Raw genomic sequence first — 64701 nt, 5'->3', positions numbered from 1 at the left:
TCTTAGCCGCTATTGGCTACAGTCTAATATTTAACGTGGTTAATGTTTAACTGTGATACGAACCTTTATAATGTCATAAATTGGGATTACTATATTGTAGGGGGTTACTGGTGAAATGGTTTGTTTTTTTGTGTAAGCCAAAAACAACCTTCTGCTAAGTAACCAAACTCACTGCAATTTCATAAGCAGACACACTGTAAAGATATTTGTCTATGGTTTTATATTAGGCACACTCTAATGGACAATGCATTTAAAAAAAATAAAACTATATACTTCACCAGAGCATTCATTCTGAGTTATATCGCACTCCTAGAGCCTACGGCCAAATTGCAACATTACACAAATGGTCAATTTTGAGATATGACCATACATCCTGGTCTCCCGGAACAAGGTTTCAAGCCGTTCATCCTGATAAAATGGCTTTGTGTTCCCTCTGCATCACAATCCCTCCCCAGCCTGCCTTCAAGAATCTCTCTGCAGACTACCCTTCAAGCACTAGTCCCCCAAACCCCATGACATATTTCCTTATTTTGTCTTGCAGAATGTAAATTCAATCTTATTTTTTATTTTTTTTTTTTACCCCCTGGTTTTTTCATAAAAATTGATCTCTGGAAATGTGATGAGTCTGTGTGTAAACCTCATGCCAGGCTCTCGCTCAGTCTGCACCCAGCTTGTCTGACTGTCTTTTTTTCTGTGTTCCCTGCCTTTGTACACCCTGTAAGAACGATCACACAGCTATTTCTTCTTGTAATGCTGCAAGGCCTGGCACCAAGGCAAGTGTTTTTCTTTAGGGAAAAACAATTTAAAATTAGATTTTGGTGGGATTTGGTCCCAGTGCTTCACCTCTCACAAGAAGAGCTGCACATTAAAGATCCTATATTCATTGGTTTCAAATGACCATGCGCCCCTCCATGCCATTTCCCCTTTAGAATGAAAAAAACAAACAAAAAAACAAACAAACACAGGGATACATTATAACTGGAATATTTACACAAAATATTCACACATACCCGTACAAATGTGAAGAGAAAAATAAAGAGAACTTTTATTTGATGAACTCAATGGTAAAAATATGCACACTTTTAGACTGCAAGGCTTGTGTGAATGACCCCCATCCTTAACCCCCTCAGACTTTCCTGTTAACCATGGTAACATAATGCAGACTTTAAAAAGCCAGCCCTGTTGCCCAAGAACCCCTTTCCTAAACTGAAGGATTTAACCCTTTAACATCCCATTGAGATACTATAATTGCGTATTACTCTGAAGTAACCCTGGCTGTACATTTACAAGAAAAACTTTCCTTCTGTGTTGATGCAGGTTAATGTAGCAGCACACTCTGTTCTCCAAAAGGGGATAGATACATTAGTGTGTACACATTTTAAATACCAAGGTTTTCAGATAGATCCTTTTATAAACATGCTTCAGGTGCACAGCCTTGGTAAGAACATCAGAGTAATATTTGAATCGCAGGAATAGAAACCGACTGCCATTTCAGAATCTTACCTTGGATGGATTATAAACATTTCTTATATAAAGGATATAGCAGGAAAACTGAATTGACATTTTCTATGAATTAAAGTTCAGTAGAAATATACTGCAGCTCCCCTAGCTCATTTTATTGCACTGTACGGTAATCGAATACTTTTTACAAGGCAGTACAGCACACCTCCCTTCTGACAGGTGAGCTGGATGCAGTGCTTTCTAAGAATACAGTGTTTTGAAATGTCTCTGTTGAAATAGCCTCATTTAAATCAAATATTACTTTCATTGCAGCATGTCAAATAAAAAAAATAATATCCAGCTGTGATCTGGATGGCTGCTGGGGTGACGTCAAACCAGGAAATGAATCCACAACAAGGCAGATTAACAAAAAGATTAACTTTTTATGTATTTTTTTTACTACTGAATTAATTGTATTTTATAACTGCTCTTATCTTTAATATGATATTTTGTAATGTTATATTTTGTAACGACACGACAATAAAATGCTTACGATTAAGTAACAATTAACCTTGTAACAGAAGTCACTGATTAACGTTTACAATGCTTTCGTTTGGGGAACTGTGTTTGTTTTCAAGGGTAACGCAAGGAGAGGCTCTTCAATAATGCAAGGCCATAAAGTAGGAAAGGTGTCTTTGGTCCGCGGCTTTAAACAGGCGGATTGATGCAAATACACTCTAATTAAACAAAGACCTGCAATAAAAAGTATTGTGATTCATACACACTTCAAGCTGAGAACAGAAACACTTGAAGTTCTGCGGTTTGAAAATTCTTCACGTTACTCAACTTTCCTTTCCAATACATGCTGATCATGGTTTGTGTGCCGGCTTTTTGCACTTATATTGCTTTGCATATTGGGAAAACCAATGTCACATTTTTATGAGGTTTGAATATTGAAGTTTTAGTTAGCATGAGAACAATTAGTTAATCACAGCTCACAGCATGTGACTTTCCAAAAATAAGATAAGCGATTTTAAATTGAAACCAAACTCTGTATTCAGTAAATTAATTAAATATTGTATTAAACTTAAAGACTTAGGCAGTTTAGGTTTTACTTTTTCTATGAAGCTAACTTTAAACCCTGCGTTTTTATACTGTACAGTATGTTAGCCACTATATTTATTATTGGGGGGTGATTTTTAAATGATTTGTTATCAGAATATTTAAAAAAACAATATGAAGATGCAGTTGAAATTATTTCAGTTTTAATTATCGTATTCTATATTTCTCTTAAAACATGAATTCATGCTTTTTGAGCATATTCATAAAGCATTTACAGGCCATGTAATGCTTCATAAATGCTATCTCCTGTATGGTATAATGGACAGTCCTTTTTTTACCTTTTTCTTTTGGTCTCATCCCTTTACCATAGTAAAAGCATGGCAAAGTGTAATAAAGCATAGTGAAAGCATGGTAAAGAATAGGTAAGCACTGTACAGCCCAGAGAGGCATGGCAAAGCATATTAAAAAAACATGGACAATCATGGTAAACTACACTAAATGCATAACATAACCATGGAAAAGCAGACAAAACATACTTGCCATAGTAACCTTTTATAAGTGATGATATGCCATAAAGTAAAACATTATGAAATATGTTGCGACATCTACAAGTAGTTACGTTATTAACTAGCTATTATTCTTTAGTCCATGAGTCATGCTTGCAAGCAATAGCCAACCCCACTGATACTGTAGATCACGGCTTCTCAAACTCGGTCCTGGGAACCCCCTGTGGCTGCTGGTTTTCATTCCAACCGAGCTCTCAATTACTTAACTAGACCCTTAATTGAACTAATAATTCGCATAATCAGACCTTTTTACTTGTTTTCAGCTCTTACAGTTACAGTTCAAGTTACTTATAAAATGTTATTGCTAACTTGAAATATGCAACTGTTCAAGAGCTGAAAATAAGTAAAAAGGTTGAATTAAGCAAATGATCCGTTCAATTAAGGGTCTAGTTAAGAGGCTAAATAAAACATTTAATAAAAATGTTTACTTTAGGACTTTCAATGGGAAATACAAAGGCACTGACGCAGATACGGCAATGACTTTACACAGAGACTTTATAACAGATAGCTATCTCGCACTGGGAAGAGAAAGCTGTTTTTTATTACACCTCACCTCAGCAGACAAAGGTTTATTGTCGACTTAAGGATCTCTGACGTCAGAAAAACAGATAACGTCAATGAATAGCTCTACAAATGCTTGAAGCCATAATTTCACAATACTGCATTTTCAATACAGTCATGGGTTGAGAAGCTTGCATTCTGCCACGTTCAGTTATTCCTGACAGAAAAATGTAACAAATGTGATACTGTTAGAATACAGGTGTATTAAAAAAAACACCATCTTAAATATAGCACAGTGGCTAGCACACTGTGTTGAATTAAAAACCTTCCCTGCCAGAAATACCGTGCCTGTTTATTTTGTTCCAGTGTTTAGTTTATTGTTTTATTATTTGTGATTAAAGTGCACAAAAACATGTTTAAACCTGCAGCTTTGTGTCTGAGTCTTCTTCTTGGTAGAAACGCTGTCCTGTCACAGTTGGTGTTAGTACGCCCCTAGATACTCAGACAAGAAAGCTGCAGGTTTAAATGCGTTTTTGCATACTTTAATCACAAATAATATATATATATATATATATATATATATATATATATATATATATATATATATATATATATAGATATATATTTAACTCTGTGGTTGTAGACCAAGCCGTTGCTTTCAAAACATAAACACGGCTACATAAGCTCCCCTACACCCCAACGATAATGAGCTATAGACATATATTTACACAGCACCTCACAACACATGCCTTCACCTACTAACAGCAACATAAATTCTCTCCTCTCATTCTCCTAACACTGAACAACCCCCATTTCAGCACACAGCTGCCATTTATATTGATGTGGCCATCCTTAAATTGGCCAACAATTAGCCAATTTGAAGACAGTCACATTCCACACGAGTATTTCTGGCAGGGAAGGTTTTTAACGTCACGCCATCTTATTAAAAAGGAACAGAATCCGTTACGACAGTTCATCACACAACATTGCCTGTTACAGTGGTTTAGCTCCAGGGATCCGTTTTGTGGCTCTATTCAATCAAACACGGGGGGAACCTTTGAAACCTTGTCAAAAACCTTCTATTAAGCATTTCTCCAGGAAAGTTGGATTGAATTTCGCCATACTCTTATTTCATTGAATTCCCCATGTTGTCTTCTAAACTTTACCCTTTTGTCATTAAGTGATTGCTAATGTATGACAATCCTGTGTACACAGCAATAAAACCTGATTTCCCCCTCTAATCTCATATTGGAGAAATGAACGGATAGCACTAGCCATCTGCCTAGCACCGAGGGGTGACTCTCCTCTTTATCAGCCCCTTATCACCTGCACAGTAACTTATTGTTTAAACTTCTAATGATATTGTTGTTCTTAGGACTGGCATTTTATTATTTGTTTACCGTGAGTAGGTGATGCAATTCTGCAGGGCTCCTGTACTGCACTTGCAAGTCGCCTTGGATAAAGGCGTCTGCCAAAATAATAATAATAATCCTAATAATGAAATCCAGAAAACATGATATTAAATCTTCCCATTCTAGTACATTTTTCTTTAGCTTATAGTCTTATATAACGTGTATGTGTTACTTGCTTGTGGGAAACATGTTGAAATTGGTGATAAAGCACTTTATCTGTCTTTTTTTGGAAGCAACAACACACACACACATACCTAGAAGGACCAAGGGGTCATTGTCACCACTTGCTGTATTCTTGCCCTTGAATGGCATTTGAAAATGGCATTTTCCTTTGAATGTAGTTTATTTTTTTACAGCGACAATGGCAGCTAGTAGAAGAGGTCTTACTGCAACACAGGTTTTCGAAAATCTGAAAAACATCAAAGACAGGGATTCAGATGATGGTTACATTTCATCTAAGGAGTCTGACTCAGAATTTCTAGCAATGGGAATAAGTCAAGAAAGCTCCCTGAGTTCCATGTGCATCAAAGGAGTTGAAACGGATCATATTCAAAAAGTGTGACTCTTCAATGAAGAGCCATATTGTGCCTGTCTGTTCAGTGATAAATCATTGTTGGGTTTCTTTTTCTATTGTTTTGACTTCATATTTTTGTTATATTCCCAATGATAATTAGTTGAATGTAAAATAGTAAAATACACAGTGATCTGGTAAATTTACATGTTTTGTTTTGCATAAAAAAAATAAAATTTTTCTAGTCTTTTTTTGTGTCCTAAAAGAATTTGAGATAGACCTACAGTATATATATATATTTTTCCAAACCTGGACTTATGGACTGAGGAGGAAAACAAGGGTAAAGATATATAAACCACTGGTTCATGCCTTTGTTTTCTCCAGTATCGATTACTGTAACACCCTCACTAAAATTCAATTTGTTCAAAACTCTGCAGCCAGAATTTTGTCTCGGTCCCGCTCAAGAGATCACTTTGTGCCTTCAAGAATCTCTCTGCAGACTACCCTTCAAGCACTAGTCCCCCAAACCCCATGACATATTTCCTTATTTTGTCTTGCAGAATGTAAATTCAATCTTATTTTTATTTTTTATTTTTTTTACCCCCTGGTTTTTTCATAAAAATTGATCTCTGGAAATGTGATGAGTCTGTGTGTAAACCTCATGCCAGGCTCTCGCTCAGTCTGCACCCAGCTTGTCTGACTGTCTTTTTTTCTGTGTTCCCTGCCTTTGTACACCCTGTAAGAACGATCACACAGCTATTTCTTCTTGTAATGCTGCAAGGCCTGGCAGGTTTAGAACTGATTTTAAAATTTTAATGCTGACATATAAGGCTCTTCATGGGCTAGCTCCGACTTATCTGTCAGATCTTTTATCTTTTTACACTCTCACTCGCAACCTCCGCTCTGCTGATTTCAGACTGCTGTGTGTCCCGCCTATTCACCTGCGCTCTATGGGCGACAGGGCCTTCTGTTGCTATGCCCCCAAATTATGGAACTCAATTCCACTAGAGATCAGGGACTCAGCTTCTTTGAGTGTTTTAAAGCTAATTTAAAGACTTACCTTTTTAGAAAGGCGTTTTTATGATTTTTATGATTGTTTTATTTCCTTGTGCTTTATTATGTATAATCTGTTTATTTATTGCTGTACTATTAATTGTGAAGCACTCTGAGATGATTGCTTTTAAGGGCGCTATACAAAATAAAGTTTATTATTATTATTATTATTGAAATAGAAGGTGTGCACAGCCAAATAGGTTTAACAAAAGGGATTGCATTTTTATTGTATGTTATAACCTGTTTAAAACTGTACTGAGGATATATATGGTTCTGTGAGTATAAATAACCTAATAGCAAGTACTATTGTACGTGTGTGTGTGTGTGTTGCTGAACTCTGACCCCAACATAAGCAACAAGTTTGTTATATCTGCAATTAATTTGTTTGGTGAAGCAATGAAATACCTGGTGACTTCCTAAAGTGAACATGTAGTGTATTTTCAAAGTTATTTCATACCGTAGTGTTCATATCGAACCTAGGCCTGTGTGTGTCTGCTCACAGGGGTTACAATAGTTTTTAGACCAGTTTGTGTACCATTATGATGTTGGAAACTTTTACTTTAACCTAAAACAACAACAACAACAATAATAATAATAATAATAATATATTTTTACAATCCACTTGGCAGAATTGTCATATTCAGTTTTCACCTCCATTAAAGCTCAATAATGAAGATGGTTTTAAATGGCTTTTCAAAGCATTATTTACAAAAGAAAAAATAATACAAAATAATGTGAGTTCATCCTAAGGGAATGGTTTTAAAAGAACAAACACATTCCAACCTAAAAGGTTTTTTGACAATTCTAGAAATTGTTCAGAGCGCTGAAATCATAGTAGGTGTAGGTGGAATACTACAGGTTTCTTGTATTATTTCTCCTTATACAAGTCTTTTATAACATTATTAGGAAATGTTAACCCTACTTAGTGACACAGCTGGCCCACTCATGTGTTAAAAGGGTCATTCTGTTGATGGAGGATCTAAATACAGCTGCCCTTTTAAAGCATTAAAATAGTCTTTCCTGGCATCCTTGACATACGCTGATAGATTTTTGTCCCTGGCCCTGTTTGAAATAGTTTTCTATGTGTCCAAGGACTCACCCTTTCACAATATTGAAAATGAAGTTTGGAAATGTGAGTTATCCTGCAAGTTCGTGTTGCTCAGTGAAAGCCTAAAAATGAATATTTCATTTCATTTTCTGATTTCACCATAATCACATTGGATTAGTTGACTAGTAAACCTGGCTAACTTGCAAAGACTTGGCTAAATGTTAAGTATCAATGCATTTGCTTGACAAGAATGTTACACTCTTTGGCTAAAAGCATAAGTAAGCGGTTCTCAAACTGATGGTACACCAGCAGCCTGCCAGTGACACGCCAAAGCACTTCATTTGTGTTTGGGAATCTGCATGCAAGATGCTTCTGGCAGTTCTGATAAGTGTCCTACTATAACAACCAGTGATTACTAGAAGATATGATCCCAGATATTTAGCATTTGGATTTACTTGGAGCGGTGAAGAAAGTGAACCAGTTAGTGCTTTATTTGCTATGAACTCTTATCAAATCATTCTATGAAACCTTCCCTTTATTATTATTATTATTATTTATTTCTTAGCAGACGCCCTTATCCAGGGCGACTTACAATCGCAAGCAAATACAAATACATTCAAGTGTTACAATATAAGTCATACAATAAGAACAAGAAATACAATAATTCTCAAGTGTGACAAACCACAATTCAATAATACAGCAGATAATAGTGAAAGTTACATCAGGATATGATTAAATAGTGATAGTTACATCAGGATATGATTAAGTACAAAATACTACAGATTAAACACTTGGCAGATTACAATATTCTGAGGTACAGGATTAAATGCAGTAAAATAGGGGGCAGATAAGAGCAAAATAAAGCATATTTAAATGAAGGGTGATAGTGTCCCAGGATACAACAGAGGAGTGCAACAACAACACAGGTGCTGTTTGAAGAGGTGAGTCTTAAGGAGGCGCCGGAATGTGGTCAGGGACTGGGCAGTCCTGACATCTGTAGGAAGGTCGTTCCACCACTGCGGAGCAAGGGTGGAGAAGGAGCGGGCTCGGGAGGCAGGGGAGCGTAGCGGAGGTAGAGCCAGTCTTCTAGTGCAGGCGGAGCGGAGAGGTCGAGTGGGGGTGTAGGCAGAGATGAGGGTCTGGAGGTAGCTGGGTGCAGTCTGATCAAGGCATCTGTAGGCTAGTACAAGAGTCTTGAACTGCATGCGAGCGGTGATCGGGAGCCAGTGGAGCGAGCGGAGTAGTGGAGTAGCGTGGGCGAAGCGAGGTAGAGAGAACACCAGGCGAGCAGCAGAGTTCTGGATGAGCTGGAGCGGACGGGTGGCGGACGCAGGGAGGCCAGCCAGGAGGGAGTTGCAGTAGTCTAGGCGGGAGAGTACCAGGGCCTGGACCAGGAGCTGGGTAGCATAGTTGGTGAGGAAGGGTCGGATTCTTCGGATGTTGCTCAGGAAGAATCTGCAAGTGCGTGCCAGAGTGGAGATGTGCTGGGAATAAGAGAGGCAGGGGTCCAGGGTGACTCCAAGGTTCTTAGCTGAGGAAGAGGGAGAGAGTGTGGTAGATTCCAGAGGAACAGAGATAGAGAGATCAGAGGAGGGGGAGGAGGAGGGAAAGAAAAGGAGGTCAGATTTAGAGAGGTTGAGTTTGAGGTGATGCGAGTGCATCCAGGAGGAAATAGCAGACAGACAGGTAGAGATACGGGAGGAGATGGTGGAGTCAGAGGTGGGGAAGGAGAGGAAAATCTGAGCATCATCAGCATAGAAATGGTATGAGAAACCATAGGATGCGATGAGGGGGCCCAGGGAGCGGGTGTAGAGAGAGAACAGGAGGTGAGTGAGGAGAAGAGGGTGGAGGTAGCAGAGTCTACGGAGAGTTGTGAGAAGGAGTCGATAGGAGGGAGGTGAGAGAGAGCAGTGGAGGCAAGGACAGAGGGGGAGAGAGAGCGGAGGTTACGGCGAGAGGTGACAGTGGGGGTAGGAGGAGCAGGGAGAGGGGGGAGAGACAGAGAAAAAGAGATGAAATAGTGATCAGAGAGGTCCAGGGGGGTGACAGAGAGGTTGGAGGGGCAGCAGGCCCTGGAGAAGGTGAGGTCCAGTTGACGGCCAGCTTTGTGGGTAGGAGGGGACGGAGAGAGACAGAAGTCGAAGGAGTGAAGGAGAGGGAGGAATCCAGCAGAGTGGCTGGGGTTGGAGAGATGGATGTTGAAGTCACCCAACAGGACAGTCGGGGTAGACAGAGTCGGGGTATATATATATATATATATATATATATATATATATATATATATATATATATATATATATATATATATATATATATATATACTTTTCAGGCATTTTTAAATTGTAATTGTCTTCTAATTAGAGACTGGTCAATAGCATCTGGTATTTTTCAATGTATTTCGACGGGGGTCCAAGAGGAGGCTTTTAACATCCTGAATTTAATTTGCCATGGTGAATAAAGTAACGGATGTTGAGTAATTCAGAAAGGAATTGTTTACACATGGAATATAATGAAGTGCTTGACTCACACTTTTATTAATGGGTGCTCAGACAACAGGTTTCCCTAAACAAAGCCAACCGTTTGAATGATGAAATAAAAAACAACCTCTACTACTGAAACACAGTTGAAACTAAAACTGCTTTGGATTTTCCCTCTGTTAGGAAGTGGAGGGTAGTGTCGACCTACACCTCATAAAAAGGACACACTCAAGTGCCTTTAATATGCAATGTTTTTGAAGGTGCTTATTCCATATCTGGGGCACATACACCCTTCATACATGGTGAGCAGGAAAGTTCGAGGGGTCAAGGGGGACAAAAAACTTCTGTTAAGTGTCAAAGGATGGAACAATAAACTGTGTGATGGCTCATGCTCAAAGAACACAGAAAATCTGACAGACAGGCAAGCCTATGGGGTAGAGGTTATTGTAGGGACTCTGGGGTGGCTCAGAACTAGCTCTCATATCTCTCATTGCCTTATACCTCCAATTCCTCAGTCAACATTTAGTTGGTTTAATTTCTGCTCTGTTCTCCCACTTTCAGAAAGGTTGTATTACTCTGGGTGATACCCACTGCTGTATGATTAACTTAGTTTGGCCCAAGCTTTATCTTATTGGTAGTGAACTGTCAGTCCATCCCTGTCACCTCCACTGATAATTATTTGAGAAGTAATATCTTGTTGGACTATAACACAGGTAAAAAGAACCCAGCATCCAGAGAAATACAAAGTTTGAGGCCCCTGTAACGTATTTATTATTATTATTATTATTATTATTATTATTATTATTATTATTATTATTATTATTATTATTATTAATTTTGATAACAATTCAAAAGTATAACAAAAAGAGTACAACTGGCTCTGTAACAGTGACTCCCAAGATTCCCAGGCACTGTAGTCTGAGTTCTAACTTTTGTAAATGACTTCAAGGTCAGGAAATAGTTTTTCTTTGTTTCACTGGGTTTGTCTAATCAGTCAGGAAAAAAGGAGCTTGCAGGAACAACTTTAACCAACATCTCCGAGCAACATCCAGCAAACCACCCAATAATTAATAAACCTTGCAGTCAGAGAGAGGAAGGGCATCGATTAACAACTTGAACTGCCATTTCCTAATAACACCCAGCAAACACACGTATAATTAATAAGTCAGAAAAATGGGAGCTTGTAGAAACAACTTTATCCAACAGCTCCAAGCAACATCCAGAAACACACCCAATAATCAATAGAATTTGCAGTCGGAGAAATGAACAGCGGCCTATGACAACTTGAACTGCCAGCTGAAAATAACACTGAGAAATCACCTTGAATGGTTCAATGAACTTGGAAGAAAACTCAAATATTGTTTAAAAGACTTGACATGAGCTCCATTAACTGGATTACCACACAAGAAAAAGACAACTAATAATTAAAGAATTAATAAAGGGACAAAATTGGCCTACCTGGAATCTGTCAGTTTTACTGGAAGAATATCTGCTTTTATTAAACAAAGCTTGAAAGATATGAAGGTCCTGCTGAGTTGTCACACACTGTATCAAGAATGCAAACTGAATTAAGCAAGTTCTCCAACTGAACTAAAGAATAGACAATTACAGAAACTATACTCGGTGAATGAAATAGATGTATATTTGCAGAAAGGTTGACAGTTGTGAAATGTAAAAGGGGCGTATCATACATTGTTTTCTAACAAAAGGGGCAAGTTTAATATTTGATGAGAGTGATTTAAAAACTAAACAAGGAGAATAACAGTGAGCTATTGAATTGCTTAAGAGATGCTTCATTTTCATTAAAGAACAGATGAATAGGTGTTAAAATATGGTTGTGCTTCTTAAAGGATATATTATTATTTGTTTATTTAGCAGACGCCTTTATCCAAGGCGATTTACAGAGACTAGGGTGTGTGAACTATGCATCAGCTGCAGAGTCACTTACAACTACGTCTCACCTGAAAGACGGAGCACAAGGAGGTTAAGTGACTTGCTCAGGGTCACACAATGAGTCAGTGGCTGAGGTGGGATTTGAACAGGGAACCTCCTGGTTACAAGCCCGTTTCTTTAACCACTGGACCACACAGCCTCCTATATATATATATCTTATAGGATTATATATATATATATATATATATATATATATATATATATATATATATATATATATATATATATATATATATATATATATATATATATATATATATATATATATATACATATATATATAGATAGATAGAGATATAGATACATGATTTATTACTATTTCAAAATATCCTACTGCTTAGATTGAACTGAATTTATATTAATTTTATTTACTGACTCACGTTTTCTAAAATACATATTTTGCTTGCATAGTCATATTATTATATCTGCTGATTTGTAGAAAGACAAAGATATTACCTGACTATCATTGCTTACTGAGATTGATGTTCTGATTTGTGCTAATTTGGTATTAACCTTCTTTTCTACTTTTGTGCTGTATTTTATTTACAAACTTTTAAATTTATCAAAGATAAAACGATGTTGCATGTTTTTTTCTGCAATTATTTGCTTTACGATCTTGAGCTTGTTTGGGAGAAGTTTGTAACTAAGAGTGGTAACTGAATTAAACCATTACACATGTTAATTAAAACCGATGTTTCTCAGAGTGACAGCCACATGAATATAATCCCTTCCAACAATATTGTGAGGGATATTTATAAATGCAGAATGACTTGCCCAATATTTATAAATGCACTTATTGCCCAATTTACCACTCTGATCCCTTACATGCTTACAATACCCTATTGACACTACCCCTCATCACACATTGAAAACGTGATAGTGAAGGAAGTGAGTGCCAATCACTTATTGTGCATTACCTTTACCACAGGAAGTGATTGGGTACCAGGAAGCAGCAAAGCAAACGAGCAACAAAAAGATCTTCAGACCAAATTTAAGGGTACCAGTGATGCTAAAAAAGGTAAGAACATATATATATATATTTTTAACTTAGAGCAAGTAGCTTCTAATGTCATTTTATTCTTCACCTTTCCCTTGCCTTTTTATGCTGTTTGCAATTGTACTGAGCGGTTCTGAGTTCTCTCGATCCAGTATTAAATTCTTAATAAAAGGACATTTAAAGTAGATTGCTCCCAAAATATAGTCAACAGTTTTAAATGATAATCCCTAAATTATTACATAGGCTTTTCCCTTTAAAAATAAAACACCTGTCAGTTCCTTACATTTTTCCATGTGAGGTTATTTTATCTTATGAATGAAAATGAGTTCCCAGCTCGTAGGCAGGTGACCTTGAACAATGCATATTAAGGCCAGCTGGAGAGAACATTTGCACAATAACTAAATGTAAAACAGCTACAACTCATCTCTTAATTGGGTATGCATTTGGTAAGTAAACAGTGTGTTTTCAGAAGTATATGCTAGTTACATGTATAGAAACTGTACATGAATGCTGTGTCATGACCGACATGTTGCTGGGACATTTGCATTGAAGTTGATGGCAAGCTGCTTAATGCTTCCAATGTCGTTGTAGACTCTTGTTGGCTGAGGAGAAGTGCCGGTGTCCATCTTTGTCAAACACAAATACCAATGGCCTAAGCTGTATGTACCATTGCACTACCCTTTTCCCACCCATTTACCATCATTTTTAAAAGCACAAGCAATTCTCAATTCAATGGTCTTCTTTCTAAATCAGAATGCATGACCAAGGGCTACCTTGAATGAATTATATTTTAAATAAAGCTCTGTGCCATCGTGCGCCTGCAGCAAGGGCAGTTCTACACAAGCATCAAGCCTGCAGTTCTTAACCCAAGTCGAAGGTCTTTTTCAATTTCTTTCTTTAACTTTGCAGCAATTTAGCGAGCATCTGATTACCCAGTGATTCCACCCATTTCAGTATCAGTAGATCGAATAATCAACCCATCTCTTGATAACATCAGCCACGGCTCTGCATAGATCACAGCCCATTGACCCAAACATTGAATTGGATTGGATTGAGATCTGGGGATTGTGGTTGCTGTCTAAGGAGTTATTGTAGGTTACTGCATTTTTTTTCTGAAACACTAATAAAAAAATAACAACATATTTATGGGGAAAAAAATCTGTCTAGGCACCTTATAGATGGAGTCTAAGCCACGTCATGTTAGATACAGTGCATGTCCTAAAATAACGGCCAGGCAGTGAATACATGTGGAGCAGGTTGCAGGCTCACATGTTCTCGGGTGCTACTAAGATGTATGGCTGTTTAGATAACAATTGGGCTTGGGAGTTGTTGTATGAGCACTAAAACAGAATTCCATTTTTCAAACCTACGCTGTTACCTTGATTATTGGTCATCAGATTTTGTAACTGCACTTTAATTAGAATTAGAAAAACATTCAATTCCTAACACATGTGTTCAACAAAGATGCTACCTGGATGTGCCACTGAGAAAACACTCTAGGGTGTTAAAATCAATCAATTTCCGTTCCGGTTTATGGAGAAGAATAATCTTTAAAATTGGAATTCTTAGAATGAGCCTGTTCTATTTCTATAGACGTCATGCCAACAAACAATAACAGCTCTGGGAAAGTGTTCTGAGCAGGCTTTAGGCACAGCTTCAGAGCCCAAAGAGGCCCTTTATAGTAACACACGTGCCTGTTCCATTTCATGCAGTGCTTTTTATAGACAGAATAAAATGTGCTGGAGAACCCAGAATCGCCTCTTTAATTTCTTCTTACGCCTAGCTGGAGAGCTGAGAGTGGACATTGTTAGTGTTTATTAAGGATAATGGAAAGGTGCCAGAATGGGATGTTAGGTTAGTGCTCATCATGTTTAAGGTGCAGGGCAAAGTAACATTCGTCTGTGCTGTACCTACCCCCAGCAATATTATTTAATTATAATTGCAGTCACATTTATAGTTACTATTCACATACTCTGAGTCATTAGTAAACTGTGGAACAAAACCAAACTCATACCCCTTCATAAGTCCATAGTAACCAGTCTGAAACTGGGTTTAAATGCCATATCACTGTGTCATATTCAAATAACAGGTCCCATTTACAAGCATGCTGAGCACAGACTTCACAATCAGGAGTTGCTACAGCATGGGTGTAACGAGGGCCTGTGATTAAACAGAATACAGCCGGTTTCTTTTAGTATCTCCCCCCCCATCTATTTATCCCAATCCTTCCTTATCCCCAGTCACTGTGAATCCTGATCTCCTAGGAGGTGAGGTTAGGGAACTAACATTCTTGTCCAGAAAGTTGTTGGTTCATGTCCAGCTTTTTCACTTTTTACTTTTTTTACCATGTTTTTTTTAATGTTATTTTTTAGGTTATACTTTTTCAGAGATGCCAAGGGTGCTCCTGGTTTTAGACACTTTACTATGCAGTGTAGAGTCATAGTTCCATAGCCGATTTACAAATATGACTCGGAATACTTGATTAGCAGTTATCACATCAATCACAATTATGTCAGGCTAATTTAATGTATTTTCTAAACAATCCTCGTTGTTCTGAAACACTTTTAACTACTAGCAGGTGGCCAATGTTTCTGATTGCTTGGACTGCCTCTGTAAATTGAGTATGCTTTACTGCTAAGTGCAACCATTCTATTTGGAATTTTCACTAAAAGCAGATGAAGAGTTGACACTAATTGTGGTTGCCGTATGAATGGATTTTTAAATTAAACTTTTTTCTCTTTTGTGTCAAAATATGATAACAAATCTGCTAACTACATTTTATATAAAGAAACACCAAAATATGCACAATGTACAACGTTTTCTCTAGCTGTATTGCTATAAAGTTCAATATTATTCATCTTTTCCATGTTGGATATGCCATTGGCTCTAATTTGGAAGGTCACTGGATAAACATGAACACATTTGGATCTATTTTAATGATCTAAATGGTGGCGGATCCAAAAACTGCCGGTCTTTATTTCCGCATGGGGTTTTCTACCAGAGGTGATTTATAAGCCCATTTATTAACGTCTTACAAAAAATACATTTAAATTAGGTTTGCAAAAAAAAAGGCTTTATAAAAGCAGTATAAAGGTTCATCACTGTTAAAATAGATCCCAGAAGGAATGATCATGGAAGGTTAATACATCTGTGTGGCAATGCGCCCCGACACGGGATATAAACGGGTCTGTGTTTCACGTGTATTTAAAAAGTGTAGATTTGTATTTAGGCACGAGGAGAGCACAAATCACTTCACGTGCTGGTTAAATGTAATATGTGAGCACGGCGTTGCACAGAATTAATTCACGTGCTGGGATTCAAGTGAATAATTAATTAGTAATTGAATCCCAGCACAATAGTATATATAGACGCACATTTCTTGCACTCAGGGTTGGGTGTTCGGAAGAGGAGAACGGGTGAGAGAGAAAGGAGTTAAAATAAGTGATAAGAATAATTATAAGTGTTTTGTACTCACCGTGTTTGTTTGTCTCCGTGCACCGTTTGTTAAGTGTTTAGTCGTTTTGTCTGTCTGTTTATTTTGGCGTCAAGTGCCGTGTCCTGTTTTGTATTCCATTGTTCAAACCTTTTATTTGTTAATAAACGCTGAGTGCAGCCATTGCACTCAGCTCATCATCACCACCGTCTCTGTCTGTGTATTCCTGTCTGGTCTGACGCCACCCACTCTGGCCGTCTTTGTGACACGTGGTGTCATCGTGGGATAGCCGCGCCTCCAAGCGTCAGACCAGGAGGGGTCTGGATTAAAAAAAAAAAAAAAAAAAAAAAAAAAAAAAAGTCAATGGCAGAAGACGCCACAAAATGGCGGGACTGGTTCCTGGAGAATGCTGGGCTGGAGGCCCAGGCTCTGCCCATAGTCGTTCGGGCCCTGTGGATGATGGACAGTGAGAGATGGGAGGCCTATCAGCAGGAACACACCCCAAACACCTTGGAGGAAGGTGTGGAGTTTCTCCTCAGCTACCTGGAGGCAACGATAAACGGAACAGCAGCCCAGGTAGCAGGACCACCAGCAGAGGAGTACCTGCTGTCCCCATCTCCACCAGCAGAGGGTGAATGCCTGCTGGTTTTGCCTCCACAGCCCAAGCGGGAGACAGATAAAGAGGTGAAGGACAGGGAGGAGGAGTGCCGCCTAAGGGCCAGGCATCCACGGCGATGTAACAAGCCATCGTCAGGGTGCCTCCTCTGTGACCAGGATCACCTGTTCGCCCACTGTCCCTTCCGCAGTTATGGGGAGGAGCCTGAGCGTCCACAGCCCAAGCGGGAGGAGCCTGAGCGTCCACAGCCCAAGCGGGAGGAGCCTGAGCGTCCACAGCCCAAGCGGGAGGAGCCTGAGCGTCCACAGCCCAAGCGGGAGGAGCCTGAGCGTCCACAGCCCGAGCGGGAGGAGCCTGAGCGTCCACAGCCCGAGCGGGAGGAGCCCGAACGTCCTACGCCTGAGCGGGAGGAGCCCGAACGTCCTACGCCTGAGCGGGAGGAGCCCGAACGTCCTACGCCTGAGCGGGAGGAGCCCGAACGTCCTACGCCTGAGCGGGAGGAGCCCGAACGTCCTACGCCTGAGCGGGAGGAGCCCGAACGTCCTACGCCTGAGCGGGAGGAGCCCGAACGTCCTACGCCTGAGCGGGAGGAGCCCGAACGTCCTACGCCTGAGCGGGAGGAGCCCGAACGTCCTACGCCTGAGCGGGAGGAGCCCGAACGTCCTACGCCTGAGCGGGGGGAGCCCGAACGTCCACAGCCCAAAAGGGAGGAGTCGGTGCGTCCACAGCCCAAAAGGGAGGAGTCGGTGCGTCCACAGCCCAAAAGGGAGGAGTCGGTGCGTCCACAGCCCAAAAAGAGGGAAGTCGGGGCTTCCACAGCCGTAGGACCCAAGCTGCCAGCAGAGGGAGAATGCCTGCTGGTCCCACCTCCACCAGCAGAGGGTGAATACCTGCTGGTGCCGTCCCAAGAGCCAGAAGGGGAGGAGTTACAGGCTCAACCCCCTGAAAATTTTTGGGGGGGAGAAGGGCAGGATGCTGGTGTCCCCCAGCAGCCTCGAGCTATGCTGCTGAAGGCAGCACGGCGCGCACATGCCCAGCCGCCACAGCAGAGGGAGCCAGCACCGCCACAGCCTCCCTCTGAGTGGCCAGCATCAGCCCCATCGCCTCTACCTCCGCCACCTCCACCGCAGTGGGAGGACTGCTTGCCCCTCCCACCTCCACCAGCAGAGGGTGAATACCTGCTGGTCCCACCTCCACCAGCAGAGGGTGAATGCCTGCTGGTTCCACCTCCACCAGCAGAGGGTGAATGCCTGCTGGTTCCACCACCGCCAGGAGCAGAGGAGCTGGAGCTGCCTCTGCCTCCACCACCGCCAGGAGCAGAGGAGCTGGAGCTGCCTCTGCCTCCGCCACCGCCCGGAGCAGAGGAGCAGGAGCTGCCTCTGCTGCCCGTACCTCCGCAGGGAGTACGGTGGCCGGAGCCCCAGAAAGGGGAGCTGCCGGCCACGAAGGGGGAGGAGGTCTGGAGACCACCAACCCCAGCAGCAGTTTCGCTGCCGGAGATCGTGGGGGAGGTCCGGAGACCTGCTCCCACTGCAGCTTCTTCGCTGCCGGCAGTACTGTGGTCGGAGCCCCACCAAAGGGAGCTACCGGCTACAAAGAAGGGGGACGAGGTCTGGAGACCACTTTCCCCAGCAGCAGTTTCGCTGCAGGAGTTCTTGTGGCCGGAGCCCCACAGGAGGGAGCTGCCGGCTACGAAGAAGGGGGAGGTCGGGGGACCACCTGCCCCCGCAGCTTTTTCGCTGCAGGACGGGACCAACAGGCTGTCAGCCGTGCCACTACCGGCAGGGGTGCTGACAGCATGGCCAGCCATGGGCCCACTGAAGCCTCCCTTCCCAGCCCGAGACTTTGTCCTGGACTGCTGGGTTTTTAAGGGGGGAGGTGGCCGTTGAGGCCATGTGTGCTGCGCACAAGGGGGGGTATATGTGGCAATGCGCCCCGCCCCTGTGTGCATTTGTGTGTTTTGTGTTGTATGTTGCGTGTGTTAATGTTGGTGTATAGATTGGTACACAGGATATAAACGGGTCTGTGTTTCACGTGTATTTAAAAAGTGTAGATTTGTATTTAGGCACGAGGAGAGCACAAATCACTTCACGTGCTGGTTAAATGTAATATGTGAGCACGGGGTTGCACAGAATTAATTCACGTGCTGGGATTCAAGTGAATAATTAATTAGTAATTGAATCCCAGCACAATAGTATATATAGACGCACATTTCTTGCACTCAGGGTTGGGTGTTCGGAAGAGGAGAACGGGTGAGAGAGAAAGGAGTTAAAATAAGTGATAAGAATAATTATAAGTGTTTTGTACTCACCGTGTTTGTTTGTCTCCATGCACCGTTTGTTAAGTGTTTAGTCGTTTTGTCTGTCTGTTTATTTTGGCGTCAAGTGCCGTGTCCTGTTTTGTATTCCATTGTTAAAACCTTTTATTTGTTAATAAACGCTGAGTGCAGCCATTGCACTCAGCTCATCATCACCACCGTCTCTGTCTGTGTATTCCTGTCTGGTCTGACGCCACCCACTCTGGCCGTCTTTGTGACAATCTGTCAACAGCACCCTTTGTTCCACAATATAAAAATGGATGACCTCCTCCACACTCCATTTCCATGAAAATGTGTTTGTTTGAATGGCTGCCTAGATTGTCCATACATGTAATCCAACACATTTATCCAGCACTAAACATTCATTTGATTTTATATAATAATACTTAGCTTGGCATTCATTATAAAAAAATACTTTTCACCACTTAAAACCAAGCCACTACAATCTGTAACACATCTTTGTAAAATGTAAATTAAATAGACCCAGAATATTTTGTTCAATATTCTCCTGTTGTTATTCTCAGTTTGATCCTTCTACTAAGATGGTTGACCCCCCCTGCCCCCCCCCCCCCACTTCCAGAATTTTATCCCCCACCCCCACCCCCACCCTAAGGCCATCAAAATTAATGACTCCCCTCCCCATTTCTGACAACTTCTGACTGTAAGCTCGGTCCTGTTTTCAGTGCTACTCGGTTCTTTCTTTCTCACAGAAGCAGTGTTGTGAATGAAAGTGACTAGAGATGGCATCTCTGGATTGTCACCAAGGTTAACACCATCTTATTAAGTGTCTATTCATTTCTGCTGTTTCCGAAGCTGGCATAACATTCCTGTTTTGCAATTGCTTGGGCTGAAAAGGTGATACATGCATCTGCATTAAATCGTGAATACTGGTGATTCGTTGTTTTTTTGTTTTGCTTACCTTGCCAGCCAATTTGGTTTGTTTAAGAGTCATTTGTCATGCCTTTTAGTTACAGCACGTTTTGTTTTCTTGAACATTTCTGCCAGAGAGTGTTGCCAGAATGCTGAACAATTGTGTTTTATTATTAAGTGGTTTGCTGTGCTTTATTAAGAAATAACATACAGATTGTTTGTAATTGGTGTAAAATCCTTGGTTTGTCATTATTAACCCTTCAAAATGTTACCTGGTTAACCACCACAGAGAATATTGGGAGGCTAAATGAATCTAATGGGGTGGTTTGTCTATATTCCTGGCATTTGCTGTCAAAAGTGTTTTTTAATAACGTATGTGAAAAAGGAATGTAATATTAATAGATGTTGCAGAGGGACCCTCTTCACATACACACAGAAAGTACAGTACACACACACTCACTCTGTCACTGTATGTGTGTGTCACTAAGTGAGGGAGGGGGCTGTTAGGAGGAGCTGAGAGAGATGGGCATACGCAGGGAGCTCAGGCAGTTGCATCATTCAGAGGACTTACCAGCTTGCACAACTTCTTTTTGGGTGCACAAGGGTGTTTGTGCAGCAGGAACTAAGATTGATTTGGGTCCCTGTGTCTATCTGTCTATGAGTTTGTATATGCTTTAGTTTTTTATTCTAAGATGATTTTTTTAATGATACCTGCCCTCACACGGTGCTGAGAGCGTCTCTCCTAGTTATGCTTTTCTCTTGTGATTGAGATTATTGTCAGGGAGCTCGGAGTTTAGCATAGGGATTTCCTCAGAGATCTCACAATGCAATCTTTAGCTGGGCGCTTTGACATGGTGCATATAATAACATAGAAACAAATTAGGTAAGTACTTCTTTTTATTACTTAAAAAATACAGTATATAAAATTATGTTTATTGTATAATGTGTACTGGTGTAATTAAAAAGAAATACTGAAACAAGCAAAAAAAAAGTTTTGTTATTCTTCATTCCTGTATAGTAGGAGAAGCAGATCTGGTCTTGATAATACCTGAACTCAATTAGGCATATTATAGAGAAGCTCAATTGGGCCCAGTTCAACTTTGAGCTCAAACTACTATGCAATAGGATTCTCCAGCAATGGTACCCACTCATATATATATATATATATATATATATATATATATATTATACACATTATTATCTGCTAGCATGCACTAGCCTATCGCCACCTACTGACCACAATTTACAGTGGTGTTTTATCTGCCACATTAAAGGAGTTCTTATCAATGATTAGAAATCCATTAAAAAGTGCTGAGAATCTTTTTTTTTTTTTTTTTTTAACGTTAATTCGGGATACGCAAACATTTAAAATACAACGCTGCAGATAAATTGCTGCATCCTTGGCACCTTGGCTGTAGGTCACAATTTCTAGACCATTGGAATGAAATTATTAATTAAGTTGATTAATTACTATTAGTCATTTCAAACAATAAGAACTAATACAGAAATACTCATTTAAAAATAAACACACAATTTACAAGCCCAGTAGTTCAGTGATTGCATTTAAAGTTTGCAATGTAATAGTTAAACAAGCTCATCCTACATCATCTCATAGTTGAAATCAATTGAAGATTAAAAGGTATGGCATTCCACAGTGAAAGACCAACATGAGCAAATCGCCCAGACTTAATTCTGCATTTAGGCAGAGACAATAATCTAACTCTACACACTCAACTCAAGGCATGACACACACAGTGCAGGGCTGGTACCATTACGATAAGATAACATGACACTGCCACATCAAAATAATCTGGCATACAGACAGAGTGATTTATGATTCAAGACATCAATCTTTTTAATCCAGACAAGCCAAGCAGAGAACAAAATTTTCAATTGAGGAAAAAGTGGGACCTGAGGCAAGGATTTGATTTTACAAGCAATGCTTTAAAATCCATGTCCCACGTGGGGGGCAGTGTGGAGTAGTGGTTAGGGCTCTGGACTCTTGACCGGAGGGTTGTGGGTTCAATCCCCAGTGGGGGACACTGCTGTTGTACCCTTGAGCAAGGTACTTTACCTAGATTGCTCCAGTAAAAACCCAACTGTATAAATGGGTAATTGTATGTAAAAATAATGTAATATCTGTATAATGTGAGATCTTGTAACAATTGTAAGTCGCCCTGGATAAGGGCGTCTGCTAATAAATAAATAATAATAATAATTAGTAACTTTAACATGGTACCTGGTCCTCCTGTATTGTGCTGAGACTCTTGGTTGTTCACTTGTTTTGTTCTTTTAGGGTTAATCCCAAGGTGAACCAAGCCTACAGGGTTTTATATTAGTGGTTGAGGATAAATGCTCCTTTACTGATAACTGAGATTAGGTAACAGGATACAGAAGCTAATGTCCTTCTATAGCATTGTCTGCATTGACCAAGTGGGACTAAAAAACAACCAGACAAACCAGCAATCTTCAGCAGGAGACAAAGGGAGATCCGAGGCTAGAAATGTGTTTTAAAACTTTGGTTAGCACTTCTTAATGTTTCTATTATAAATGAAGGAAATCTTCTTAATTAATGACCGCAAAGAAAAAAAATAATTAAATAGAAAGCTGTGTCACGGTTTCTGGTTATTTAAAATATACTTAAATTGAACCATTTTTCATTGCATCTATATTTTTGTAAGTTTAAAAGTGTAAAGCTCACCATATCAGTTCATGGTTTTTATCCAATATATCTATACATTGTCTACCCTTTTGCCTGTTAGCCTTTTTGCCTGATAGAAGTGGGACGTAGTTCAAAATATGGCGATACTGTTATAGGGACACCTTGCTCAAAGACTGATTCAAAATCCCATTTGAAATACTATAAAAAAAGCCAAACCATTTATTTTGTGTTATTAAAATTGAATTGTTTTCTCTAGAACTTAGTGTATGATATAGAAAATATCATAATGGTCTATATAATATAATGGTCTACGACATGCATGTAGGACAATGCTGCTGCTGTACCCTTGAGCAAGGTACTTTACCTAGATTGCTCCAGTAAAACCCCAACTGTATAAATGGGTAATTGTATGTAAAAATAATGTGATATCTTGTAACAATTGTAAGTCCCCCTAAGAAATAAATAATAATAAGAGTTAACAATACATCAGTAACTGTGGGTGTTCTGTAGGAGGGACTGACAGCTAGGATTGGTTCCCACAGCTGTCACTCAAACCTTGTTTGGGTTTTACTGTTGGGAGTGCCTGTTGGTTGTACAATTATTTATTTACTTTTTTTAAAGTAGAATTTTCTGTAGAAAAGCCTACTTGGCCAAAATCAAAAGGCTGCCCCTTTAAGGATTATGGCATGACTTTCCAATACGTTTTTTTTTACAAAAATAAAAGCGAAAAGCTCTTTAAAACAGAAAGTCTCCTGTAATTAGTAGGTAGACATCATGAGCGCATTACATTTGCATTGTTCCTACCACTCTCCTGTTGAGTGAAGAGGTAGTGTATTTGTAAGTACAAGCACGCCCCAGCCCTGAATTAATCTCTCTTGCCATGCTACTGACCCATTGAGAAGACGCTGCTCCTTGGAATACATTGTGGGAGAGAAGTAGAGAAGCATGGGAAACAAAATTACTTCACAGTAGTTATCTCCTAGGAGTTTTGCGGTGGGAGGGGAGCCAAGATAGGCCAATTGGCTCACGACTGGCTTGACAAATGTAATTTATGTAATACTTCCATGTTTTGTTTGATGTAGCTGAGGTGCTTTCACTGGAGTGCAGGAGCTCCTCTTCAGTTCTAGTGGCCTGTCAGATATAATGCAATCTAGGCGAAATCAACAAAGAGGATGCTGGCAATTACGAATGTAAAGACACTGATATTGAAGTGATGGGAATAATACTCCCATTGCATTGATCCATTTGTTACTATGAGTTTAATAGAACACACCTGAGCTTGTTACCTGTACACTTACCTGGCTAATCAAGCTCGTATTAAAAACATGGAATGGGTGAAACTGCTATGCCACAGGTGTCTCATTTCTATCCCTATCTTACATATGTCTAATAACCTTAACAAATAACAAGACACTCTATGCTTTCAGCATGGTGTACCGCAGTTTGTTTTTACAAGGGGAAATCTTGAATCCTGGCTGTCTCTTAGAATTAAGGAAATCTTTTGGAAGCCTAAAAAAAGGGATGCCATTTTGAATATAGGGAGAGCTAAGAAAGGAATATGTCTAGATATGCTGACCTATAAAATGAAGAATCTAAAACTGGGGCAATAATATATTGGCGGGAATGAATGATGCATCACCATTCATTCTCAGAATTTTACCATCACAATAAGCTTCTTTAAATGTGCCTCTAACTGCTACAGTGAATAAATACAAGTAAATGCTAGACTGTCCTTGGATAAAAATGATGGCAATCCCTGTAATAATGTAAATAGGTAATCTCTATCATTCAGAAAGGAGACACTGTCAATGGAATGAAATAAATAATTTATTAAATTGACAGATAAACATGCTATGACTGAGTACATTGATATTTGAGTTTGGCCCATGGCCTTGCCCATGAGAGCTCATTAGCTGCCCTTATGCTGGCAAACTGGTGAATGAAGTATATGAATTAGATTAATTTCTAATGCCAGCGGGCAGGACAAGTGGCACTTGAGGCCCACCTTCCCCCTAGATAAGGCACGCTGCATGGTGAAGGCAGGGGAGGAGGGGGACGAAACAAAAGAATGAATGATAAGGGCCGTAGATGAAGTTGGGAGATTTCACCTTCATATTTAATATTGGCAAGATTTCTCCTGTGCCAATTTAACCGGTCCAGATTTGTAAAAAAAAAGCCAAAATAATTGGAGAAAAGCAAATACTGAACATATGAGACACACTGTCGTGCAGTGGGCAGCTGGAGAATTATTTTGGAACTCTGAAGCAGTTGGAGAAACAATAAGGATGTTGGAGAAGGGTAAAACGAATACTGTACTGTAAGGAGCCTTGTTAGAATTAGGTTTGTGCGCAACACATGTGTTGTGTGTGAAACCAAAAAATATACTGAACTTAATAAATCTTACATGCAACTCTGTGGGTGAAGGCTGAATGATTATTATTATTATTATTATTATTATTATTATTATTATTATTATTATTATTATTATTATTTATTTATTAGCAGACGCCCTTATCCAGGGCGACTTACAGTTGTATACAAAAAATACATATCAAGAATTACAGTACAATTAAGAGCAAGATACAATATACAATGACTTCAGTCCTAATAACAGCAAATACAAAACACAGTACGATTTGATATGGGGGTAGTTCAAGAGCAGATAACAGTGTTGATAGTTACATCAGGGTTAGATATGAGTGCAAGTGAAATACAAAATACTACAGATTGGGTTAAGTGGAGGATTAAATACAGTAAAATAGGGAATAGACAAATGCAAGTTAAAGTGCATTAAAGGCAGAGTGCTATTAGTCCAGAAGGGAAGAGTTGAGTTTTACAGGTGTTGTCTGAAGAGGTGTGTCTTGAGGAAGCGCCAGAAGGTGGTCAGGGACTGGGCAGTCCTGACATCCATAGGAAGGTCGTTCCACCACTGCGGGGCGAGGGTGGAGAAGGAGCGGGCTCTGGAGGCAGGGGAGCATAGAGGAGGTACAGCCAGTCTTCTACTGCAGGCGGATCGGAGAGGTCGGATAGGGGTGTAGGGAGAGATGAGGGTATGGAGGTAGCTGGGTGCCGCTGGTCAAGGCATCAGTAGAGTACAAGAGTCTTGAACTGGATGCGAGCGGTGATCGGGAGCCAGTGGAGTGAGTGGAACAGTGGAGTAGCGTGGGAGAAGCGAGGCAGAGAGAACACTAGTCGAGGAGTGGAGTTCTGGATGAGCTGGAGTGGACTGGTGGCGGACGCAGGGAGGCCAGCCAGGAGGGAGTTGAATTATTAATTTATACTGGTCTACCCTTGCTCCTCCACCTACAGAAAAGAAGCCTTACAAAACCCAATGTTCCTGAGGTGAAAAGCAGGAGAAACTACCAGATTAGCCCTCTGAGTCACTGTGACGGAAATATAATGAGTTCTGGTTGTAAATCTCCCTCTCGACCTGTGAGGATACGAAGTAGCGAAAGGGAAAGGCTTTGGACAGGTTGTCCTGACAGTTCATTCCCTGGGTCAGGAAGTCAATCAGCCTGGAAAAAGACGAGACTCCAGTGCGAGAATGTATTGACCTAGAAGGTAAACGAGGTAGCAGCTGCAGGCAATAGAGTCAGCTGTAATCGTTTACCAAGGGGTCATGCATAATCGCATAAAAGGGGCTGGAGAATTGTAAATCTTTTCCTTTGCTTGGGTTTTTGTTACGAGGAAACTGGAATGACCGGGAGATTGACCAAAATAAATAACGAAAGGAGTTTGTGAGTGTTTTGTTTGTTTGTTTGTCTGTTCAGTAATTGTCTGTGTTTGTTATCACTAGACGGCTAAACACAGATCCGGAGCTGTCGCCAAGGGCCAGCACGAAACCGGATCATCACTGCACTACCGTCACGAATAAACATTGTTATCAGCACTTGTTTCACTAATAGCACGTATTATATTGTACTTCACCACAAGCACTGAGAGCACTCACTTTGGAACAGTGATCGTGTGTGTCTAATTGTGTGTGTTTTGTACCGTGTCTATTATTTGCGGGACTGCAACCCTTTGTTTTATTACTGTGCAATACACATTGTTGTGTATTGCCAGCTCTTTATTATTTACTGGCGGGTCATCAGACCATTAGATTATAAACCATTAAAACAATCATTTTCACCCGTACTTTGTTGTCTGTGCGTTCTTGGAATTACTGTATCCGCACTGCACCTGCTATACACCTGTTACCACTTACCACTGCTAATACCTCATACCGATGTCCATATGTGCAAAGTACAGTAGCTAACGGAAGTATTCGATAAACTTTGAGCCTGTCTGAGCAAAACAACACATTGATTTTGACAAATGCAAGTTGAAATCAATAGCACTTTTCATGTCTCTATTTTCAGCCTGAAGAAACCATCAGCCACTTATAGTCCACAGTGATGGTATTTTAAACTGGAGCAAATATGAAAGCAATAACGCCCAACATGGTTGTCAAGTGAATCAGGCAGAATGGTTCTAAAAGCTACAGTATGCTGTTATGGCGACATTTCTACACAGATTGGAACACTTGTGAGATTGCTCCCTTTATTCCTCCCATTTTATAATACTGGTTCAGATTTGGTGCCTTTGTTGCTGCGATCAGTTACTGGTTTGTATTGGTTCATCACATTGTAATATCATTTGTATGTCAAGGTATGTGTTTATTGTGATACCACTCTACCAAAGGCAAATCTTGTGGCCATAATACAGGATCATTGCATTGTACTACTGCATTGCCATTCCAGATCATTTGGTAAGGGTTATGCACTAGGGAAGGCATTGGCTAAAACATTTACCCACTTGGCTTTCTATCGCATTGTTTTACTTCAGTACTTATGATTGACAGAGTCAATTGTTTTTTTTTTTCAATGTCTTCATTAATAAACTTAATCTAATTTTTTTTTTCATATGAATCTTATTTTTTCTTCATTAATATTTTATTGTTGACTTCCATTCTATATACAACCTATTGTATCGATATAGTGTATGCATATCTTTGGCAAGGGTGAAACGTTTAGGAACAATTCTAACATGGAAAATGTTTACACGTTTAAACTATTAACATCCCTACCCCGTCCCAATGAATATTTGGTTTCCCAAGCAGTAACAAATGCCTCTAGCTATAAATATGAGCATTAAGGTTTAGTGTTGGTTGAAATGTTCAGACTGCTAACCACTAACTTATGCTGAGCAGCAGCTTTAGTTTGAACTGTTTTAGGTACAGAATGATTTTTTTACAGGTAGCCATTACCACAGTTAAACATTAAAATATCAGCCATTAGCTATGATAAGTGATGTAAGTATGTGGTCATATGGGTTATTCAGCCATCCTTGTGGAACTACTGTACTCAAAGCAAAGTTAATAGTGCATCTATATATTTCTAGAAAGAAACTTACCTTCAAACCAATTAGATAAGAGCACATGCTATTTATTTTTTTACCTGATTCTTCGATCGTTTGTCATCTTGGTTTGTCGCCCCCTTCCCCTTCTCCCACCCTTCTTTACCTTCTCCACCTCTCAGCTGGCTTTGCCTATTAGAGAGTCGTTACATTATGCACACTGTTACTCACCTTCCCTTACTGAACTGTGAGCGGGTATTCTAAACACTAGGTGACACTAGGTCATTATAATTTCCTTCAGATAAAAAAAAAAACCAAAACCATTCCACCCTGGCCCTCAACTTAAGTAGTCATTTCCTTGCTCACTGTGAACTTTAATTTGTGAAATAACTCACATGACTGGGAACAGTTATCAAGCAATGGAAAAAAGTTATCTTAAAAGAAATCATTAATTCTTGTCAAAATGTGCCTCATTAACTGTGGTGGGTGGGGGTGTTATGTTATTCATAAAGATTATTTTCTAATTTACTGCATCAGTTTGAAGGAAATTTGTCTCCCTCCCCATGGACAACTCTATGCAGACTTTAAATTGCAGCCTAAAAAAATGTGAACTAAATCCAAACTAATGAAGAATTTAACAAAAAAGGCTTGAGAATCGAATTTGAGGTTCACACAGTTCTAATTTAAATATATTTTAATAGTGTAATCAACATAACTCATGGAGATTCTTTTTAATGTGTCTAATTTTGCAAAATTCATCTGTGCATTGAAGTGCAGCTTCTCAATCCATGCCACCTGGCTGGATATTTTTCATGGGAGACCTATGCTCTGCCAAGAACCCATTACTTGAATATATTAACACTGAGGGCTACATTTTCTATGCTATGTACTCCAGTTTGTCATTAGCACATTTTTTCAGAAATCAGAAACACACCCAATAAAGTTACCAAACTATTAAGTATTAAGTTGTTTCTTATTCATTTTAGACGTTCAATGGGTTTTTTTTTCCCATTCAGAAAAAAATTGCTCTAATGACAATTTGGTATAAATAGTTTTGAGAATCTAGACCTAAGTACACACATTCATCAACACATGACTGTGAACTGTGAACACGTAACCATGAAACGAAATGTTATGCTCTTTATATATACCAGGGATGTAATAGCCTATTGTAATTTATCAAACATAGCAATTTCAAGTTTGATAGTAAGAGTCCCATTGAGTAACACTTTGAGTCATGCAGTTTGTCTAAATCAGCTCAGCTCAGACTAATCTCAATTTCCTTGCAAAGCTGTGTGTGTGAGAGAGATATTGTAGCTGCTTTCATGTTCAGTGGATCTGGCGTTAGGTAGTTCATCCATTACTTAATTGCAGTATATTAATTTTTCACTTACAGTAAAGGCAAACTTGCTCACACCTCAACAAGTATGCCTTAGTTAGTCACCAAAGGGTTCACCTAAACACTTCACTTACATTTGACAGCTGTAAATTCCTTAAGAAAGAGCTACTGATATAACACCCCACCCTTGATGACTCTGATTTCAATGTTGAACTTCTCATTTTTCAGTGGTGTTGACTGGGTTGTCAGCCAATGACATAGCTCAATTTTTACCAATCAATTTGCTGATGAAACGGTCAAGAATCTTCACATCAGTTTCCCTATTAACAGCATCTAACCTAATAAGATCACAGGGAGGCGATGAATGGGTAACTCTCATAAATGGTCACCCGGTTGAGATGTCATGACACTAGTGTCCTGTAGATTTCTGTCTGATCCACACTCACGCATAGTTGATGCGACCTTGAGTTGGTGACACTGCAACAGCTTCTTCTCTCAAAAATAAGGTACCTACCAGAAAATATCTTTTATCAGTTTATTCTTCAGGACTGGCGAAATCTGTCTTGAATAGTCTATTTAATATCAGCTTAATTGACATGGAAGGGGCATACATTTCATACTGCAATCAATCTGTTTTTGTTACAGGGCCTATTGTGCACTTCAAAGCAAAACTGATTACTTAAGGCCCTTGAGGTGAAAACCTTCCCATTTCTCTCTGATCTGATCAGATCTGGCTGAAAGTGGGTTTGGTACAATAAATGCTTCAGCTCACAAGCTTGTGCTAGTGACGTCAATGTTACCAGTATTGAGAACAGCATAAAGTGGCACTCAAAATAGTGTGGATTTATCTCATGAATGGGTTTTGTCCTTGAGGTGGTGCTGCACAAACTATGTACTGTATAACATTATTCAGTAAATGGATGAAATTCATAAAACAGTGTTTAATAGTTATTTGACAATGGTCAATACACTCAGTCATAAATTCTGTATTAAACTGCGAGAGCAAGGATCTGCTAGTCTGTGCAGTATAAAATTGATCAGAATCCAATAGTCTCTTCTTGTTTTTAACATATTTTGATTGTTTCTTTCTACAGGTTTCCTTGAGAATAATAAGAGATGGAAACTGGTAGTGTGTCACATGGAAGGCTTCTTTGTGGTCTGGATCCAATCAGACTGTAGCATTGAGTTCCTTTCTTCACTGGAACGTTCCTCTTGCTGTGATTGCCATGTACCCCTATTCAAACAAACATTTCAGTTAACGCCCCAAAAGTACTGATTTATAGGTTACAATGTCTTGGGAAACCTTAGAGGACATGATCCAGAACTGCTCAGAGCTTGGTTCACAATCCTGCAACATCACTGGACTCAATAAAACCTTGAACGACACTGGGAGCCAGAGGCTCTTTGTCACTGAGGAACTTCTTCTGAAGTTTCTAGGGCCTAAGAGATCTTCTTTCTTCCTGCCCATCTCCCTAGCCTACCTGCTCATTTTCATCTCAGGTGTGGCAGGGAACCTTCTTACCTGCACAGTGATTGCCAAGCACAAGAAGATGAGAACACCTACCAACCTCTATCTTTTCAGCTTGGCCATTTCAGACCTCTTGGTCCTGCTTTTCGGGATGCCTCTAGAGACCTATGAAATGTGGCAGAACTATCCTTTTCCATTTGGCGCAGGAGGCTGTTATTTCAAAACCTTCCTTTTTGAGACTGTTTGCTTCGCATCAGTCCTTAACGTCACGGCTCTCAGCGTGGAAAGGTATGTTGCGGTGGTCCACCCACTCAAGACCAAATATGTCATGACCAACACCCATGCCAAGAGGGTCATCACTACTGTTTGGGTCATATCTTTGGTCTGTGCTATTCCCAACACATCTCTCCATGGGATGTACTACTTCTACCTCCCCACTCTAGAGAAAATCGAAGAGTCGGCTATGTGCATGTTACTGAAGCCTAGGTGGATCTATAACCTGGTGATCCAGATCACTACAGTCTTCTTCTACTTCATCCCCATGACTATCATCAGTGTCCTCTACCTGATGATAGGCTGCCGTCTCAACAGAGAGAGGAAGTTCCCAGTTGGCAAGCTGGGGAAGAACTGCAGCACCAAAACCAGCTGGAAGATCCACTTGGAGAGTGGGAGAAGGAGGCAGATCACCAAGATGTTGTGTAAGTTGCTACTTAGCTTTCTACTTATACTTGGTTGTGTTTTTGCCTCCATTTCTTCCATTAAGTCATTCTCTTTGACTCATCTAATTTCATTTCCATATTATTTTATAGTTGAATTTTAATGCCAAAACCTGTATTTCTTTTTTTGGGAGATAACGTGCAGTTTTTTTTAACAGTTTTTCTTTTTCCTTAGGGAATCTAGCAAATACGTCTGTGTTGTATGAATAATCTTCTCAGTCTTTTTTTAGAGGTTGTAAATTGAGTGCTTTGTGAAACATTTTCTCATTAGAGACAAATGCGTTCTGTTTGTAATTTTACTTATTTGAAATAGAAAAGAAGGAAACAGCTGTCGACTTGAAAGAGCTATGAGTCACAACCTAATAGCTTAAATATGTGGAGCTGAGTATGTTGAATTGTAATGAACAAGTATGAGCACGAACTGTCAGCTTCAATAACTCAACATCATTCCCTCACCAACCTCCTGTAATAGCTTTCCTTTAACCAAAATAAATTGTGACAAATATACAGGACACTTCTGGAATATCTATTGTTCAAATATTTCCTTAACCTAATCTTAAAATAAAATAATGACCTGTTTCCCTTTCTCTAAAGGCAACTAAACTATAGATATTTCACTTTCTTCAGTGCAACAAACTAGCCTACTCTTAAACTGTTTAAAAATAAATTAAAATTAACAAGAAAATTAAGTTTATTAATGCTAAAAAAAAGAGAAAGTACATTCACACAAGCCAGACCCAAACCCATTTTTACACATAGCAATGGATTATGCAATGGATAACAAATACAATGGAATTGTATATTAAACCATAAAGCGGAGCATGCCCCCTAGTGATGCAAAGTATATGTGTGAAAATACAAGCTATGCTCATGGAACAATGCCTTATTCTCTCTATCACCAATTTCACAGTTTCAGTAGACGTTACTGTTAAATCTCCTTGGGTTCTGGCTTTATTGTTTTGGAGCGCTTAATATATTACACTTTGCAAGCAGGATACATTCTTTGTTAAGCTGGGATTTATAAAATCATTAATGAAAAACATTTATGCTGCACTCAGGAAATACTGCAGGAATTACAGGCACATAAACAATTGTGATCTTAATGGATGTTTACTACCCGATAAAACAAACAAAAAAAACCTTAGGAAATGAGAGAAAGAGAGAGTAGGAGAGAAACACATTGTAAATGTTCCGGATACAGATGGTCACAGAAATGATGAAAACACAGGGAAAGCTCATATTTCTATTATGTTGCTGAGAAGCAAAAAAAAAAAAAAAAAAACAGCTCTGGCTGTACTGTAATTGGGATTTAATGCCTTTCCTTCTTTCTTCTGTTTTCCCAGGTGTAGTAGTGGTGGTATTTGCCATCTGCTGGGCTCCTTTCCACACAGACCGACTGCTGTGGAGCTTCATCACTCAGTGGACGGACTTCATGCACAAAGTATTCCAGTACGTGCATGTCATCTCGGGGATCTTTTTCTACCTGAGCTCCGCGGTCAACCCTGTCATCTACAACCTGCTCTCCACCCGCTTCAGAGAACGCTTCAGAGAACTTGTGTGCAGTAACCAGGAGTCCAGTGTCTCCCGCAGCAGCTCCCCAGCTATCTCCAAGATCCGGAAGAGCCCAGCACTGGTTTACCATGTGCCAACCAAACAGGATGCTCCAAAGTTCCTCCAGCCTTCTGTGAGCTGGGAACATGAGGACGAAACCACTTATATCTAAAGAAGAGACATTTGCCATTACCTTATTGAGGGAACTATAGTAGGTTCATTAGGGTTAGTCAATGCAGAGTTTGATACTCATGGTGGAATTTTGCAATCATAGAATCCAGTAGTGGGAAATTCATAATGTTCTTTATAATGCAGCTAATGTTTTAAATTCATAAAAAGCAGGTGCCAGTAAGTGTTCTCCTCTTTCAAGAGATCACACTTAAAGCAAGAGTTATCCAACCAGTTATTAGTCTCCTCTGAAGACTAAATTTAGTAATGGAGTGAAGAGTGCATGTGAACCAGTTAGTCTGGTTGCAAGGAATGCCAACTTGACGCTGCATTGTCTTTTAAGAAGCATGCCTTGAGAAACACCAGAAAAAAAGAACTAGATCTTTTTTTGCCTCTTTTAAAGTCTGTATCATTTAATGTACCTCCATTGAACTTAAGCCTCCAAGACACAACCAGGACCATAATTAAACACCCCACCCTTGTTTAGCTCCAAACATGTAAATGGAATGTAAATATAGACTGCTTGTTTTTCTGTCGTCGACATTTCAAAGAGATATTTTATTTTTATTTTTTATTTGGAACAGGAAACACTACTAAGAAAAAGGCCAGCAAAGCTGCTGTTGTTTCAAATGACAATGTATAGCCTACAGTATCTCTATGATATAACTACATACTCATTTTTTGTGTTTTATACATCTAAAGTAGTTTTATTGTCAAAATAGTGTTTAACAGTTGTTTTTAGTGTTTGCTTGTGTAAGTTATCTTGCATCATGATTTGTGAACTGTTTGTTTTTATCTGCCTCTTGAACAATTTTAAACATGTAAAAGAATAAAAGTACAGGTAACTTTTTTTTATTTTTTATTAGTTAGGATTAGAGTGCCGTTAGTGTATTTGTGAAAGTTAAACCTTATAATTTCTTAATGAAAAAAAAAAAAAATTTAAATGACTTTTAGTGATTACAAATAACTGGTAGCCTACATGTGTTGATGCTAATCATGCTGTTTGCTCAGTAACTTGTTCACAATCTCCTGGCTTTGTTAGAGAAGAGAGCATCATGCCTGTATTGTTTGTTATTATTTGCTGGAATAAAGTTGCTGAAAGTAATCAGTCTGCATCCAGTAGTTTGATTTCTACAATTTTTAAGCTGGATCCGGCTACTATTGCTGTTATAATTATTGTAGTGCCACTGACACCATTCTCAATGTATTTATTTTTTTAACTGTATTTGCTATACTACATTTAAATAGAGAGCTTGAACATGTAGAATTGTGATGAAGCAGGCTTAAGGCTGGTTCATACTTCAGACCGACATCATTTCTGGTCGGAGTCAAGGGTCTCTTACCCTGTGCGACATGTCAGAATTACGTCATCCACACTCTTGCGACGTGCGTCTTTTTTGGAAAGTCGTACAGCCTTTTCTCATGCGTCTGCCATCTGCAATCGCATGTGGTCGGATGATGTTGAAAAATGTCAACATTTGCTGCATTGTCGTACGCTGGTAACCATCATGGAGCAAGACTTCAAGGAACTTTTAATAGAAGTAGTTCGAAAACATCCACACTTATATAATCCCTCACTTAAAGAATATAGAGATGTCCAAATAATATAGAAACAACGTTGGTGTGTATTCAATTTATGCAATTCTCCCTTTCGGATTCGCTGTTGCTTGAGAGGACAGATGTACCAACAGCGTCACTTTTGATTTTTTTTAAACCTTGTATAAGAGGTACAAACTCAGCACATCTCCTAAAATGTCAATTTTTCCAATTAAGCGAATGCAGTCTGATTTTAAAGAATGAATGACAGCCACGCAGTCAAAAGTGCAGCAAATAGTACAGCAAATAGTGAAGCTGCACAACTTTTATAGCTGTCTGTGCCTGACATACTGCATTACTCTGCTACAGAAAAGGTAAAATACATAAATGAAAAGTATATGTACATATTATCCGGTGGATTTATTTGGAACAGGGATTAAACATCATTTCAATGATAACATTCAAGGTCCTTTACCAGAGATAAGGGACCTCATATTGACCAATCAGGTTAAATGAAATCTCAGATCCATTTTTGAAGAAACGCTCAAAAGCTTATACTTAATGGATTTATTTTTGTGGATTAACAAGGGGGCCTGTAAGATAAACATATAACATTCAAATTCGAACCATTTCCATTTGTTTCCATTATCCAGATCAGATTCCAGAGACAGCCTCAAGGTTGCATCTGAATAATTTCCACAGGGAGAGAAAGTCATCATTGGGAACTCCCAGTTTTCATTATGAATATACATGACCTAAAACAGCCTCTGAAATGACTTAGGGAACTTATTTAATAGGAAAAAAATGCAACAAAAAACGCTTTATTGTGTCTGTTGTTGCCACAGTTCATGCACTCATTTATCTTTTTCTAAATTAGTGAAGCTAACCCATTATTTTCCTATAGCGTTTTTTTACAGCCAAAAACAGATATTGTATTACAAAACCTAAAACGGCTGCAGGAACTTTTCCCACAAGCAATATTCAGAAACATGTATTTAGATGCTTTTAAAATCGGAAACTATACTTTTTCCAAACTCTTACTAAAGGTCTGTATGTATATAACCACACTCTCAAACTCAGTATTGCATTTCTGCATCTTAAGTTGTTGATTTAAAAGCAAAAATAACTATTTTTTTGTGTTATTATTTGAGATCATTAGCGTGTTAAATGTTTGTTGTTTCAGAAGCAAACCCAATCATAATAACCTACAAAAAAGTACCTAACTTTGTGTCAAAGCGGGGAATTCAGTGAGAAAAGATCTGAATGTATTCCTGTATGTGTGATTACCAAAAAGGAGGGATTTGCGTTGCGATACTGATTGTCCCATTCAAACTACAACTCCACTGGGAGAACACGCGCACATTTATACCATGAATGATTCATTTGCATACATTCTCCACAATTGAATTTAATGAATGCGATCCTCATTGGCCATTGTTCTATTTCTGATTGGAGAAGGGTTTTCTGAGGGCAGGAGGTGGAGAATAAACTTGAATAAGTTTATTCAACAAGTGTGGAGCAAATGTTATCAATTCCCACATTCTGTGGAGGGCCAGTTCTTCCTCAGATTCCTGTGTTTGAGAATAGAGGCCAATACAGATGGTAATGAATTGTATGTGTGCTCCACAGGAAGTGCTGGTTTCTGCACCTTGAGACAGGGGACATGGGTGCGATCCTCTGTTGCTAACTCAATATAATGCAAAAATATATGTTTCAGGTAGCTCTTTGTTCAGAAATTAGGACCAAAAAACAGAACCTGTCAATTAATTATTTATTTTGGTTTGAAATAATTTAGCCACTGTAATAAGTCATTGAGATTCACCATTTATTTTAAGTCAATAACCTGCTGTAAGCAGTTCTGCCGCTTTCGATTAGGATTTTGATTAATAATTTTTGAGAGGGAACAGTAACAAGACTTAGCCAAGGAATATTTACATTTTCTTTCAGTTACCTGGGGAGTTAGTGGCTAACATTTCACATTTTCACCTAAAATGGTTTATTCACATTACTTAAATACATATTTCATTTAAAAAGTCAGTGGTAAAAATCATTTTATGACATATAATAGCAGAGCAAGTAAGATATCTATCACAAGAGTCCATAAAGTTTGGTGGTAAGACAAAAAAAAAGTGACTGACACAGTGTTGCTATGGTTGCGAAAAAAAAAAAAAAGTTACCAGTGGAAACAGGTAAATTCGAGTTCTAATTTGTTTTTGCTAGTTTTTTTTTATCAATCAATCTTTATTATTATTATTTATTTCTTAGCAGACGCCCTTATCCAGGGCGACTTACAATTGTTACAAGATATCACATTGTACATTATTTCACATTATACAGATATCACATTATTTTACATACAATTACCCATTTATACAGTTGGGTGTTTACTGGAGCAATCTAGATAAATAACCTTGCTCAAGGGTACAACAGCAGTGTCCCCTACTGGGGATTGAACCCACAACCCTCCGGTCAAGAGTCCAGAGCCCTAACCACTACTCCAAATACCGCCTTTCATAATGGACCACCATCACAAAGCAATTTACAGAAAGAAAAAAAAAAAACATAATACATTAATTACAGTGAAAAACAAAGCATAATACACTAAATACAAGGCTAGGATGTGAAAAGTCTAAAACATTGTGGCTGCATATGTCATATAGAATCATAAGAAGATGTAGTGAAAAATCAGAAGTAGCAAAGACACAGCAGCTAATAACAGATATCAGGCTTAAAGAGCATGGAAAGCAAGAGAGAACAAGTGGGTCTTGAGAGTTGATTTAAAGCGTGCGACGGTGAGAGCATCACGTTTTTTACATCTGGTAAGGATCCTTGCGACGGCATTCTGAACTAGCTGGAGTCAGTTGATGGCGTGTGTCGGAAGACCACCATAGAGAGAGTTGCAGTAGTCAAGTCGAGAAGAGAAATGCATGACAGAGATCTCCGCATCCGGGAGGGAAAGGTAGGGACGGACTTTGGAGATGTTTCGAAGGTGGTAGAAGGAAGATTTGACCACAGATGAGATGTGGGCATCAAAGGAAAGGTTGCTGTCCAGAAGTACACCAAGGCTTCGTACAGTGGGGGATGGCAGCAGCAGACAGTTTCTAAGGTTCAGGGCAGCTATATTGAGATTCTTAAGTTGAGTTTTAGATTCTACTAGAAGGAGTTCAGATTTGTTAGTGTTGACCTGAAGAAAATTGGCAGGCCAGGCCTTGATGTCTTGAATTTAAGCCGAGAGCAGGACCATGGCAGAGGGGCTTCCAGGGTCGAGTTTTAAGTAGAGCTGGGTGTCATCAGCATATGAGTGAAACATGAGGCTGTTGGCGGATGAGGTGACCCAAGGGAAGCATGTAGATGTTGAAGAGAAAAGGGGCCCAAGAACAGACCCTTGAGGGGCACCACAAGTGACTGAGTTTGCAACACCACTGCGTCCAGCATAGAAAACAGACTGCATACGTCCAGATAGGTAAGAGGACATCCAGGAGAGACAGGTTCCAGAGATCCCAGCATACTTCTGAAGGCGGTCAAGAAGAATGCTATGATCTATGGTGTCAAAAGCGGCTGTTAGGTCAAGGAGGACAAGCACAGAGGGAGCCGCAGCATCAGCATTAAGCAGGAGATCATTCACAATCCAGAGCAGAGCAGTTTCAGTATTGTTTCAGATTGTTATCCATGAGATGTTTCATTAGCTGACTGGCTTTTCTTATTGTTTTCAAGGGAGCTGTAGAGATATCTAAAATGAAAACTAGGGGGTTAATCAGCTGTTAAATTATTACCTGCGTTTGGTACGTCTCTGCTATTTACAACTTATTCGTGTGGCAGGGCTGAGGTCCTGCACTTTTAAAGAGTGTTTTTTTGTTATAAATAAAGGTTAACATCCCATCCCTGGCAAATCCATATACAGAATGTGGCTAGGTGTTGACTGATTAATTGATTTCCCTGACCATTTGGTATATAAAGGGAGCCCGCTCATTTAGTTTAGGGAAAGGACTGATAGCAACAGGTTGTGCTCCCTGTTGCTGCTCTGTGATATCTCTGCTTGGGTGCATTGATTTAATTGGTTATTCTTGTTTGTTTGTTTGTTTTGTTTTGTTGTGTTAATAAAAAAGCACGGCTGTGCTGAACTGCAGTCTTCTGTCTCTGTTTCTGCTATTCTTACCACAATCCCCCTTCAATTTTGTATTTAAGTTGCGAATTGACCTGATTGGGGATATAATTACTTCTGAACATTAATAAACTCTTTTATTTCTGCATATTTCTCATGTTGCTGCCTTCAAAAAATACTCACATGACCATTGGACGATAACCATCAACAATGGCAACACAATGGATTTGGAACAACTACTGCACAATACAGAAGCATACTGGTGTGAATATGATCCAGTGACTGCAACAGATCACCGATGTATTGGTTGATAACACACTATTGGTATATCAAATATGAAAATGTTACCACTGTTGTACCATTCTGACATTGGTGTATACCATAGTACAGCCTTGGTAGAGAACCATTAAACCATTGAGTTACTGTGGTATGGGCAGTTATTAGATTAGGTTTGTTTGATCCAGCAAGATCTTGGATCTTAGTCCTTTTTTGCTAAACCCTTCATCAATCGGCTAACCTACAGTGTAGAGAATTATACACAAAACAAACCAAATTATAAACACCAATTTAATATATGCTACAGGTGCAAATCACAAATAGACCTTAGGTGGTGCTCACATCTACCGATGTATAGATAGGTGTTGTGAGAATATTTATAGAATGGGAAAACAGACTATATCCACAATGCAAAATGTTAGTGTTGTTTTAAGCGACATTGCTTCTGCTTGGTTAAACCATTTGCTATATTCAGGAGGTTTTGAGTCTTGTTTGAGACAAATACACCCAAGGGTCTTCCATCTGCACTTAATTCATGAAGCTGAATATAAAACACTGTTTGTGACGCACAGCGCTGTTTTTTCTATGATGCTTGGAGTATATGTGTGAAACAGTAATAAAAAAAAAAACTATTTGCAACTTCCCTTTCTCACTGCATGTCTGTGAATGCTTATTATATTTTTGTAATGAATTAGCACCTGAATTTTCATAAAGCAAATTATCATGAGATTTATTCAACCATATGGTGTACTTATTACCATGAGTTCTTCATTTACTAACAGTGCTGGATATATAAATGATATCAAAGCAATTTCAATGAATTTCAATAAGCAGGGGGCCTGTACATTATTTTGCACCTGCAGACGGTTGTTTGTCAAGCAGAGATGACTGATTATTAACAGGAGATGACTTTTCAGTTCCATGCAGAATGCATACAGTGTCTTAACCAGGGAAGCAATGTAATTAAAATGTAGTGAGAAGACTGGAAACCTTTAAACCCTTGGAAAGTGGCTTTTTAAGCCTCTATCAGTGTTGAACTGCACAAGAAAGACAGATATCTGATAAGGGTGAAAAAATGAATCTCATGTATATTTTTAGTGTGACCTTTTACAACCCAGCTATTGTGTCATTTTAATTCCCCATCATACCCTAAAAATCAAGCAAGCAGTTCATAGAAAACAGATAGAAAAATAAATTCCTTCTTAATGTCAGGTTCCTAAAAATCCCACCACTCTTACTCCTTTCTTGTCTTCCATAAAGAAAAGTTTAAATGTTAAAAGTGGGTCTGCGGGGAATCCGGACCACGTTGTAAGTGTTGAGTCCTGGAGCGTCGAATCCAGGAGACAAACCCTTCTTGTCAAGGGGGTAAAAGTTAAAGAGCTGCCCATCCTGAGCTTCCAGAGAGACGGAGGCAGTGCTGACTTGTAAGACACAGGGGTATTCTTTCTCAAAGACCACTTGGAAGACCCTGTCTTCCAGGTAGTGGAGTTTTATGGTCCTGTACCTTTCTGGGATCAGATCCGCGATGTGTGGACCAAACTGTTGCATGATCAGGACCCTGTCTGGCCCGGGTTTGATCTCGTAGAAGGTGATGTTGCTGTAGGTGAAGTATCCAGCATAAGAGACCGGGTTGGGAGGCGGGGTCAGCACTCGACTGGCTTCTCGGAAAGCTGTCTCCATGGCTGGAATAAGGTAGTTATAAGCCTTGGTTACCACATCCTCGTCTTGGGGTCTGGTGCCAGACATCAGGACGACCAAGCCCAGCTTGAGCCTGGGAACCAGGGAGAAGGTGGCAGAATAGCCATCCAAGTCGCCATCCTTCCGCACCACCTCATAGCCCAGCTGTTCGTTGGCCTCCCAGGGGGTGCCCGTCCGGTTGGCAAAGTAATCCTTGGCGCAGCGGAAAAGCGGAGTAAGCATGATCTTTAGGGTGTCGGGCTCTAGGAGCTTGCGGTGGTAGGCACCCAGGAAGACCATAGCTAACTTGGCCAGGTCGGCTGCAGTGGAGTACATCTGCCCCGAGGGACGGTACCAGCCGAGATCATAGAGGGGGGCTGGGTGCCCGCTGGTATAGAAGCCCACTGCCATCTGAGCCTGGATGGTGGGTGTGATGTCGAAGCCGGTGTCCTCCATCCCAAGCCGGTCCAGGATGTTTTCCGAGATCCAGCGCTGGTAGTCGGAGCCCACCACCTTCTCTGCCAAGACGTGAGCCAGCAGGGAGAAGGCTAGGTTACTGTAATGACACCTTTGATGTGAAAGGGAAATGATCTGTTTCAGTTATGAAGACCCTCAATCTTCATAAGCATGAATACTATACTCCTCTAATTAAAATTAAGCTGTTCTTGTACAAAATATGCCCAAAAGCTTTCGGGTTTCAAATGATCTAGATCCAAATAGTGCAATGTGTAATTAATAAATACTTTATACTTTTTAGGCACATTTTATCCTGTGCTACCTGGAGTGTTGCAGAATACTGGGATTTCCTAATGTACCTTGTACCAGGATCAGCCACCAAGACATCATCCTGTAGCAGATTGATCGCTGTCTGTGTCTTGCCCTTCCATAGTAGGTTGGTCGCTCGCAGTCTTCTAGGTAAACCTGTGGGGCACACATCAAAAACTCCATAGTAGAGAATAACCATCTATTAAAAAGCCATACACCATAGTATAGAATAACAATCCATTAAAAAGCCCTCATTGTCATGAATACACTGTGCCCCTCAACTATATTGAATTGCATATAACAGTCTATAAAGGAATAAAGAGTGATGGCCAAGTGTTATTAATCTCTTAGATGTCAACGGCGCTAAACGCAACACTGAAGCAGACCTATATATAAAGTTAATTTCCCTGGCTTACTCATTCTCTTGCCTTTTAAAAACACCCCTAACCTTCCTGATACCATATCTATCTATCTATCTATCTATCTATCTATCTACCTATCTATCTATCTATCTATCTATCTATCTATCTATATATATATATATATATATATATATATATATATATATATATATATATATATATATATATATACGGTTTCAGAATTAATTGCAGTCAGCCTCCCATTTTTGACAATCACTTAATCCTCCAGTGCACTTGTCCTGTGGATAATCGGAGGGAACTGTCAATCTCACACCTTCCTAAAGCAATTCATCCTCTACAATAGCAGGCCTGTGTACAGAATAAGAGTTTCCCTTTATGGTGCTGTCAGTCACTCACCTTTCACAGATATTAAGTAAACCCAGTGTTGTGTCAGTGAGGTGATTGATAAATACACAGCTACAGACAGACCCACACTTTTCAAGGTAACTTATGATGTAGTTACCTCTGTGTCTGTACATAGTACATTTGCACAGTTTACCATTGGTTGCCATGGTTATTTAATTTGCTGTACAATGCTTGCCTATGCTTCACAATGCTTAACTATGATTTTACCATACTTTCACTGTGCTTTATAACACTTTGCTATGCTTTTACCATACTTAATGTTTATAAGGGTAGTTTTGGACATGTGCTGTCCTAGAAATATCACTCAAAGCCTGCATGTAGACACTAACAATGTTAACTGAAATAGAGCTCAGGAGGACTCCAGCGGAAAATCAATCATCTTTTCAAAATTGTGTATTTACCAGTGCACTGGTGCTTTTCATGCAAGCCTTAAGTGCTGAATTGAATTGATTTGCTGGGCATTTGTAGTCATTCAGGAATCTGCTCACAAAACATATTTCTGCAAGTTCAGTTTTCTGACCTTTAACCAGTTTACTTGGTTATAAAATTGACTTAAAAATAAACTTCAAATAGAAGCATGCATTTTTCTTATTCCTAATGAAAGAACAAAGGGTCTATAGATGGGAAAATTAGTTGTTAGAGCTAAATTTAGAAGTTGTTTCGGCTACTAAACTACTACAGGGTATGTTTGTAAAAATGAACTTGTCTATTGCTGCATTCTTATTTTCCCCATATGTATCAAATCATATGTATCCATTTTTTTTAAACAAATTCAGTCTTCTGTATGTTTAGCATTATAAGATGTGATAAATATTGAAAGACGATACTGTTTATAGATGGTGCTCACATTAAAAAGTGGATGCAAAGTAGGAACCATGACCCCAAAATTTAACCTACAAACAATAATATGGCAGTAGTTAATTTTTGCAACTATACTCTATGGTATTCTCATTATACGAGAAGCCAATTCCATTGTAAATATTTCATTTTTGACCATACCGGAGAGCTGGCTTGCCATCCTGCGCAGTGTGACGGAGGAGGTCCGGATGGGCACTTCCCCACTGTCGTGGAAGATGAGCCCGTCAGTGACGTACTTGTGCTCCGAGTCCTTGGCCTTCCCCAGGGGGTTCTTGATGGTGAAGTTCTCAACGTACTTCTCCAGGGGGTCGTCTAGGGATGTCACCTTCCCCTCCTCCCACAGCCGGTACAGCATGAGTGTGGGGAAAATCTTGGACAAGCTTGCGATCCTGTGGGAGAATGTCGCTGTTAAACCGTGGTTCTCAGATGCTCGGTTATTCTTACCTGTTTTGGGGTGTGGGAACCTGAGTAAAAACTCTTAGTCCATTTTATTACAGATTCAGAGATCATTGTTCCAGCAAACAAAGGAAAGAAAGGTTACATATTCTGTATAAGAAAGAGTGAAAACAAGTCAAGTTCCGAATCTAATAGATATGCCACTTTACTTTGTGCAAAAGGTGTTGGAACAGAAGTGTCTAGTTTAACACACCAGGCCAGATGTACGTCAAACCATTTAAACTCTTAAGCAGCAGTTCTACTACATATTATTCAAGTCCAGAATCTAGCTTTGCCCTGTGGGGAGGCATATATCATAGAGATGCACACTTGTGACAATGTACACATTTTAAGATATTGCATAGCTGCAGACTGTTTTATTAACATGTAAAGGAACTACAATACATGGGTAAGTGTAAAAATTCAAAATGTATTCATGGCATGCCAAACAAAGTGTTCCTGTGATTTTTGAGTATAGGATGAGTGTTTTAAGTCAACAACTGGCTTGAAACTCAAAAACCTGGCTACTTGAGTTGAAAACCTCTGCTACAAAAAACAAGATTGCCATGAGATTTACAAGAGTTGTTGTTCAGTTCTTGTTACCATGGCGTTCTTATTTTACAAAAAGGCCCATTGTAATTCAGCAGAATGGAACGGAATCTGCTTTCAGAACCTTCATTGTTATTAACAGCTCCTAAGAGGAAATTGCTTTGAGAATGGTTCATATTAATCGACAGTCCTCTTACACAGAGCCTTGACAAAAGTACAGTAGCCAAGCTTTTAGTGAGTATTGTGGTGCTGCTAGAACTGTTAAGTTCATAATAGGAACTCATGTCAATTTCTCAGAATGTGTGAGCTGAACAGGTTCTGTTTTAAAGTGTCATAAATAGGTTATTAAATGTGCGTTTGAGTATTCTTTAACAATGGCAGTGTATGAATTCCAGTGATGCTGCTGTTATTGCGAGAGTGTTACTTAAACAACAAGAGTCTCTAAGATGGAAATTGTGCCAACAAGTGACAGCAAAAAATGAAATATTTACTATGGAAGTTGTTTCACTTTCAATTAAACTAACATAAGGTATCTTTTGAAAAAGGTGACTTAAAGTAGCAGTGTTATTTTTTTACATGTGTATCAAATCCTATGTTGACACACGTGAAATTGTACACATATTACGTTAATTTATCTTGCTTTGTAAGAAAGAGGCATGTTCTTTTCATGATTTTTTTTCATTTTCACATTCGTTGAATGACAGTTAATTGTTTTTTTGTAAAGAGAGAGAGAGAGAGAGAGAGAGAGAGAGAGAGAGAGAGAGAGAGAGAGAGAGAGAGAGAGAGAGAGAGAGAGAGAGAGAGAGTGTGTTGTGGGTTTTGGTGGTGGTGGACAGGGATGGGGTTAAATCCTATCCCTGCCAAATACATGTGAGAGTGTGGCTGTTCAAAAATAAGATAATTGGTGTTAATTGGGAACAGCCACACAGTATAAAAAGAGGGATTGAAGCTCCATTGGGAGAGACTACCAGGGGGCTGAGAACAAAGAGAGTTTAGTTAGGGCTCCATGTGGGAGCTAGGCTTTTTTTGTTTGTTTGTTTTGTAAATAATAAAAGTGCACAAATGCTAAAAGTTCAGTTCTGTGTCTGGTCTGCTAATTAAAGGGCAAACAAGACTGACCAGAGAGAGAGAGAGAGATAAAATCTACACACACATTTATCCAAAGACTAAATGCATATTGATTAGGTTTCTACAATGGGGAATGTCAAAATGCAGTTGTAACTGAAGCTCTGAGTGTAAATGATGTAATTAATCAATAACTCAATTTGGGCAGAAGTATTTAAAGGAAGTCCTGTACGTGTGTTTTTTTTTCTATACAGAATGTTGTATTTGAAGTTGGATCAGCATTCTTCAGAGCTTGGGGAAAGGTGTTCTTGTTTGCTTTATTTGAAGGTCTAGTTCCTCGCTTTATCAGCCCTATTCTTTTGATTTGGAATGTTAATACAGTATCCAGCATTGTAAAATGAAGGTTCAGTTTGCGGATTGTGTTGTATTGTTCGTATGCCACTCCTTTTCAAATGGACACTGAGAATGTAGGACTACATCTGACTTCAAATTGGTGTCGCCTGGATGTTGGTAGAATCACACTAATCATTATCTTTATTGCTGGTTTGATTTATATTCAGTGAACTGTGAGAATTTGTGCATAAACTGCTTTTTTATTTTAAAAGGACTGTTTAAATGTACTGTAACTAAAGTAGTGTGAATTGTAAATATTGTAGTGCTTCATGTCTCAACCAACAAGGGGAGACCCTGGAGTTTATTCAGTAACACTAAAATAATGGTTGCATAGGTTTTAGTATTGCATAGTAGTAACATGCTTTGTTGTTTTGTAATGATTTTTCTAGTCCTGAAGATCATGACGAATTCAAGTGGAACAGCACAGGAACAGCAGCTAATGCATTGGAGTTTATAGGCATTTGCGGCCATTATTTTAAACTGTTGCCATTTATTAAACTGATCTAAACAGACGTGGCTCTAAACACAACAGTGATTTTAAATCATTAAAATTAGGGGACGTTGTAAAATAACAAGATCTTGGCGTGAGCCTCTTCAGTGTATTTTAGTCTTTAAAAGTAATTCATGTCATTTCTATTCCCATTTTAGTACTTAAACAGTGGTGGTATTTTGCTGAGTTTAAAGTAGCGTATTAGCCAATGATTTCTCTAAAAAAAGGTGTGCATTTATGTGACAGGGAGCGTGAGGATCTGAGCTGCAAATCTTCCCTCCCGACCCAAGAGGGCGCTAAGCAGAGGTACTTGCACGCCTTTTCAGACGGGCCGGCTTGGGGAGAGGGGCGGAAAAGGAAGTCGGCCATCTTGGTGCAGGGTGGAATGACCATATTAGGGGACAAGATTACTGTGATCAGCTGTGCTGCATTAGACAACTGGCAGGTGTGCTGAGTCGCGCTGATCATGGGGTGGCGTCTCCTAGTATATAAGGGCTGTCATTCTGTAAATGTGGGGCCTTTGAGGGAATACTAAACCTGGGTTGCTGAGCTGTGTGTTTGTTTTGTTTGTTTGTGTTCTATGTGTTTTTGATTTGTTTATCGTCAGGACTGGGGTCAAAGTGATCCCTGACGCCAAGGAGCTGCCGCACTACTGCCAGCACTTTTCACCTTGGACATCACACGCCCCGCACAACTGAACTGGACACTTCAGCACCTGAGCACCTGCACTTTTCACCACCCCAAAAGTGCACCCAAAGAGCTGAGAGGGACTTGCTCTATTGGGACTTATGATTTGTATTTTTGTTGCTTTGGACTGTGTTTCCCTTTTAATAAAGTTCACCCTCTACCATTGTGGTAGAGTTTTTGCACCTCTATAAGTGACTCTGTGACGTCTGTTCCACATCCACACCCACTGCACCGTCACAATTTCTCACACTGCCTTTATGAAGTGTTTTGAGGTGTGTGATTTTAAGGGCTAGCTTGTAGGGTTACATATTTATTTGGGCTCCAATCTCTGCCCCCGGCTCTAGGTGGTATCTGTGACTGCCTTTTATTTAATCTGAACCGTGTCTTTCTGTTATATTATATGCTGATGCCTTTACATTTATTTTTTACTATAGATCCCCCACTTGGAGTCAACACAAGCACATCACAGGCATGGCACTAGAAGTATGAATTGATCCTTACCTGTAGATTGTGTATTCGTTAGGTGGGGGAGAGAACGGGTCTGATCCATTTCTCTTGCCGAAATTGCCAGTCCACAGGACAGTGTCATTATATATGACGATGGCGGACATTGATGGGAGGCTGGTGGCATGGATGGTGTGTCGAAGAAGCATGTCCACCTAGCAGGGATATACAGCTGTCAGGTTTTACAGTGGATTATCCAGGGACACATCAGCATTGAGTTAATTTAAGGATGGATTACCATGTGGCTTTCATACCATTCTCACTAGGGTGAGGTGAGGCTATTCCACCCCCAGGGTGATTACATGCCAATGTGCTGGAGTTCTCCTGTGTCTGGTTAATGCCTCATTCATTTAATGAGGGGGAATAGCCCTGTATTGGGGTGAGGCGGGATCGCCCCACATTGTTGTCTGGCGAGTGGAGTATCCTGTTAATCAATAGTCTAATAAATGTCTACCTGTCTTGTGTTGGATTATTTGCAACCTTGGAGAGGTACATTTTGAGTAAACTATGTTTTTATATGTATGAACGCTTATGATTATCATTTCAAAATTGAAGTGAAACAGCCCCACCTCATCCTACATCCTATTCACTATATAGTGTTAAAGAAAATTGCTTTAAACAGCTACTATTTTTTGATATTTTCTTTTTTTATCCAAATGACCTTGGCCTCAAGAAAGCAATTCAATTAAAAAAACATTCCACAATCCTAAAGTAAAACTTCTTGGCACCAGCTGAATATATCTACTTGACTTATGAGATATATATTTGCAAGAATACATAAACACAGAAGTGTTTCGGGAGAAGGGAATAAACTCCAAACCATCTTCAAAACAAGCTGGAAAAGTTACATGGATACCAAATATTCTTCAGACTTCTTTAAAGAAAGCATACATTCTGAAAGTCAGGCATATTGTTAATGTCCTGTCTTTTTGTTTATGTCAGGGAAATTAAGGAAAGGCGAAAGATATAGTACAGTTAAACACTATGCCGTCTGGCAAGCACCAACCTCCCCTCACAGCTCAATCCTCACCTAACACCCCCTGCCATTCACCCTGGCAGTGGCATTTGTGTCACATTGTGGGCTGGATTGAGACCATCAAACTCATTTCACTTGTTAACTGATTCAGATTAAAACCTCCAGGAATCTAGCGATAATGAGAACCTCTCGGTTCTCTGAAATAAAAAGCCTGATCGCCTACCTTCTCAAGCGCCGCCTTGAGAGAGGGGATGGGGTGCTCCAGGGGGGCTGGTTCAGGGAATCGGGGGCACATTCGCTCAGCATTATCATTGCCTGATGACCTGTTAGCTGCACAGAAGCAATACACAAGTGAGACTCACTGCATCAGAGTACTGCAAGGCATGGATTTAATAGATAAAGTAAAATATTATGATTAAGTACCTGTTGGAAAACATGGAAAACAAAGAATTAACGCAATATAAGATGCAAGTATTTGCAGTTTTGTACACTCTTCATTTTGCAGAAAACGTGGCAGAGAACGTATAAGAAGCTGAAAAATGCAAGATTTCATCAAATAGTGCTATTCGGCAGAAATTGGCCAAACCCAGAAGTCTGTGCATAAAACATCAGCGGGAGTTAGCAGCTGAAGAAACTTAAATCACCCAGTGCTGGAGGGATCGATATGACCAAGATAGCATAGTTTAGGTATAGTCTGAGAACACAAAAGGACAAGCACAAAACATAAATCAAGCCACAACCAGTTTAGTTTCAGCAATAGCAATCTTTAGATCACTTTAGCACACGACACATCATTGTCTCTGCACATGGGACCCCTCTGCAGGGTTAGCCTACAGGGTGTTGTCCCGTGGTGATTGGATCTACAAAGGAATGGGGGAGGGACAAAAACCCAGGTGCAAATGGGTATTAACGAGCTTGTTTCCGTATGCATCTTGGAATCTGCTTGCCCTGTACTGGGAAAACGATTCCATGCATATATTGAATAAACCAAACTAATGTTTGAAGGAAAGGACTCTGTGCATTTCTTTGCAGCTAGGTCACATCAAGAAACAACTACTCACTACTTCGAGATCATCTCCAGTACCTTGTAGGTTAAACTAGGCTTAATAATAAAAGACTTGGTTGGAACAAAGACCTGCACTGAAAAAGCCAAGCTTGCCTTTCCCTTCGGTAAGAGGTTACAACTGGGTTTTAGGTTTTTTTTTCACAACCAAAAGCAACTTATCCAGCATCTATTTTCTAGTGAAAATACCAGGTTATATCAGGTAAATCTTTTTCACCTCATACAGCAGATATTCAAATAACTTGATTTCTGCCAATGCAGTGTGATGGGTGGAACATTTGACCTTTATTTTATATTATTTTAAAGACGGTGCCACATTGATTGGCTCCCTAAATGGCTTTCATCTGTCCCTATACTTCAAGGTGTGTGTTCAATATAATTGTACGTACAGGATTGGAGATCATCCGTGCGCAACTTAACTCCCCTCTCAATTTGTTTACAAACTATTTAAAATAATTATTTATTATCTTGATATTTCTTAATATTTTAACTTAAAATGCCATCTGTTTTTTTCTCCTGTGTTCTTTTTTTGTTTTGCTTGGACCACTGCTCTATCTTTTAGAGCAAGCCAGGGTTTAGCAAGTTCCTTGTCGTACTGTTTTTGTGTAACTTTTTTTCCTTTAGCTTCCCTTGAACTACTTTCAAGTTCAATACTTCAGGCTGCAGCAATGCTACAGCAGCAGGTCATTTTGACTTTAGTCTGTGGCTCATCAGTAATTGTGCTGGTGAACCAACACCATCAATTGGAGTTTTGCCACAGGGTACTTTTTTTTCAAGACAGCCTATGCCCTGAAATACATTTTCGTTCTCTTCTGTGAACACCTTCTTTGTTTTGCACGTATATGTGTGAAGTGCTTTTTTCGTTACTTTTCTGACACATTTGTCCAAACAGCAGGCAATTTCTAGGGACATGCTGCCAGTCACATTTCCTTTCCTGAATTTCAATTTGTATAACTGGGATTTTGACGTGGTCTTTGACATGACAACATCTTTTGGTTATTTCTGCAGCTCTACACATATCAGTTAAGTTCATTCTAAGAGACAAGATCCAATTGGATTCCACCCACAGTTCTGTCTTTAAGAAGAGGTTCACACAGATCTCTGTATTTTCATGGCAAGCCATTTTAATATAGCCACGTATTGATCAATAGTTTTCGTACCACCTTGACAACGAATATTAATTGTGTGCCTTTAAAATGTTACATTTTTCTTAAGATTACAATACTGTTACAATACAGTAGCTCTATTTTGCCTTGTAAATCGGTAATTAAGCAGGGATAAGCAGCTCAGAGGGCTAAATGATTCTATGGAGTTTGAAATTAGTTCCTGATTTAAAGGGTCTAGAAATAGCCTGGATAGGAACGCCTAAATCCTTATTTTAGTTTAAGACTTACAAAGGATTGCTTATTCCGGAGTCCTCAGAAAACTTAGAAACTATTCTAAAGCTGCCTATTTCTTTAGTGTTGCGTGGCTTCTTTTATGTGAAGGTAAAATACACCCTTATAAAAAAAGTTTAAACAACCTTACAGCTCTTTATTCGGTTTTAACTTCACAAAGGCATCAACAAACCATCAAAAGCTACATAAACAGGAGGCTGTGTGGTCCAGAGGTTAAAGAAAAGGGGCTTATAACCAGGAGGTCCCCGATTCAAATCCCACCTCAGCCACTGACTCATTGTGTAACCCTGAGCAAGTCACTTAACCTCCTTGTGCTCCGTCTTTTGGGTGAGACGTAGTTGTAAGTGACTCTGCAGCTGATGCATAGTTCACACACCCTAGTCTCTGTAAGTCGCCTCGGATAAAGGCGTCTGCTAAATAAACAAATAATAATAATAAATATCAGCAGTATCAATGTCATGTCTGAGTGTCAGCAAATTTTAAGATCTGTCATGGGTCCGTGCTTCATCTTTTCTTTCAGCCTAGTCTTTGTTCAGCCTGTTATTATTTTAGCAATGCATAGTTTCATTGCTGGATATCTCATTGCATAAACTGATCACATAAAATGTGCACAATTAATAAAAAGTGTAAACAGTACAATGTACAGCTATGGCCAAAAGTTTTGCATCACCCTATATAATTATTATTTATTTCTTAGCAGACACCCTTATCCAGGGCAACTTACAATTGTTACAAGATATCATATTTACATACAATTACCCATTTATACAGTTGGGTTTTTACTGGAGCAATTTAGGTAAAGTACCTTGCTCAAGGGTACAGCAGTAGTGTCCCCTACCAGGGATTGAACCCACAACCCTCTGGTCAAGAGTCCAGAGCCCTAACCACTATGCCACACTGCTAATTAATTTAGCTTTATAAAGTCGAATTAAACCTGCTGAATAATGTAGTTTTCCATATAAACGAAAAACTGACAAAAACTGAAAAATTTGACATTTAGAAATCAAACATTAAATATTGTACTACTATTATGGCTTCTGGTGACTTACGCAATACAATTTTGTAGTTTCTTTGATTATATGATGAAAAATACAGTTTGTTTTAAATGTCTCAATCCTAAAGGATGCAAAACCTTTGGCCTGAGCTGTAGTTCACTGCAGTTAGTATATATTGTATGTTTGCTAATACCTGCAAATGTGGAAGCTTAGTAAACACCTATAGCACCCTGAGAGCCCATCTCCAATACATTCAGAGATGCAGCCACTTGAAGGTAAAATCCCAAATGTTGACGGGATGACTTGCAGTACATATTGGATGTGGCCTACGATGATGTGAAATTGCATAAAACAAAGAATGTAACGTTTCAAAGAGGATATGCTCCACCAGAAACTGTCCTCTGTTAACCTGCAAGTCAACTCAATGACCGTTGGCTTTGACACAAAGATGCTACTGCACATAGCACGTACCACAGGGTATATGTGTTGCAAAGGGGTTCCACTGTGAAAGAGCAACCAGACTAATAGATAGATGGGTAAAGAATTGTGTTGCAATACGAAAAGTTGCCCTTATTGCAAGGCGTGCTTTCTCAGTTTTCTAATATTCTGCTTTAATGAATTTGATAGGGGGATCCTATTCAGTGCACCTGTTCTTCAAGCCATGCATAGCACTACAGAATTTTTGAAAACTCAAGCAACCTTTATTCCCAGTTTTCTTTATGGATTACAAAAGATCAGTGAAACTGTAAACATTCATCTTGAATTGTTCAACTTACATATTTAAAACAACATGTTTAATAAGCGTTACAAAGTTCCACAGGATTAAAAGGCAGATTTAATTCATTTTTAATAAGTGACTGAAAATGTTGCATAATGTACCATTTCCAGTATTTTATCAAAAGGAAGGACTGTTGTACAATGACAAGGTTATAATGTACTTCTGTTTGCTAATGAGAGTCAGTCATCTGCTTTTCAAATGTGTCTTTTTGCATTACAGATAGACTGTACATTGGACCCTCAACTTGGAGAACGAGATTCAATCCTCATTCACTACCTTATACAGATGTACCTTCTCACCGTTCCTTAGAAGTAATTTATTTTTCACTAGCTGTGGCAATTTGGACCTGGAGGTTCAGCATGGTGGTCAGAGTTGTCCATCCAGCTCAAGCAGACCAGCTTTTCAGTAGGTGCTTCCTCCATTTGTGGTTACTGATGGACCCACTTGTACTGGAATGGCTCTGGTAGGTACGACACACTTAGGGTAAGGGGCAGGAGAGGGTGGCTGGCTTACGTACCCTCCTCAATCTTGGGAAGCTTGTACTGCCACAGGAAGCAACCAGTCATGACGATGGACAGAAGCAGGAAGAAAACCATGCCCAGTTGGGTCCACTTCACCTCCATCCTGATACTGTTGGTTATGCCCTGGACACTCCCTGTGGGCTGCTGGAAAACAAGGCAAACAAGATGTTTATATGTTAACCACATTACGTTTATTACTATCAATGTTTCCAGAGCCAACCAAAAAAAGCCATTTTGACAGCCTTGAAATTTCTTAGTTTAGGAAATTATAGACTTTCCTGCTGTCGAGCTGTAAAAAGAGCTGTAAAAACAATATCGCTTTGATAAACATGTTTTTTTACATTTTGACTGTACTTTTTGTCATTGTATTCAAACCCATTATCATCCCAATATGAAATACTGTAAATCAATAAATATTTTGGATTTTATTGCGCAATATATAGCCAAGAGCCATCCGTTGTGCATCTCTGGTGTTCTTTATGTGGCCTACCAAATTCCAGTCCTCTGTCAACCAGATTATTTCTACACCATTGTCTCCATGTGACTTTTAACCACCCCATACAGTAGTAAAACTATAAAATATTGTAAATTGTGTATACTTTTTTTACTTTATCATATAATAGACTAATACAGCACTATTACCAAAGGGCACTAGCATCCTGCAATGGCTTCTTCAGTGTGAGGTTCTGGTATCATAATGCTACCACAATACTAACTTTTCAATTTATTTAAGTTTACTTATCTTTAGATGTACAGACTTGTGATATATTTACTAGGGAATGTGTAAATGAACTGACATAAAATCTTGCCAAAGTGCTCCCTGTGAATGACTTTACTGCTTTTCACAGTGAACTGATGTTAAATATCTCAGTCTACCTACATCCACAGTATGGGATAAAAATAGCATGCAGCAAATTTAATTTAGAACAGGGTTCAGTGGCATCACCAGGATTTCCTGTGTGGAAGTTATAGAAAAACATGTTATGTTTTCTTGTTCTAGGAAAAGGAGAGGAGAATGTGCATTCAGTTGTGGAACCCATTGCCCTTTTCTATTAGAGATGCTGCATCGGTCATTATTTTTAAGTCAAGATGAAAGGCTTTCTTTTGTAGTTTAGCTTTTTTAACCTGTCATACAAAATTATTGTATGTGTTTTTTTAGCCATTCTGTTTAATCTTTTGTTCTTATTCATTTCTTGTTTTATTCAATGGTTTTTATTTAGATTTTTTATTATGGTTATTGCTAGCATTATTATTCTAATTATTTACTGTTATTTTGTCATTTTACCTTCTTGATGCTACATTAAGTACTTATATAATAGAATGATATCATACATCTTATAGACTCTTGTCCTTTGTAGGAGGCCCTGAATGTTACACAACCTTGTTTTAGCAAACAAAAATGGCATGAACAAAATGATCAAGCTTCTTGTCAGCTGCCATAGTCACAATGTTGAGTGAGTAGAGAGCAGGTGTTTGCTGCAGTACCACAGTGTGTATCCCTGGATCGGTAATACTCATCAGAGTTGCATAACTGTACAACCCATTCTGACCTTTTCCTTGGGGCTACCAAACCCTCAATCAACATAGGAAATGGAGTTCCATTCCATCATGCTTTTCATTACCTTGTGATGAGACAAAGGGTAGAAAAGCAGACAAACAGAATTTAGAATAGCAAACAACCTTTCAAAAGAAAATTTTGCAATCTACTTTTTCAGTAGGTTGCAACTTGCATGTGATTATTCTAAAATTGCATGCAGTGGCAATAGTGTTTGTAATGAGTTTACCAGCCTCATATTTAAAAACAAATAAATAAATCTACTTTATTGTCATGAGAAGCTACTACAGAAGATGGAAAGTGGGCACCTTTACATTTTCAAAGAAGTATAAGCAAAATGACATTGAGCAATTGATCACATTTCTCAATTCACCATTAGCAAGTGCCACTGAAACCGAGCCAAACTCAAAGAAACAAAAGCTAGAAATTACATTTTGTTGAGGTCATCTGTCATTGCCAGCTTGGAAGACAGGGTCATCTTTCTAAATTAAAAAAATTCACTGTCATCTAGCTGCTTCAGTTTAGTCAAAACTTCAAAAAGAACCATTTTAAATATTTTTTTTAATGACTTACCAGGTTTTTGTTTTTTTAAATGCAGAAAAACACCTCAAAGTAAACTCCTGTCAGAACTATTAAACTAATTTCAAACAAATTCCAAAATGCCGTATTTTAAGGGGGGGCTTCTTTATGGCAGCAGCTGTTGCGGGATGCTGGGTTGGGATATGGTTTAGGGGCACCATTCCTTCGCTGATTGTGGTATAATCCGACTGATTCCCCCTCTACTAACAATTCAATTTCCTCTTTCTCTCTCTCTCTTAGTCTCTCTCTCTCTCCATCTCCCCTGACATCATAATCTCTGGGATTTGCTCCACTAAAGCCCAGCGGAGCAAGGTCTAATCTTTCAATTAATTTCTGAACACTGGCCAGTTGCACACTAAAGCAGCCATTTCTCTCCTAGAAAGCTCTAGCAGTGTATTTTGATTTACCAGTACAAGAAACTAGGTTTAGATAAACTAGTTTAGACTTTAAAATAATACCTGATTAGATAAGGCGATCAATATAAAACCAAATGATTCCAAAGAGAAGTTATTGAATCATCTTATATCCCACATAAAATTAAACTGTGTGTGTAAAGGTAAGGTTATACCAAGACAAGCAGGCTAATATATGGAACTCCTACCAGCCTAGATGAAGGAATTGCTTATTTCGGTCACCAGATAAAGTCCTTGTCTTGGTACCAGAAGGTCCAATCTGTGCAAGGTTGCCCATACATGGTGGTAGTGGTGGGATTTGTTCACCTGCCCATAAACAGTATGTGTAAGAAAGTACAATCTGATATGTGATGAGGTGTAATCTGATATGTGATGAGGGTAAGGAAATGTAATGATTGGGTTATATTTTGGAACTCTGGAGCTTGGGTTCCAGAAGGTGCTGTTCCTATCCCCAGATAATTACTGAAATGTCTAACATAGGGACTACCATACCGTACCAAAGGGACTACAATATAATGTTCTTAAGCGGCAGCAGCCTCTTAACCTGGAGTGGGTTTGTTCATGAGTCATTCTATTATACAATGTGTTAGGGATGCTTACAAGTGACAAGTCATTCAGACAAGCTTGTTGGCTACCTCCTGAATTTTCTTTTTGGAAAGCTAAAACTCAGTGGTGGCTGGCTGTGATTTACACCAGGATTAGTAGCAGCAGCTAAAAGGAGTCACATAGGGGTTATTACTTCTATAAATAAACTGTACAAGCAAGATTACAGGGGGGAGACCATGGTGGAAGCATAGGGAGAGTAGATTGAATACCTAAGTGTGCTTTTGTGCATTAGCAATTGAATGTTTCAGCTCAGTTTAGATAATTCACCACCTGTCATTCAAACGATTCCACAGATTCACCAAATTAAAATAGGTAAGCACCTCCCAGAGCCCTTACGGTGCACACATCCTGTTAAGCATGTCATTCTCTAATATTGTATTTTTATACAGGGAAGAGAACACAATTCAATGAGCAGTAGGCTTAAAAACAAAAATGTGTTATGATACCTAGTTTAACATTTCCAGTCCGTAAAATATGTTTGTCATGAACCATTTGCTTTTGACTTATTGAAACATTGCTTTCTCTTGCACTTCATTGGTGACCTGCAGAGTGAAATTGTCCCCTGCCCCTTTAAAGCCTTCTGTAATTAAACAACTAGCTGCCTCCCCTATTGACTGACATCCTTTGCAGCTAGTAACATCCAGTTCCACCGAGAGGTCGGGGAGGATGGGGAAATTTCCCCGGGGCCCAACGTCTCAAACGGGGCCCAACACCCCGAAGGGGGGCCCTGATGAAGGGGGAACTTTTTTTTTTTTTTTAATATATATAAAATATTTTAAAACAACTAGCCCTGCACAAGACCCTTTGCGTTCCCACCACCACATTAAAAAGAAAAACTCCAGTACTGCACACCGAGGCTAAACTGACCTGTGAGAGGAACTTCCAGTTTCTTCTTCTCACATGAAGAAGAGATCGTTCTTGACAGCTCGTGTAATTTATTTTCAGATCAGTGTATCCTATTAAACGGTATGTTAATGGGCTAGAGCAGCTTATTCTATTATACAGATTTATAGATAGAAAATAAGATGGGCTGTAGAATGAAAGCAGCTGTATGAGCCAGTAGTGTAGACTTCACCCAGGAGTCTCCAACAATCTAGCATAATGTTAAACTGTATTCGTGGGTTAGTCTCAATGTTTAGAGCATACACTGCCTGATGACTTTATTAGGACCTTTCTACCAGAATGGATTTGTCATTTCCCTGAATTAGAGATGCAAATAATGTGATGAAAGTACCCTGGCGATGGCTACTTTCAGGACGATATTGCACCCATCCACCATGCCAGTGCTTGAATGGTTTGAGGAGCATGACAGAAAGGTTGTGTTATTTTGTGTTAGTTAAACAGTCTGTGACTTATTCTAATCAAAAGCTGGGGAGAGGTGACTTAGCAAAGTTTGAGCAACTCAACAAATAGCAAGACAAACAAAGATCCCAAAGATCCTTATTACAAAGCGTAGTGATATTTAGAGTATATTCAGCACTTTCCAACTGTCTTGATTGTAATAGACTCAGTTATACAACTCGGAACATTCATACTCAATTGATGAAATTGCCAACTGGCAAAAAAAAAAAAAAAAAATGCTCTACTGCAGAAAGTTACCAAATAAGCTTCTATGCAATGGATGCAATAGGCAGTTGGTAAACCTTGAACTGAACAATGCTGCTGGCAGAACGAAGGCTATGAATTCTTTTTTTTTTTTATCATCAAGTTGATTAGATGTAATGGCCCTTTGCAAGCCAGGAGAAGGTTTGCTGATCTCAGCACTTAAGGAAGGGCTTCCCAACCCTGATCCTGGGGACCCCCTGTGTCTCCTAGTTTTCATTCCAACTGAGCTCTCAATTACTTAACTAGAACCATAATTGAACTAATCATTTGCTTAATTATACCTTTTTAATTGTTCTCAGCTCCTAAAAAGTTGCAGAGTTCAAGTTACTTATAAAATGTTATATCTAACTTGAAATCTGCAACTGTTTAAGAGCTGAAAACAAGTAAAAAGGTCTAATTAAGCTAATTATTGTTCAACTAAGGGTTTAGCTAATTAAGAGCTCAGTAGGAATGAAAACCAGAAGACACAGGGGGTCCTGGGGACCAGGATTGTATTACTATACAATGTCATAGTCCATTGGCCAACTGGCATAAATCTCTCCAACTCACTCAGCTGGTGCCTAATAAGGTTTCAAAGCACAGAACACAAGAAGCAGGCTTTAAACCTTGAACTGAACAAGGTTGTTGGCAAAATGGAGGCTATCAATTCATTTTATTATTATGTTTTTTTTTGCTGTAACGGTAAGTGAGAGGAAGTTTTACTCAACTCAGTTTACCCAGGGGAAAAAGCAGGGTGGAGTTATAATTCCAATACATGTAATTGCATTCTCAATATTATCTATACAGCTGCGCAGACATTTTCTGTCCATAAAACATAACCGTTACCTGAGGCTGAATTCCATCCATCGCTGTCTCTCTCAGCATTTTACTTCCAAACTTCCCCATGACAACAATAGACACCCTACAAATGAAAACTAGAAAAGTTACTTATCTGTCTTATGTCAGCAATTGAATCTTAAACTCTTCCCTCTCACTGTTCTCTGTGTAAAAGCTGAACAGTATTACCAACCTCCCATATATTGTGGCCCATAATTCTAATGTCTTTCTAGCATTGCGTTCATTGATCTGGACTGGCTTAACCGCTCCAGAACCACAGTGCATTATATCAATGTTGTTTATCTTGGCTAAATAAGACATATTATGGGAATTTTTTTCACATAGTTATTTTATCCTTTTTTTGTCATTACATAATTATTTTTGTGCAGTTAGGCAATCCTTTGCATAATTTCTTGATCGTATCTTGTAAAAACTATACAGTATCATGTTATCCCATGAGATCTTTCATGTGAAAACTTTCAATCCTACTACCCTTGTGCTATGATTACCCCTTAGTAAAGAACCATTGATTTGCAGTGCTATTTCTGCATTGCTATTGAGGATCATTTGGAAAGTGTGTTTATTTATAATTGGAAAGGAAACATATTGAGAGACGTTACTTATCCATAGAAGCTATACATTGTGCTGGAAGGCCACAGTTTGGGCAGTCGCTGTTTTTATATCTAGTTCAATCACTTAGTAATGTGTGCAGTCACAGTTCATGTTACAGTGCGGATTTTGAATGCTTTAGGATAATCAGTCTATCACAAATGAATATTATGCTAAGGGTATTTAAGGGAAATTCTTTTTTTTATCCATTTAAAAAACAACAGAAATTGCACTGTATGTGTGGTTCCTTCCGTTCTCTATCTTGTATAGTGAAGCCCATTTCTAATGGTTTAGTAATTTCAAAAACACATCAGTCTTATTATTCATCTTCTGTTTGTCACATAGCATAATGTAGGTTATACTTATATTGTGTTAGCCCTTTGCTGTGATTTAAAAAATGTATTCTTTGTTAATTATTAAATCTATATTGATATACATTCCTCATCTCAGTTGGATTTATAATGTAATAGAGGTATTTGAATATAATCTTTGAATACAGTATTTAAGTGGAAATGGGGATACTATTGATAGATTACATAAAACAATCTATACCATAATGATTAGAATGATACAATAAGGATGCTTCAGGATTTTCACATAAACCAAAGGACTTTACTACAATAAAGCACTTACTACAGGATAATGTTCATTGTATTAGATTATATATTTCATTTAATTCAATTTAACTTCTGTGGTGCAGTTGCAGGTAACAACATATTCCAAACAAAATGTGATGTCTTTCAACTGCAAATAAAATAGCCAAAAAAGTTATAGAAAAGAAGTAAAAACACATGCATTATTATAACTACTGAGTAAGAAGCAATCTGTTTGACGCAGCAACAAATATTCAGTCCCTACATTGGCCAGCAGTTAATGCGTGCCTCCATGCAGGAACCATCTTGTAACTTCAGTAAGCATATTAAAGATTGATGCACATTAATGTATGGTCATTAAAGTTGCCAAATGGTCCCAATGTTTTCAGTATGCCTTGCAGGGGCACACACATATCCTATTTTTTAATTTTATGTAATGTGTGGCATGGGACTGCACAAGGGTGAATCACACATTACAGACACACATTATAAGTTTTGCTGCTTGATTTGATAAACCAAGACACTATTTCTTCAAAAGACACATACTATCAGTTAATTAAATTATACACTGGATACAGATGTTATCAAGAGAGTTTTAAACTGCGCCTTCCATTTAGTTTTTTTGTTTCTTTTCAAAATTCCTGATGTCAACCCTACCTGTAACTGCAATTACCTGTATTTCAACAACGCTATTCAAAAGCACTCCCTGCTAACCAGCTGCAAATTTGCCTTTAACCTTTAAACAGGCGTCAATGTTTTGCACAACAAAAACCAAGTCTCCTAATACCAGTATAAATTTAATATATGACGTAACATACAACTGCCATTCAAGATCTGCTTCCAGTATCAACCCTCACCCCCACCCCCGAACAATAGGAAACTACGTATATACCAGTTGAGAGCAGTTTTTCAATGGTTAGTATTAATGTTTCTCCCAGTTTCGATGCACTTACCGGCACTCCTGTTGTGTATTTAGTGGTCTGCCTCTCTGGAGGGATCCCCCACAGTGTGTCCCTTTCTCTGTATAAATTTGGAATGCAGTTGTGTGACAGATGTTGACATCACAGCAGCAGATAAATCCATCTTGTATCAGCCCCGAGACCCTGGATTATCTCTTTCGTCCATCCCCAACATCTGCCAAGGGTTGGAATGTGCAGATTATCATGTTTTGCGTTTTATTCTTTTGTAAAGTGCTTTGGGATTCCTGCATGTGATTTGATTTGGTACCAGTACATGTTATTGGGTTAGTGTTTAGTGTTTTGTTTCTTAATTGTTGCGCAATTAAGGGAAGTTATTCAATAATTCTGCCTTGCTAAACACTGTCATTGTTCGAATAGACAGAAAAATAGCATATTGAATATTGTTAGGATGCAAATGTCTATTTCTGTTTTTTTAAATAATAGACCAGCAGCAAAATATAAAAAGTGCTACCCAAACTGGACTGGACTTATACACCACCAAAACATGACCCAAAACCAATCCAGCTATATAATTCAGTATTTTAACCCAGTTGTATGTACATCATTACAGACATTTCCCGGCCAGTACTGAATTATTTTAGAAATGTTCTTCTGCTGTTTTGGGTTCAAATGTAAAGTGCTAATACTAGTCACAACATTTTAGGATCTAAATACCTGTAGAACTGTGGTTTAATTCTGTTATTGTCATTATCAATAAAGGATCATTTAAACTTAACATGATTACATGTATTAAACTTCTCTTACATTTAGTTATGTAAGGCGGTCACTAGTATCAAACAGCAGATTTAAGATAATCACCCAGTTATCTTTTTTTTCCACTGAGAGGCGATGGTATATGACTCTCTCAGGTTGTGGATAGGAGGTGTTGGTGTCATCTTGGGATGCCTCAACTGCACTTATTATACTGAAAACATATTGTTCTGGTCAATCTGGTCATAAACCAATTTCAAACAGGCTACTATGCTTCTCTCCCAGCCATCACCTTACGATATTTACCACAGGTTAAATATAGGTCAGTACACACATATATTCTCTTGCCAAAGCTTGATTTAATACACCTATCGAAACCATGTGTTTGAAATAATCTTTTGTATATTCAGTCAATTCCACTTTTCATTTTTACTTTCTATACATAATTCAAACTCCCACTTATTCCCAACTGTGCTATAAAGTGCTGGCCCAACTTGGTTTACATGATTATTACATTTCTCTATATATCAAATAGGTGGTATAGCAGGCTCACCTAGATAAAGACCTCGTGTTGTAATAAATCCATCGCTGTCTGCAGCCAGTGTGGGGAAATAATAAAAAAGGCAAACAGTATGCTTGGGTATATAGGCAAAAGTGTAGAGCACAAATCCAAGGAGGTTATCATAAGGTTGACCACACTTAGAGTACTGTGTCCAGTTTTGGTCAGCACAGTACCAAAAGGACATTGTAGTCCAGCAAATGGTCTAGCGAAGAGGAACCAGATTAATCCCAGTACGTAAGGGAATGAGTGATGACGATACGTTGAAAGAACTGAATCTATTTAGCCTGGAACAAAAAACAATTAGGGGGACTTGTTTGAAGTATTTTGAAATCTTAAAAGGAATTCACAAAGTTAACCCTAGTCAAGTCTTTAAGTGCAGCATGGAAAACAGGACCAAAGGACACAGGTGGAAGTGGAAACAGATTTAGGACAAAGGGGTATGATACACTTCTTCACACAGAGTGGCGAGGGAATGGAATGGGTTACCTAGTAATGTTGTTGAGGCAGAATCGCTGGGATCCTTTAAAACCCAGCTTGACATTGTTTTAAGATTAAGAAACCGGACGAGAATATATAACCCAAATGTGAAGGCCTTCTTTTAGATTTATTTTTTTATATCCTTTAGAAATAATTCAATTCTAGGAAGAAAAAGACTGTTCCTGTTTTCATTTGTGTGGACATTACCATTGGCCTTGGGAGGAAAGTGTGGTGATGTGTGGGTGTTTAACTTGCAGTCATGCGCTTCCACACACAAATGCCACCAATCCTTGAATGAGCGTCTGCGTCAGCTTCCCATCAGCCACTGTTTCTGTTTTTGTTCACTTTGTTCAGTCTGAAATCACCCCAAGGATTTTTCAATGGGCAATGAAACTATGAAGATATTTCACCAAGAACTGTAAACCCATTTCCCAGTGGCAACATTGAAATGATGCTCTTCTAATGAATATTAATGGTCAAGTAACAAACTACTTGGTTCACCTACTGAAGACACTATTGAGTAGAGTGTGGGGGGGTGTATGTGACTTGGAGCTTGATGGTTAAATCCTAGTTGAGTGGTTGATCTTGGGTGGGGGCTAGAGAGGAGATTTGCGTGGGATTGGTTTGACTGAGACCAGACAGAATGTGCACTAGCCTCCAGAGTTCAGCAGCAGTTGAGGTAACACTGAGGATTCCAGGGTAAAGAATTTCGCCACTGGGGAGCACCGTTCATAATTTCTCAATGTAACCTCCATGCCAAGTGACAGCCCCTGGGAATGTTTACACATGGCCAGCATTAGGAATTGCAAACTGAAGGCAGCTGGGCCACCACAGTAGAGAGGCGGTGGCTATGGAACTGAACCATACCTGTATGGCTATTATTGTGCCCTGTGGTTCAGTGAATGTATTCCCGAAACAGTTTACCAGTACAATAAAGGTTGTACTGGTAAACTGGTAAAATTGCCGTCCAATGAGGCCAAGAAAATGTGTTAACCTTTTAAATGCAATGGCACCACATTATTTATAATATCACTATCCATATCGTAGTTCTACAAGTTCCTGAACTCTAGACCATTTCTGCGGTATAAACAAGCCAGAAGAGTGTGAGGCAAGTGACCTTATGATAAATGAGCTGGATGATCCAATTAAGGCTTGTTCTGTAATTGGTCTAAGTGCAAACTATGAATAAGCTCCATTATCTATTCTGAAAATATCCTAATCCTACGGTCAAAGAGGTTACTAAGAGCTCAACACCTGCACAGTTATGGAATCCCCAACACTTTTGCCTTTTGTTGTGGCAATTGCGAATCCTACTTGCCAAGAAAAAGGGAATCCTTAGCCACACTGCATCCCAGTCATGAGAGCATTGGCTATTGCCAGTCAGCCTCTAGAGCTTAAACTAGTGGTAGAGGGACCATTAATGTGCTTTCCTGGTCACACTGCCTCCCGGTTTTCATATTTAACCACTAAGCCACACAGCCTCCTAGTCCCTCAGCTCTAACCAACAGGACACACTGTCTTGCAGTCGCTTGGCTCTAACCACTTAACCACACTGTCTTGAGTGCATGCAATGAGCTTTGTTCAGTGTACTGCTGTTAAAATTAAAATACAAAATTAATTTAGAAGCAATGAGCCCAGCTGAAAGTACTTTTCTGAGTGTATTTGTTTTTAATCGTTTTCTAATCCAAATAAAATGGCTCGTGTAATTCCGTACAGAGTGAGGAAGGGAGAAAATCAGAGAGGAAGATGAAATTGCATTAACATGATACCATTTCAGTACCAGACAGTATGCTACCATATCAAGATCACTGTGAAAAATGTGTTTCAAATCCATTGTGCCCATTGCTGGAAATGCCCTGGTGTG

At 39.2% G+C, this 64701-nt stretch overlaps 2 protein-coding genes across 6 annotated transcripts; one reads left to right on the top strand and one right to left on the bottom strand.

The window, feature by feature from the left end:
* Positions 1-20787: 20787 nt before the first annotated feature.
* LOC117425521 (neuromedin-U receptor 2-like) lies at positions 20788-34596 on the top strand. 2 transcript variants are annotated; one of them, XM_058993334.1, is made up of 3 exons: positions 20788-21139; positions 30689-31760; positions 33122-34596. In XM_058993334.1, exons 2-3 carry the CDS (start codon positions 30884-30886, stop codon positions 33499-33501), a joined length of 1257 nt encoding a protein of 418 aa, XP_058849317.1. In that variant the 5' UTR covers positions 20788-21139; positions 30689-30883; the 3' UTR covers positions 33502-34596. The 2 variants fall into 2 exon arrangements, with proteins under 2 accessions (XP_058849317.1, XP_058849316.1); XM_058993333.1 differs by lacking the exon at positions 20788-21139 and adding an exon at positions 26592-26655.
* An 805-nt stretch (positions 34597-35401) lies between these two features.
* On the bottom strand, positions 35402-61188 carry LOC117431984 (putative beta-lactamase-like 1). 4 transcript variants are annotated; one of them, XM_058993330.1, is made up of 8 exons: positions 61082-61188; positions 58936-59011; positions 53349-53496; positions 48822-48928; positions 47620-47777; positions 43641-43888; positions 41904-42009; positions 35402-41644 (listed from the first exon to the last, which is right to left on the bottom strand). In XM_058993330.1, the coding sequence occupies exons 2-8, from the start codon at positions 58993-58995 to the stop codon at positions 40678-40680; spliced, it is 1794 nt and encodes a 597-aa protein (XP_058849313.1). In that variant the 5' UTR covers positions 58996-59011; positions 61082-61188; the 3' UTR covers positions 35402-40677. The 4 variants fall into 4 exon arrangements, with proteins under 4 accessions (XP_058849313.1, XP_058849312.1, XP_058849315.1 ...); XM_058993329.1 differs by having other exon boundaries at positions 35402-41656; positions 61082-61186; XM_058993332.1 differs by lacking the exons at positions 58936-59011; positions 61082-61188 and adding exons at positions 54903-54974; positions 55481-55695 and having other exon boundaries at positions 35402-41656.
* Between the last annotated feature and the right edge of the window lie 3513 nt (positions 61189-64701).

Source organism: Acipenser ruthenus, chromosome 20 (assembly GCF_902713425.1).
Source record: "Acipenser ruthenus chromosome 20, fAciRut3.2 maternal haplotype, whole genome shotgun sequence".
Classification (NCBI taxonomy): Eukaryota; Metazoa; Chordata; class Actinopteri; order Acipenseriformes; family Acipenseridae; genus Acipenser; species Acipenser ruthenus.
This window is presented reverse-complemented; position numbering and strand designations above follow the sequence as displayed.

Excerpts from the sequence above, each read along its gene's own strand:
- LOC117425521 (XM_058993334.1), top strand. The coding sequence starts at position 30,884 with ATGTCTTGGGAAACCTTAGAGGACATGATCCAGAACTGCTCAGAGCTT. Across the intron at positions 31,761-33,121 it reads GCAGATCACCAAGATGTTGT|GTGTAGTAGTGGTGGTATTT; the intron begins GTAAGTTGCTAC and ends CTGTTTTCCCAG.
- LOC117431984 (XM_058993329.1), bottom strand. The coding sequence starts at position 58,995 with ATGGGGAAGTTTGGAAGTAAAATGCTGAGAGAGACAGCGATGGATGGA. Across the intron at positions 53,497-58,935 it reads TGGATGGAATTCAGCCTCAG|CAGCCCACAGGGAGTGTCCA; the intron begins GTAACGGTTATG and ends CTTGTTTTCCAG. Across the intron at positions 47,778-48,821 it reads TCAAGGCGGCGCTTGAGAAG|GTGGACATGCTTCTTCGACA; the intron begins GTAGGCGATCAG and ends TATCCCTGCTAG.